This window comes from Macrotis lagotis, chromosome 4 (genome assembly GCF_037893015.1).
Source record: "Macrotis lagotis isolate mMagLag1 chromosome 4, bilby.v1.9.chrom.fasta, whole genome shotgun sequence".
NCBI lineage: Eukaryota > Metazoa > Chordata > Mammalia > Peramelemorphia > Peramelidae > Macrotis > Macrotis lagotis.
The window spans coordinates 230,421,076-230,493,164 of NC_133661.1; the positions used below are offsets into that span (position 1 = coordinate 230,421,076).

Here is a 72,089-nt window from a genome sequence, read left to right on the forward strand (position 1 = left end):
TATATAAATTCTTCATTTAATATTGATTTTTCTCCCTAGGTCTAACAGCAAAAGCAAAAGCTCATTCTGTCTTTAAACTGTGGAGATGGAAAAAAATAACTATTTCCAGAGTTCCCCATCTTAATTAGTTATAAAAAGTGGGAAATGATAAGCTTAAAAAAATAGTATTTTGATAGGGGAAAGAGCATTAAACTTAAGATTTTGTCTTCAAATTTTACCTCATCTCCTTAAAATGTCTGATCCTCTGACCCTGGGTATGTTGTTTAAACTTGGGCCTTGGTTTTTTGTAAAGTGAGCAGATTGCATAAGGTAATCTTTAAATTCCCTTATAGTTCTAAGTTCTATGACCCCATTAATTAATATAGATAATAGAACAAGATATGTCATAATTTCCCAGGTGAATGAATGAAAAATTATTGATTAAGCAATTAATATGTGATAGTTACTGTGCTAAATGATGAGGTTATAATAACAAAAGCTAAAGAGTTCCTGTCCTTCAGGAGAACTTATTTTATTAGGATATAAGGGAAAATCGTGGCCAGAGAGAGCTGTTTTCAGTTGAGAATTCACAAAGATAGTAAGTAGAGCCACAGGGCTATTGCTGCATCGTGCTTTTCAGGAAATATAAGATTTTAAGTTTTAATTTGCCAAAACTAGAGGTGAAGGGGGAAGGGGTAATTCAGGTGACAGCATAGTATAATGATAACCAGAGAGTGATGGGAATTGTGGTCTGGATTGGGCTATTTATGGGGAATTCTTTCTAGTCAGGAGTGAAGGGAAGGTTGGGGTCAGAAGTTGGGTTTGTTGTCATTCATTCTTTGTTTTCAAAGAAAGACCAGTGCTATCATGAAATGTTTTGACTCATGTGTGAATTGATTTAAGGAAGGCAGAGTTGCTCAGTTATCAGTTTGACTGTCTAGTCCATCACTTTCTTCAGTCTTGAGATCCAACAAAATGTCAATCAATCAATCAATCAATATTTATTAATTGTCTAAGAGGTGCCAAACACAATGTTAAGTACTGGGGGATACAAAAAAAGGCAAGAGATAATCCTACCCTTAAGGAGTTTATAATTTAATGGAGGAGGGGCAGTTAGGTGGCATAGTGATTAGAATATTCACCAGGAGTTAGGAGTACTTGAGTTCAAATCCAGCCTCAGAAATGTAATAATAACCTAGCTGGGTGACAGTGGGCAAGTCACTTAATCCTATTGCCTTGCAAAAATAAATTAAAAACACAATTAAGGGGCAGCTAGGTGGCACAGGGGCAGATAGGTGACTCCGTGGTTAGAGCACCGGCCCTGGAGTTAGGAGTACCTGAGTTCAAATGTGGCCTTGGACACTTAATAATTAACTAGCTGTGTGGCCTTGGGCAAGCCACTTAACCCCATTTGCTTTGCAAAAACCTAAAAAAACCCAATTAAATGAAGGAGAAGATGAACAAACAAATATATACAAAGCAAACAATATACAGGATAAATAAGAAATAATTAGCTGTTGGAAGGCCTAGAAATAAGATAAATGAAACACTGTTTTGTACTATTTGCCAATTTCTGAGGTGTAAATGTTCATAGTGAAAATTTAACAGGTCTTGCCAGACAATTCAAGTTGGCTCCAGCACACCCCAGGTTGTATGTGAGCAGGTAGGACAGCAGTATAGAACAGTTGTAGCCATATAGGTACATAGTTGAAGGTTTTTGGGATGTCAAAATAATTCTCATAAACTTTTTGGGTAGATAGCTTCTTCCTTTTCTCTAACTGATGTTAGAGTTGAGGTGCTTTCACCAGTTACCTAGTGGTTATGTGAATATTAAACTGAATGTCCTGGAAACAATGCAAGCTCAATAAGTCCAAAATTGATCTCACTGTCTTTCTCTTAAACCCACCCTTCAAGTTTGTAACCTCAGCATTATTCTTGAGGCCTCACTCTTTCTCACCTTGAGTATCTAAATTTCTAAATCTTACTGTTTCTGTATTCACAGCACCTCTCACATCCAATATATTTTCTCTACTGGTATAGATACCAACTTAGTTCAGGGTCTTATCATCTTTTCACCTTTTGTCTGTGTTATATATATGTATATATATATATATATATATATATATACATACAAATATTTTCACCTTTTGTCTGTGTTATTACAGCCACCTACTAATTAGTTTCATTATCTTTAGTTTTTTGGAACTCCATTGGGCCATGCTGGTTTCCCTTAATTTCCAACCAACTGTTGTGACTCCCTATTGTTTTTTTTTTTTTTGGATAAAATATAAACTCCTTTGGTTAACTTTTAAAACCTTTCACGTCCTTTTCCAAATTATCTTTCCAGCTTCATTGGACATTATTTCCCCTCCTACAGTTTGTGATGCAGGCAAACTAGCCTTTGTTCTTCACACAAAAGTCTTTGCAATAGCTATGTATCCAGTACACTGCCTACAGCCATCATCCTGGGAAGCAACCCCTATGGAGATACAGCCTGGCAGTTGCTCCTGTAGGAATAACAACCATATTTTTTTGAAGACTCAGAAAATAAAATTCCTGTCACTAAAGTCTTTGGCCCTGTTAGTTGCTTCAGTATCAGAAACTAATTTTGTCAGTGAAAATGACATTAAAGAGTCATCATCTGCTTTGCCACTAAACCCTAAGGAAGGATCATGGAACTTTACCATTTGACTTATAACTGAAACTTTCATTAGAATCTGAATTCTCTGAGAGATTACAATCTTTTATATATATATATATATATATATATATACATATACATATATATATACATACAAATATTAACATGCAGTAGTCTATATGTATATATACATATGCATACAAACACATCTATATCTATATATCTATACAAATACACATCTCTTTTCCTTGACATAATGCTTTGTGCATAGTGAACACAATAAACATTTATTCATGTTGCTTCATTTCCTGTCTGTGCACCTTTGTTTTAAATAAACCATGCCTGAAAAACACTCCCTCTTTCTGCCTCATACAGCCCCTTTCTTTTTTTAGGAACTCATTTAAACAGGACACATGAATTTTAAGAAGAGGTATAAAGTGATTCCTGCATTAGCCCATTTTTTAAAGCAGTGAGCTCATTTCCAGTAAGTGATATTTCTGTTTGTCTCTCCCTCTCTGTCTCTCTCACTCTAATTCTGTCTCTGTTTCTTTTCTGGTCTCTGTCTTTTTCTCATTCTCTCGTTCTTCCTCTCTTCCTCTTGCTCTGTGTTCTTTGTAAACTCAATGCCATAACTGCACAGAAGCAAAGTATGAGGACCCAACTGGCCATAAATCCACAGTTGCTAAGCTCAGCGAGAATGAAGTCAAGCTTCCCCTTCTGCTACATTGGATTTGCGTGGCCTGCCGTAACCTGGATTATTTTTCTAAGTAAAAGGAAACAATTTGCTTGCTGACAATATACTGATTTAAATATACCTTCAAATATGGATTTTCTATAAACCCAGAAACAAGCCCAGCTTATCTGTTTGGCTTTTAATTCTGAAATTTATTAGCTCTTCCTATCCATTGCAGATACAAGCTTCCTCTTAATTGTTCCATTTTTATTCTTACTCCTAAACATAGTAAATCTTAATGACTGTTCTTCAAACGTTAAGAGGCAATGTAGCTGTAGGAGAAAAGTCTTCAAAATGCATTAAATTAGGAAGAGCATAATAACATGCTCAAGCTGTTCATCAGAATTTATATTGACTTTGAAAGAGTAATCGTACTAAAGAATTTTTAAAGGGACCTTCCAGATGGACTCATCCTCCCACCTCAAGATATTGTCATAAGCTGGGTTGCTTTCTTCCATTTCTAAGCTTTTCTGAACTGTGAAAATGATTTTTCCACTTTAATTACAGAGCTGGTTGAAAATGTATTCTGTTGTTTGGCAGTATTACCGAAACACACTATTTGTTTATGGCTCTCTGAGAAAGCCATTTTAATAAGGTCAGATTTGCAATTTAAATGAACTTTAATATTTCTTGCAAAGTCTGGGACTATTTATTTATGCAAGAGGTGAATACAGGGAAATTTATGATTTTAAAATATGTTTTCCTGTTTCTTTTTCCAAATGGTGCATTTCAGGTGATAAACAGCATTCAACTACATTTATTAATATATTTTTCAGAAAAGGGAAGAAAACGCAAATCAGTGAAATAAATTGTCTTTTCCTATCAAGGATACATTAATGTGTTTTTTTTGCCACATCTATTGAAACAGCATCCAAAACATTCATGATATGACATGGGATTTAGTCACTATTGAATGTTGTCTTTTAGTATTTTTTTTTTACAAAACAAAGCACAAGAGAAAAAAGTTGAAAAAATTGGCAATTGATCTATTTAATGCACATCAGAAGTTCTTAAAAACTATTGGTTTATTTTGTTTTGATATAACTGATACTTTTCAAATATCACCCAAATTGCATTAAAAAGTTTTTTCCTACAAAACAATTATTTTTTGAGTGGTTAACATTGAGGAAGGAAATATATCAAATTTTAAATTTAGGTCACTAACAATAGCCATGATAATTGATCAGAGTTTTGTTGAGTTTCCATGCTGATTTGTTTACATATATCAAGTATGGAAATATATCTTCAGCATAGCATATTTGTGATAGGAGAAAGTTGGAAATAAAATATCTCTATTAATTAAAGAATGGTTTAACAAATTTAATTCAAATGAATTGAATAAGATATTATTGTTATAAGGACTGACAAATATGAAAAAATTGGAAAACACAAAGTTATGGAGGATGCAAAAGAATAATAAATGCAATTATTACAGCACTATCTTTTTAATTAGATTAATGGCTTCTCAAGAACTAAGATCAGAATTAATGAAAAGAATGATAATAAAAATATTATAATACATGGTTGAAACAACTTAAAATTGAACTATTTGAACATGTATAGCAAATGAGAATAAAAGTATGGGAAATGGATAATAGTTATAACATCAACACCAAATATAATATTTTATATGAGCTTGTTGTTGTTGTTGTTGTTGTTGTTGTTGTTATTCAGACATTTAGTCATGTGCAACTCTTTTGTGACCCAAGGGTTTTTGATGGTGTTTTTGGCAAGCATACTTAAATGGTTTGTCATTTCCTTCTTTAGTTAAAGCAAAGAGAGGTTAAATGACTTGCCCAGAGTTATTTAACTATTGAGGCTAGATTTGAATTTAGGTCTTCCTAATTCCAGGTCCAGTATTCTACATCCACTGAAACATCTAGTTACCTCTATATAGAAGCTTAACCAATGTAAATTCCACAAGATGCAGATCAGTTCCTTTTATTCTTCTTGTCCTGGGACCTCTCCATCCTATTTCTCAGCTGTTGCTTTTTCCTCTGAGAACTTGTAGGATTATCTTTGCATCTTTCCCTTCATGAAAAACTCTCTGGATCATCTAGTGTCCATTTGAGTCAGAGAAAATCTCTCTAACCCCTACTTAAGGTTCCAACTTTTATTGTACAGGACCAATCAAAATAAGAGAAGTCTGTTATTCTTCACAGCTAATGGACCGTTAGTACTATTGAAAGAAAGCTGTGGACTTGGGGGGGAGAAAAAAAGTCAATGAGGATCCAGGACAAAGAGAAATCATATCTGGTCCAAAAGATATTAAGAGAACTAGGGGCCTACCAAAATCCTCTTGAAATATGCCTAGGCAAATTGATCATGTAAGTTTACATAATTTTCATTTTCTGAAAAGGAAAATATATTAGTTTATCTTTAAACAGAACTTTTTTTCATGGATAAGCTTGAATAATAATTTCTTGTATAGGGTCGGACATAAAGAACCTTGGATTTAGAAAAACATAGGAAACAAATGAACAGTTAGAATGAAGTGAGCAGAACTAGGAATGAATCAATAAATTAAAAAATCATTTAAAAGTGATAATTATGTGCAAAGTACCATGCTAAGCACTGAGTGGAACAAATAGAAAAGTAAGATAGTCCTTGCTTTCAAGGAGCTCACATTCTCATGGGAGAGACAATGCAAATGGAAAGTTTCAGCTACACATCAGTTGGAAAAGTCCCAAGGTACGGCAACAAAGCTTCTTCTTCTTCCTCTTCTTCTTCTTCTTCTTTCTCTTTCTTTCTTTCTTTCTTTCTTTCTTTCTTTCTTTCTTTCTTTCTTTCTTTCTTTCTTTCTTTCATCTTCCTTCCTTCCTTCTTTTTTCTACTTCTTTCTCCTTTTCTTCTTCTACTTCTTTTCTTTCTTCTTTTCTTCTTCTACTTCTTCCTTCTTCTTCCTTCTTTTGTTCTTTTCTTCTCTTTTTAAATTACTTTTAATTAATTTTTTCCAATTACATGCAACATTCATGCTTTTGCAAGTTTTTGACTTCTGCATTTTTGTACCACCCTCCCTTTCCCTCCTGTCTAAGGCAGCAAACAATCTGTTACAGATTGTACATATTATAATAGTGTTTAACACATTTCCATATTAGTTATTTTGTGAAAGAAGAATTAGAATTAAGGAGAAAAAACATGAGAAAGAAGTTTTAAAAGCATAAAGGCAGTTTTAAAAAGTGAATATGGTATGTTTTTCTCTGTAATTAGACTATATAATGTTTTCCTTTGAATGTGAATAGCATTTTCCACAAACAGGTCTCTCAGGCTTGTTCTTGACTGAACTGCTGAGAGGAGTTGCGTCTGTCATAGTTGAACATCTCACAATATTGCTGTTAACATGTACTCTGTTCTCCTAGTTCTGTTCACTTCACTTAGCAACAGTTCGTGAAAGTCTTTCCAGGATTTTCTGAAGTCCACCAACTCATGATTTCTGACTGAACAATAGTACTCGATCACATTCATATATAATAATTTGTTTAACCATTCCCCATTTGATGGGCATCCCTTCAATTTCTAGTTCTTTGTCACTACAAAAAGAGCTGCTATAAACATTTTTGTACACATGGGTCTTTCTCCTCCCCCCTCCCAGCTTTTTAAAATGATCTCTTTGGGAAATAGACCTGGTAGTGGTATTGTTGGATCAAAGGTAATGCCCTTTAGTCATAGTTCCAAATTACTCTCCAGAATGCTTGGATCATTTCACAACTCTACACAGAGTGCATTAGTGTCCCAGTTTTTCCATATTCTCCCCAACATTGATCATTTTCCTTTTTTGTCATATTAGTCAATAGTAAGGTTATATTTCAAAGTTGTTTTAATTTGCATTTCTCTAAATAATGATTTGGAACATTTTTCTTATGATTATAGAAAGCTTTATTTTCTTTAACTGAAAACTATCTTTTCATATATTTTTTAGCATTTATCAATTATTCTTTTTTTTGGGTTTTTTTTTTTACAAGGCAAATGGGGTTAAGTGGCTTGCCCAAGGCCACACAGCTAGGTAATTATTAAGTGTATGAGACTCGATTTGAACCCAGGTACTCCTGACTCCAAGGCCGGTGCTTTATCCACTATGCCACCTAGCTGCCCCTATCAATTATTCTTATAAATAAATTGTATCCTTATAAATTTGACTCAATTCTCTGTATTTTTTAGAAATAAGTCCTTTATCAGAAACACTAGCTATGTAAATTATTTCCCAGCTTTCTGTTTTCCTTCTAATCTTGGTTGCACTGGATTTTTTGGTGTAAAAAAGTTTTTAATTTAATATAGTCAAAATTACCCATTTTTCAATTTAATAATGTTCTCTATTTCTTGTTTTGCCATAAACTCATCCCACTCCAAAGATCTGACAGGTGGACTATTCCTTGTCCTAATTGATTTATGGTATCACTCTTTATGGCTAAAACATGTACCCATTTCAAACTGTTTTTGTTATAGCATGTGAGATGTTGGTCTATTTCTAGTTTTTATCATAATATTTTCTAATTTCCCCAGCAGATTTTGTCAAATAGTGAGATGTTATCCCAGAAGTTTGAGTCTTTGGGTTACTCATATAGGATGATTTACTACTGTTTCTTTTTTGCCTAATCTATTCCAATGATACATTTCTCTATTTCTCAAAGAGTACCAGACAGTTTGATGACTGCTGCTTTATAATATAGTTTTTAGATCTATAGGCTAGGTCACCTTCCTTTGAACTTTTTTTCATTAATTCCCTTGATATCCTTGACCTTTTGTTCCTCCAGATAAATTTTGCTACTATATTTTCTAGTTCAGTAAAATAAATTTTTGGTAGCATGGTGGATATGGTTCTGAGTAAGTAATTTAATTTGGGTAGAATTGTTCCTTCTAATTATGGTAACTTGGCATGAGCAAATGACATTTTTTTCCATTTGTTTAGATCTGACTTTATTTGTGTGAAAAGTGTTTTATAATTATATTCATATAGTTTCTGGTTCCTGGGGATGTCCAAGGATTTTATGCTGTCTACAGTTACTTTAAATAGAATTTCTCTATCTCTTGCTGTTGGGCTTTATTGGTTTTATTTCCATACATATATGTATATATACATACACACACAAACATACATATATATATGCTGATTATTTATGTGGGTTTATTTTATAATCTGCGACTTTGCTGATGTTAACTGTTTAAAGTAGCTTTTTTAGTTGATTTTTCTTGGATTCTTTAAGTATACCATTATATCATCTGCAAAGAGTAAGAGTTTTGTTTCTTTATTGCCTATTTTAATTCCTTTAATTCCTTTTTCTTCTCATTGTTAAAGCTAACATATCTAATACAATATAGAATAATAGTAGTGATAATGGGTATCCTTGTTTCATCCTTGATCTTTTTGGGAATTCTAGCTCATTTCTATTACATATAATGCTTGATGACAGTGATTTTATATAGATACTTCTTATCATTTTAGGGAAAACTCTATTCCTATGCTTTCTAATGTGTGTGTGTGTGTGTGTGTGTGTGTGTGTGTGTTTTAAAGTAAAACAACAATTTTATTTTCCTCTGATCAGTTCAGGAATAATTGGTGGGCAGATAGTTCTTTCCATGGACTTTGGAGGAGGTCTAAGGGCAGCCTCCACAGGTCTGAAGCTAGATGGGGGTGTCTGATCCATTCATGCCTCCCAGGATTGATTCCTCACTTATTGCACAGCTCACACAGTAATTCAACTTCACATACAATTTGGGCAGCACATAGGAGCCCAAAATGCTGACCTCAAAGATGTCTCTGATGACCCAATTTCCATGATTTTGCGAATGACAAACTTCTTGATGGCCTTGTCCTAGGGCAAGCAAAAGACACAATTGGTGCAGTGAATGAGCAGCAGATGGTGCAGCAGTACTTCTTGGCGTGTCTGTTGTTCCTTCTCTTCTTGGTCACCTGTAAGTGGAAACTGAAAAACTCTGGAATTTTTAATAAGAAGGAATTAGATAGATGTTTTTCAGCATCTATTGAGATAATCATGTGATTTCTATTAGTTTTATTATTGATATGGTCAATTGCTGCTTGTTTTCCTAATAATGAACCATCCCAGCATACTTGGTATAAATCCTACCTGATCATAGTGTTATCCCAGTGATAGCTTGCTGTATCTCTTTGCTAATATTTTATATAAGATTTTTGCATTAATATTTATTAGGGAAATTAGTCTATAATTTTCTTTCTGTTTCTACTCTTTCTTACATATCAGAACCATGTTAGTGTCATAAAAGAATTTTTCTTCACCTATTTTTCAAATAGTTTATATGGAATTGGAATTACTTGTTCTTTAAATTTTTTTTGTTTTTTTGCAAGGCAAACGGAGTTAAGTGGCTTGCCCAAGGCCATACAGCTAGGTAATTATTATGTGTCTGAGACCGGATTTGAACCCAGGTACTCCTGACTCCAGGGCTGGTGCTTTATCCACAGCACCACCTAGCCGCCTCTCTTTAGATGTTTAGTAGAATTCACTTGTAAATTCATCTGGTCACTGAGATTTTTTTTCTTAGGAAGTTCATTGTTGGCTTGTTCAATTTCTTTTTCTGAAATATTAATCTGGAAAATTTATATTTTTAAATATTCTTCCCTTTCACTTAGATTGTCAGATTTATTGGCATACAGTTGGTCAAAATACTTCTTAATTATTACTTTAATTTCCCTCTCATTCTTGGTGAGTTCACCCTTTTCATTTTTCATACTGGTAATTTGGTTTTCTTCTTGTTTTGATCAAATTAACCAAAGGTTTATCTATTTTATTGTTTTTTTTTCATAAAAACCAATTCAGTTTTATTTATGAATTCAATAGTTTTCTTTCAATTTATTAATTTCTTCTTTGATTTTCAGAACTGCTAAACTGTATTTAATTGGGGATTCTTTAACTTGTTCTTTTTCTAGCTTTTTTTTAGATGCATACCCAATTCATTGATCTCCTTTATCTCCCTTTTATTTATGCAAATATTTAGAGATATAAAAATTTCCCCAATCACCACTTTGCCTTCATCCCACAAATTTTGGTAGGATGTCTCATCACTGTCATTGTATTATATGAAATTATTGTTTGATTTCTATGATTTATTGTTTGATCCACTCATTTTTTTTGAAAAAAGGATGCTTTATTAGAAAGAGAGCTGCCTATTAGTGTAAGTCCTCAAGAAATAACATATTTATTAAACACTTACACTATGCAAAGCACTAAAATTTTGAAGAAAAAAGAAATAGAGCTGTCATTTAAATTTTAGTAATTTATTTTTTAATTTAAAAAATTAATTTTTAATTTTTAAAATTTTCTTTATTTACTATTCCTGTTTAAGAGTAAACATAATACCCCTCTTCCACAAAAATATAAAATCTCATGAGAAATAAAGTGAAAGAAAAAGATAAAAATGTGTTTCGGTCTGTGATCTGATACCATCAGTGCTCTCTCGGGTGGATCACGATATTTATTATAAGTCCATCATAGAAGTTATTTCCCTGTTTTTCCACAGTTGCTGTTACTCATTGTAACTTCCTCCATCCACTCCTTCCCACCACCATCTAGTATATTTTTTTCTCTCCTTTCACTCTGTCCCTCTTCAAAAATGTACTGTGGGGAAGCTGAGTGGCACAGTGGACATAACAATGGCCCTGGGGCCAAGAGTCCCCAAGCCTACATCCCAGCCCAGACACCCAGCAACCACTTGGCCCCATGATCTGGGGCCCAGTTCCACTACCTTGCAAAAAATGAAAAAAAATGTGTTATGTCTGACTATCCTCTCCCATGATCTATCCTCTCCTCCATCACCCCCATCCCCCTCCCCTCCCCCATCCCCCTTCTCTCCTTTTTGCTTCTAGATGTCTATACCCTATTGAGTGTGTATGCTATTTCCTCTCTGAGCCATTTCCGATGAGAATGAAGGCACCCTTATTCCCCCTTGGCTTCCTCCCTTCCATACCATTGCAAAAGCTACATGAAATACCTTTTACATGAAATATCTTAGCCTATTCTACCTCTCCTTTCTCTTGCTCCTAGTACATTTCCCTTTCACCCATTGACTCCATTTTTACAATACAGTATTATCTTGAAGAAATAATATTATCTTCTAATTCAGCTCTCTCATGCTTTATCTATAAGAGCTCCTTCTACCTGCTCTATTAAATGAGAAGCAAATGATTTTCATCAGTATTATCTTTCCATGCATGAATAAATGCAGTTCATCAGCATTAAGTCCCTCATAATTAACACTTCTCATCCACTCCCTCTGCTTCACCTGAGTCCTGTACTTGAAGATTAAACTTTCTGTTCAGCTCTGGTCAATTTCAACAGGAACATTTGAAATTCCCCTGTTTCATTGAAAGTCTATCTTTTCATCTGGAAGAGAATGTTCAGTTTTGCTGGGTAGATGATTCTTGGTTGCATTCCAAGCTCTTTTGCCCTCCGGAATATTATATTTCAAGCCCTGTGAGCCCTTAATGTAGATGCTACTAAGTCCTAGATAATCCTGACTGTAGCTCCACGATATTTGAATTGTTTCCTTCTGGCTGCTTGTAATATTTTCTCTTTGACTTGGGAGTCCTGGAACTTGGCTATAGTATTCCTGGGGCTTGGTGTTTTTGGATCTCTTTCAGGAGGGGATCAGTGGATTCTCTCAATTTCTATTTTGCCCCCTGCTTCTAGGATATCAAGGCAATTTTCCTGTAGAAATTCTTTTAAAATGAGATCAAGGCTCTTTTCGTGATGATGACTTTCAGGTAGCTCATTAATTTTTAAATTATCTTTTCTGGATGTGTTTCCAGATCAGTTGTATTTTCAATGAGATAGTTCACCTTTCTAGTTTTTAATTCTTTTGGTGTTGAATTATTGTGTCTTGATTTCTTACAAAGCCATCAGCTTCCTTTAGCTCCATTCTACATCTGAGGAATTTGTTTTTCTTAGAGAACTTTCTTATCTTCTTTTTGATCTGGCCAATTCTGCTTTTTTAAAGTACTCTTGTCCTCAATAACTTTTTCGACTGTTTTATTAATTTGACCTATATTGATTTTTAATATGTTATTTTCTTCAGTTTTTTGGATCTCCTTGACTAAGATGCTGGCTTTGTTTTCATGCTTTTCCTGCATCTCTCTCATTTCTTTTACCATTTCATTTTCTTCTGCCACCATTATTTGATTTTTCACAATCTTTTTTTGAGCTGTGCCATAGCCTGATCCCAACTTTTTTTAATTTCTTGGAGTATTTAGATGCAGAAGCTTGGATTTTCTCATCTTCAGATTGTGTATTTTGGTCCTCCATGGGACCAAAGTAATTGTCTATGGTAAGTTTCCTTTTTTTCCTGCTTACTCATTTCCCCAGCCTGTCCCTGGTTTTGGGGTGCTTCCTGAGCTTTTGAGTATTATTGGGACACCTCCCTCAGTATGTGAATCTTTGACTGCTCTTCTGGTCTGTGGAATGGCCACAAGCTCACTCCTTTGCCCTGGGGATGTGAGGAAGGTCCCTGCTCTTTGGGGGCCCCAGACTATGACCAGGGTCTGAATATGGTCAAAGCCCCATAGTCCTACCCCAGGGATAGAGGACAGACCTTGGTACTCTCCCTCCACTCCCTTACCTTTTGTGGGCTGAGGGCTCAGGGAACAACTGCTGTGTGGCTCCTGTTCGGTGGCTCCACAGGCTTGCTTCTATTTCCTGGGATCTGACTGTGCTGAGGCCTTACTGAGGAGGGCCACAGTGGCTCAGACTTTGAGTTTGCTCTGGCAGTGGTGTCCCTGCTGATCTTCCAAGTTGTTCTGGGTGCTCCCTGGGGTGGCAGGTCAGGAACCTGCTTCTGCTGCCAGGAGCTGGGACCCAGCTGCTCCCAGGGACCCAGGCATCCTGGGATTGTTCCCAGAAGGCTGAAGCTCCTTTACTCCTGTGTGCTGTTGCCCCTCTAACCTCATGGAACAAAGCCTTCCCACTATTTTCCAGGTTGCCTTGAGCTGGAGAATTGCCGTTTTTGAAATATTTTGGAGACAGCACCTAAGAGAGGCTGTTCTTCTGCTGCCATCTTGACTCCACCAATCCACTCATTCTTTAAAATTAGGTCATTTAATTTCCAATTAATTTTTAGTTTATCTTTTCATGACTGTTTATTGCATGTGATTTTTATTTCATCATGATCTGAAAAAAGATATATTTAATATTTCTTTTTTTCCCCTGTATTTATTGTGAGGTTTTTATATCCTTATACAAGGTCAATTTTTGGTAGGTGCAATGTACCACAAAGAAGAAGATATATTTCTTTCTATCCCTATTCAGTATTCTACAGAGTTTTATCATATCTCAGTTTTCTAAAATTCTACTGCCCTTCTTTACTTTCTTCTTGTTTATTTTGTAGTTCAATTTATCTAATTCTGAGAGAGGGAAGTTGAGGTCTTCCACTAATTCAGTTTTGCTGTCTATGTCTTCCTGTAACTTGTTTAGCTTCTCTACATCTTCCTGGATACTTTAGCATTTGGTACCTATATATTTAATATTGATATTACTTCATTGCTTATGGTATCTTTTAGGAAGATGTAGTTTCCTTCCTTATCCCTTTTAATTTGTTCTTTTGCTTTGTCTTAGATAAAGGTGGCTGTCCCTTCTTTTTTTTACTTCAGTTGGAGCATAATACATTATACTCTAGCCTTTTACCTTTACTCTGTGTCTATCTCCCTGCTTCAAATGTGTTTCTTGCAAACAGCATATTGTAGGATTCTGGTTTTTAATCCCTTCTGCTATCTGTTTCTATTTTATGGGATAATTCATACCATTCATACTCATAGATATGATTACTACTCTGAATTTTTCTCCATCCTACCCTCTGCTTTTTTATACTTTCTTTTATGTTTCCCTTATCCCTCCTCACCAGTGTTTTACTTCTGACTGCTGTCTCCGTCAATCTGCCCTTTCTTTTATCAACTGCCTTCCCTTTTCTTCTCCCTTTCCCCTTTTACTTTCCCCTCCTACTTCTCTGTATGACAAGATAAATTTCTAAATCCAACTGAGAAGGTATTCTGTTCCTTTGTTGAGTCAAATCAGTTGAGAGTAAGATTTCCTCAGTGCTTACACCATCCCTTCTTTCTACTGTAATAGGTCCTTTGTGCTATTTTCATATGTTGTTATTTATTCTATTATGCCTCCATCTACATCTCTGAGTATGTCTTTTTCATATCTTAATTGTTTTATATCTGTCTTACACCCACACCCTCTATCTAAGTATATTCCTTTCAACTGTCCTAATATTGATATGATTCTCAAGGGTTATAAGCATCATCATGTCATTGTTCATTTATACCCACACCCTCTTTTCAACTTCATACTCATGCATTCCAACACAATCACTTCGTACTCATACCCACTTTCCAGCTAAGCTCTCCTCAATTGTCTCATTAGAAATACAATTCTCAAGAGCCAAAAGTATCATATCACTATCCATCTATACCCACACCCTTTATCCAAGTATACTCCCTTAAACTATCCCAATAGAAATACAGTACTCAAGAATTTTATGTTTAATCACATAAGGATCATATGTACCCACACCCTCTATCCTTTCAACTGTCATAAGAGAAATGCAATTCTCAGTTGCAAGTATTGTCTTCATGTGTAGGGATGTAAATAGTTTCATCTTATTAACTACCATTTTTCTTTCTGTTTACCTTTTTAATCATTTTTTGAGTCTTATATTTGAAAATCAAATTTTCTGTTCAGTTCTGGTATTTTTTATCAGGTAAGTTTCAAAGTCCTCTATTTCATTGAAGTTCGACTTTTCCCCTGAAACACTATGCTAAATTTTGCAATGTAGTTGATTCATTGTTGTAATTCAAATTCCTTTGTCATCCAGAATATCATGTTCAAGGCTCTCAGATTCTTTAATGTTGAAGTTTACTTTTAAAGGAGTTGTTTTCTTTTTCCATCTGGGCAAATTTACTTTTAAAAGTATTGTTTTCTTCAGTGAATTTTTCTAAATTCTCCTGCATTACTCATTTCTTTTCTCAATTCTTCTCCTCTCTTCTTTGGTTTTTAAATTCTTTTTTGAGCTCTTCCAAGAGGTCTTTTTGAATTTGACATCAATTCATAATTTCCTTTAAGAGTTCACATGTAGATATTTTGTCACTGCTTTCTTCTTCTGAGATGGCATTTTTATCTACCCTATCAGAATAGTCATTTTCTATGGTTAGTGTCCTTTTTTTGCTCATTTTAATATTTGAACTCTTTTTCTGGGACACAACAGATACAGTTACAACTTTTTGTGCTGGGGGCTGGGGGTCTGGTCACTGACTTTCTACTTAGGTATTTGTTGTGTGCTCCCTGCATTAGGGTAGCTGAACCCAGTCCTATCTGCTGCACCAGTATTGTCAAGCTCAAACCTTGTCTATTGAACTGGATTTGGGACTCTTACTTCAAGTCTATTGTACTGCTAGCCTGATGAGCTGGACATGAACTTCACTGTGGCTACAAGCCTTTTGTTGCCTTCTATCTTTCCTTTTACCCATGTGAGACCTTTTCTGAAGTTCCTTCAACATACCTTTAGTTGAAAAGTTGTTTCATTCTTTTTTTGGTGGGTTCTATAACTTTAGGGTCTATTTAGAGGCTTCAATTAAAGGTGTTTCAGGAAAAGTTCATACCACCATCTTAGCTCCTCCCAAGAAACCCCTTAGTCTTCTTCTTTAATGTCATTTGCATTGATAAAATTATGTCAGTTTCTGAATTATTTGACAACATCAAGGAAGTTGATAATAAGAACTTTTTTTTCTGAATCTTTATTAGCTGTGGTATAGCTGCCCCCATTAGGGTTGTTTTAAGATCAAATAGGATCATAATTTTAAAGTGTTTAGTATATTGCTATAAAAATGCCAACTACTATTATTAAGAGTAAACTCTGGTTAAATAGGTACATTTTATTTCAGTGAAATATGAAACAAGATTCTCAGCTAAGAAAGTATGGGGAAGAGACCTATGAAAGGTTTGAGGAGGGACAAAAAGGTATGGGAAAGTTGCTCTGGTGAATGTTAGTAAACTGGAGAATTGTAAAGGGATTTCTTTGCCATAGTGAAGGTCCAGTACAGTAAATCTGTATTACATCTAGATAGCACAAGTTTTGGGATTTTGAACTGATTTGTTCAGCAGCATATGAGTAGTACCAAAAGCAATTGATGGCTTGGCAGGACAAAAGGGTAAATGTATAAAAAGGAAAGGGACTCAAAAAAAGATGACAGCCTAATAAAAGAATCAAGTTAGGAGAAGGAAGAGCATGTGACAAGTATGGGAGTAATAGAATGGGAAATAACTGAGGGATTAAGACATTAGAAATCAAGAACCAGGAGCAGAACAGGATTTGCTATAAGGCAGAGAGAGAGAGAGAGAGAGAGAGAGAGAGAGAGAGAGAGAGAGAGAGAGAGAGAGAGGATAACAGATTATAATCAGATAAGAGAGTTTCAGAATTCATGAATATATTGAAGTAGTTCATTTGTGGGTAATGGCAAGATCAAGGTTATGATCATGACAACTGGGTATGATACAAGGGTATGACTTGCATGTAATTTAGATGATGTACAGGAGCAGCTTAGTTGAAATGAATGTATTGAGGATCTATGAAGCTAGAGTATTTGATGGATTTCCAATATTTATGTTCAAGTACCTTTAGATGAGGGAAGGAATTGGAAAGGAGAGAAAGACTATATATCAGAAACATTTAGGAAAGAAGAGAAGTATCCTGAAGATTAGTAGAAAATAGTTATCAAAATTTTGGTTGAATGGAAGATGCAAGAATGAGAAATTACTTTATGATGGTGATAGAAGGAGAACCTAGAAGTGCTAATGGGGAGCAAATTATATTTTCTACCTCTCCCTCTGTCCCCAGCATATGTGTGTGTGTGTGGGGGGGAAGTGCAAAGAATGAGTACACCCAGTGCTGGAAAGGGTGGGTAGGGAGTCAGTGTACTTGTAAAGCCTTATTGAGAGACAGAAGAAGGAAGAAATGGGGAAAGAAGACAAGATAAAAACATATTTGTTACCTATTACATAGGCATTCCAGAAACCACAGTGGAAGGAGTATTTAGTATTATAGCAGCACATGGCAGGGATGGTGTTGTTTTGAGGAGGTTTGGAACAAGGAGTGAGGTACTGAGGGATTGAGAATGGTGTTTGAATAATGATATATAGTGTTTCAGAATCACTTGGATAGGGAGGGTATTAAGGGATAGGAGTTTGTTAATCATTGAAGAATGAGTTTATGTAGGTTATAATTTTTTTCTAGAGGTCTCATCTTTTCTTAGAGGTCTCTTTTCAAGTTCTTCAATAAGCTCAGATGAAAAAACCATTGAAGAGAGCTGATAGATTGGTATTTCCTCATCTACAGATAGGAAAAATCCAAGGGACAAGACCAGCTGCATGATGGAATGGGGTGTGTGTATTTCTCTCTCTCTCTCTCTCTCTGTCTGTCTCTCTGTCTCTCTGTCTCTCTCTGTCTCTCTCTGTCTCTCTGTCTCTCTGTCTCTCTGTCTCTCTCTCTCTCTCTCTCTCTCTCTCTGTCTCTCTCTCTCTCTCTCTCTCTCTCTCTCTCTCTCTCTCTCTTTGTGTGTGTGTGTGTGTGTGCTCTTCATCCACACTCTCCATAAGAAGAGGGGAAGAGAGGAGAAAGGCAAGTGATGGAATAATTTTTACAGTGAATACATAAAGTTGATTGCTAGTTGTTATTTTTTGTTCTTGAAGAGGACCAAAATGACATCACTATATTGGAGTCAAATCACAGTGTATCTGACTGTGACTAATAAGAGAAGTTTGAGCTCAAAATCTTCACCACAGATTGGGCACAAATTGTTCGAGTGAATTTGGGCTGGATTCTCTACATCTATGCATCTCACATTTCTTTTGAACTGCTACAATTCTGCTCTATTCATAGAGCAACACTTTTGATATAAACACTATGCTGGCTGGTCCTTAGACAGCATCTCCCAAGCTATGTAATCAATTCCGAAGTTCTTCAGAGAGATATTGAGAGTTTTCTTATGTTGCTTCTACTGATCACTGTGTGACAGCCATCCTTGTATAAGTTCTTTATAAAATAGCCTTTTAGGCAAGAATTTATCTGATATTTGAACAATGTGGCAGATAACTTTGAAAGACTTAAGAAATCTGATCAATCCAATGACCAACCCTGATTCTGGAAGGACCGATGATGAAACATGTTTCTTACCTCCAGATAAAGAGGTGACAGACTAACGATATAAAATGAGATAATACATTTTTTTGCATGGCCAATATATAGCTTTGTTTTGCTTAATTATACTAGAAGAGGGTTTTTTTTAGGTTTTTGCAAGGCAAATGGGGTTAAGTAGCTTGCCCAAGGCCACACAGCTAGGTAATTATTAAATGTCTGAGACTGGATTTGTACTCAGGTACTCCTGACTCCAGGATCGGTGTTTTATCCACTGTGCCACCTAGCCACCTCTAGAGGGGTTTTTTTGAGGGAGTGGGGATGGGGAAGAGAATTGAGGAAAGAGTTGGGAAAATGATAGTGATGTCAAAAATAAAATAAAGGCAGGAGGGAAGAGGATGAAATGATTTTTACTATTTTCCAGGTACTCCGCTAGGTGCTTTACAAATAGTAACTCAGAAAAGTATAAAATATGTCTTTCAAAGGGCAAAAGATAGTTCAAAGGGAGAGCCAGAGAGGCAGAACAGTTTTGAAACTAGTATATTGAATTCGTTATTTTCTTTAAAAAACAATAAGTAATAGAGATTCATGGTTCCATTTACAATCCTTTTCTATTCTTTATATACAGAAATGTTTTTTTTTAGTGCTTGTTAAGTTGAGAATAACATTAAAAAAACAAATAATAAATAGTAGAGGCAGAGATGACATTCTGTTTTGGAATAAATACCATTTTATTCTTGTTTAGATTGAAAGAAATTTAACAGAGCTAATTATAAATATAGCCAGTCTTTTGTTCCTCCCCAAGAAAAAGGGTTGAAACTTTTTAGTTTTTATACTATTGACAGTTTGAAACCCCAAAGTCCTGTACTGGATAACATGGAGGAGAAAACTTCAGCTGGAAAAATACTTAGGTTAGGTGTTACCAGATGTCTGTTCCTTCTGTTAAAGAAGGCCTCTTATAGTGAGCATTAGTTTATTAACTGTATCCTGTTGGGCCTCTAGAAGTTGGCTGCATAATGTACCTCTAAATTGCTGCAAGATGTAACCTTTTTTTACCACTGACTCCTGAATTTCATTTTTGGTGGACATCAAATACAATTGATCATAATTTGGTCAAAGCTTGGTCATAATTGATATTAAAACTTTTTTTCTGTCTATTGACAGAGTAAAAACTGAATAATTTCAAACCTATCTTAAATAATTGATGTAAAGATTAAAAGAAATATGGAGGTAAAAGGACTGTACAAATTGTAGAGTTCTCTGCAAATTTTTGTTTGTTTGTTTTTTGCAAGGCAATGGGGTTAAATGACTTTCCCAAGGCCACACAGCTAGGTAATTATTAAGTGACTGAAGCTGGGTTTAAACTCAGGTCTCCTGACTCCAGGGCTGGTGCTCTATCCACTTCACCACCTAACTGCTCTGTGCTCTGCAAATGTAGGGGTTATGATTTTGAGGGTACGATTGGGAGCTAGCAACCTAGTCAGGAAGACCTGGTTCAAAACCTGCCTTTTACACATACTGGCTATGAAATTCTGGGAAGGTCACTCCATCTCTCAGTGTCTCAGGCAATTCTCCATATGCTGTTGTTTGTCCTTCATTCTCAAAGAGGATCATGACATCAGAAAGGTGATTCCACTTCTTACAAGTAAACTGGAGAGAGGAAGGGCTATTCAAAATAATCAGTCTCCCTCTTTCCTCCTGAGCTATCTGGGTTCAATGAAAAAATATAGACCAGGACAGTAGAAAATGGCTCCAGATGCAATGGGAAACCTTGGTCTTTCTAATTCAAGGTCTTTTCCAGTTCTATAGCCTTATATAAGCCTAATTATAGCCTTAATTATTTAATCCATATGTTATAAACTGTTGAGCAATGCACAACTGCATTGGGAGAGGAAGTGCCTCAGACACTGTGAGACCCTGGTCAAATTACTATCTAGAAAATGAGGATAATAACAGCACCCACTGCAAAGGGTTTTGGTGAGGTTCAAACAAAGTATCCATATCTTTACCTATTTATTGGCATATCTCTAAATTATATTGCTATATACATTTTATATAATTATATATCTATATTTTATTATTGTCCTTGATGTATATGTTTATTATTATTTTTATGCCAATAAAATCTAAGATCTAGTAAAATGGTTATTCTTTCTCTTAAATCCTTTTCCTTTTATTGTTTTTATCTCCCTTTCCCCCTCACTCCTTTCATTTTCCTTCTGTTTTTCTTACTTTCTCAGAATCTAATATCACCAGAGAATAGGGGACCTGAACTGGGGGATGAGTACTTTCTATTTTTCCTTCCTTTTCTTCCCCTATCTCAAATCCTAAAGTGAAATTTTTATTTTCAGTCTTTATGAGTAAGCATTAATACTAACAGCTGTACTGCATATATCTAATCCTCTGGTATTAAAGCCAATCATAGATAGGGTGAAGGGAGGTCTGTAACAAAGATAATTAAAAAAAAGATAATTTACAAATGATTTGAATTGGGCTTTTAAGTTACTTATAGACCTTATAGTTTTGAAACAACAATCTAATTCAAAGAAAAAAAATAAATGCCTATTCTGTGCAGGTTACACAGATTCATCCTCCCACCACTAATTGTAAGCTACATGACAGAAGGGAATGTTCTGAATGTAGAAGTACATAACTCATGTTTGTTTTGGTTGGTAGGTAGCTCAGGGCACTGGACCTGAGATCAGGAAGATCTGAGCTGAAATCCAGCCTCAATAGCTGAGTGACTATGCAATTACTTAACCTCTGACTCAGTTTCCTCATCTGTAAAATGAACATAATAATAGTATTTACTTCACAGATTTGTTGTGAGAATAAAAATGACATATTATAAAGCACTTTAAAACCCTTACAGCACCAGATAAATGCTAGCTATTATTACTGTTGCTTTGGTTATTTTGAGGCTGTACTATCAATATCTTTTTTTCTTTTTAGATTTTTCAAGGCAATGGGGCTAAGTCACTTGCCCAAGGCCACATGGCTAGGTAATTATTAAGTGTCTGAGGTCAGATTTGAACCCAGGTACTCCTGACTCCAAGGCCAGTGCTCTATCCACTGCGCCACCTAGTCGACCCTGTCCTATCAATATTGACCACTAGAATGAACAGCTTACAAAGTTTCAGGCTGGATTTAATTGAGGAGATAAAATAAAATATTACATATCTCAAATATTAAGATATCAAATCTGTGGTTTATGAGTTCCCCTTCCATCTGGGCAATTCCTGTCTCAAATCACTGCCTACTTCATTTATAGGATTTAGAGACTTTGTTTACTGTGATTATATAGCTTATTTAATGAAATAAGCCAAAAGGTAATATATGAAATACTCTCACATAGAATCACATGCCTCAGTTCATCTCCTAAACCTCTAATTAATTCTCAGATTTTTTTGATGAGATTTCCAACTATAGACTTGAAGAAATAAAATAAGGAAGGTTCAATCTATACCCCATTTGGGAATCTAGAAGCAGGATGAGAGGGGAGAAAATTTCTGAGCCTGATGAGATTCACAATAGCTGGCCATCTTAGTTATGGCCTATCTCCTCTCTATGAATCTCCCAGATCCAGTCAATGCTCAGATCTCTCAAGGTTGTAGTCAGCTAGTTCTAGTACCTTCAGCATAGTCAAACCTATTGATGTCTTTGGCAGATTGATCACTGTGGCAGAAACAACCCTTAAAGTCCTAGTCCTGATGCTTTCCTTTCTCTCTCGAGTAGAAGCCTAGAGGGTCAGGGTCAGAAGAAGGATGAAAGGAAGAAAACCACAAATGCATCAACGTGCAACTCACATCTCTTTCCTACTGTGTGGTTTCCTGTTCCAGAGCACATTCAGGGTAGTACAACTTCCCCTTTCCTTCTTCTTTTCTGGATAGGGCAGTCTGTATTTCATAAATTCTGTTTTATCTTTCTCCCTCTGAGGAAAACTTCCTGAGTCCTACGGAGGGTCCTCTCAGAGTTGATAAGGTGAAAAAAAATGAGAAAGACAAATATTTGAAATACTGAATGTAAAGCAATTTTAAGCATCAAAATAAAATATAGATATGTTAACATGATATAAAATATAAGTTGTTATTGTTTCAGAAAGGAAGTCACTCTTAATTTGGTATTTGTAGCATCCCCAGGTCTCCAGGGTTTTGCTTCCTTTTGAGACATAGTTACTTCTTCTTTTCCTTTTCTTTGTAAAGTTACATTTTTAAAAAATGAATCCATTGTGAATATTAAAAATTAGTGTAGTTAGCAATATCCTAGAAATGATAATAATCAAATACTTCCTAAGATTTTTCTGGGCAAGATTCCCCTCTTCCCTACCTCAATTTCCATGAAATAAACTTTTAAAATAATTGGATATATCTGAAAATTAAAAAAATCAGTGCAGCATAATAGCTAGTCTAGCTAGTGCTGATGATCTTTTATCAAGTAGACCTGGGTTCAAATTCTACCCTTGACACTTGATGCTTCTTTAAGTGGATGACCCTGGACAAGTCACTTATGGGACCTCAGTATACCTCAGACAGAAGGTCATAGCCATTATTTTCTAATTCATACTGTTGAGGAGCTGTGCTCTGCCTTCCAGGAGGTAATTTCTTATACTGACAAAACCACAGATCTAATAGAAATTCTAGATAATAACGCAGATGACCACCACTCTTTAAACTGAAATGACTGCTCCTTGAGGTACTGCTGTGGGAAGTTAAACCTTTCAGAGAAAAATATTCTTGGGTATCATAGAAGTAATGAAATCAGAGGTGAGCAGGCAAACATAGTTTTTTAAGAAATAAATCATACCACTCTGATCTAAAGCCTATTTTAAATTCATGCATGTGAGGAACAAAGCCTCAGTAATGCATCTTGATTTGGGGGACACATTTGATCTAGAGATTTTACTAATAAAATTAATTGAACCTGGCTTGCACATGAACACTGTCATGTGGATTGATAATTTCCAGTGGTTCTGTAAACAAGTAGCAGTGATAAATTGTGCTATATCTAGCTAGGGGTAGTTGATTAGTAGGGGTGCCAGAGAAACTGGTGTTACGCCTGATCATAGGCAACAATATTATTAATGGTATAGAAGAGGGAGTAAAGAGAATGTTAATGAAATTTTCAAATTACATAAACTTGGGAGGCCAATAAGAATGATAGATAGCATTTATTCCAAGAGATATAGACAAGTTCAATATATGGGTAATAAACTGCAAAATGAGATTCATTTTTGGAAAATATGCAGATTAGAAAGGAAAGGAAAAGCTGAAACAAATATCCCTTAAAAGGACGTAAAACCCTGGAGAACTGGGGGTTCTGTGGATACCAAATTCAGTATCTGTTCTCTCAGAAACAATCATCGTCATCATCATCATCATCATCATATTTCTCTATCATGTTATGGATACAAAGTATTCTTTAAGTAGAAATTAATTCAATTCTCAAAAATGAACCCTTGAGGTAATGGAACTGGTATTACCATTATTATTATCATTCTATTGTAACTGCCACTGTTGTTGCTGTCATTGTTATTCCCCTTAATCAAAGAAAGTTACAATTCTGAAGGACCTTAGAGATATTTTAGTACAAACCCATTTTGTAGATGGGTACCTTTAGGGTCAGAGAGATTAATGGATTTTTCCAAAATTGTGGACCTGTGACTCCTGTCTCTCATTTCAGTTTTATTATATCATGCTGAAGTCTTTACCCATAACTAACATGGGAGAATGGAGGTTCTTAGATGGTTTGAGTCTTATGGTTGCTTTGCAGATAATTCAGAAGAAAACATGAGTTTCCTTCTGCCTTTTCTCCACCCCTCCATCCCTTATTTAAACCAGATAATTGCCTCGTCTTTGCTAGAAGGGAGTTCACAAAAAAGGAAGGTTGTAATGCTTTTCCTAAAGTCTGATGAGATCATGTCTGAAGAATTATGTCAAAGTTTGGGGAAGATTTAGACAAATGGAAGGAAGGACTTGAATATAAAAGTAATGAGTGGTCACAAGGGCAGCAGGTCTGAGTTACAAAGGAGGACTAAGTGAGATGAAGAGCTGCCGGGAGAGAGCCAAAAGATATCTGACAGGTGTGAACTCTCAAAAAGGAACAATTACCTCATGCTACACAAAGAATTAGATATGCAAGTGATGAAGGGAAAGAAAAATCTGGATTTGAGACTTCCTGATTATTATATATTTTTTTTCTATTTGTCTGTGGAATAGTTCTACCAACCTTTCACCCTCTTGGAAAAAATGAGGTGATCACACTTATATGTGACAGTTTGAAAAATAACAAATAAGTGAAGAACCAGGTGCATTAGAGATGATCAACCAAAGTGACTAAGGTATGAATTACATTAATATTATATGGATTTTTGGAATATAGAGTGTTACAAAAGTCATTGTGCAGTTTTATGTTCTAATAACTTCAGATGTATATAAATACTACAAACTTACAAAAACATCATTTGAAAGTTTAATTATTTAAATTTCTTTTATACCTATGTAGTAGTGTTAATATTGAATAATAAAATTGCAATTTATAAAAGATGGGATGCCGTGTTATTATACATTATAAGTGCAGCAATTTCTGAATGACACTTCCTTAGACTGGTGGATTAATTGAGGAGGTCATCTTGTTTGAACATTTTGGACAATTCAATCTGTCTGCATTTTGTTTTTTCTTGTGGAATCACATCAAAACTGTCATGTGCTCATAAAACTTCATACTAGGGATTATCTTAAAGTTATCATTATAAATGCAATGATTTTGTTTTAAATTTTGTTTTAAATTCATTAAAAATTTGTTTTAAATTGAGTTTTAAAAAATGAAATTCAGAGCTTTTAAAAATGTATTTATTTTGAAATCATCAGGAGAAAGGGATAGAGACTAGTTGGTAATTATAATTGCCCACACTGCAAGAAAAATCAATGAGGCAGAATTCTGAGCCAATGGCACTTTATTTATTTATTTATTTATTTATTTATTTATTTATTTATTTATTTATTCATTCATTCATTCATTCATTCATTCATTTCTTTATTTATTCGTTTATTTATTTATTTATTTATTTATTTATTTATTTATTTATTTATTTATCCATCCATCCATCCATCCATCCATCCATCCATCCATTCATTCATTTATTCGTTTATTTATTTATTTATCTATTTATTTTGAGTTTTACAATTTACCCCCCCCATTCTTGCTTCCCTCCCCCATCCCCCACAGAAAGTAGCCTGTTAGTCTTTACATTGTTTTCATGGTATACAATGATCTAAGTTTAATATGATGCAAGAGAAGTGATATCCTTAAGGAAGAAAAATAAAGTATAAGAAATAGCAAAATTACATAATGAGATAATGGTTTTTTCCCCCATAATTGAAGGTAATAATTTTTGGTAATTGTTCAAACTCCCCATTTCTTTCTCTGGAAACAGATGATATTCTCCATTGAAGATAGCCCAAAACTGTCCCTGATTGTTGTACTGATGGAATGAACAAGTCCATCAAGGTTGATCATCACCCCCATGTTGCTGTTAGAGTGTACAGTGTTTTTCTGGTTCTGCTCATCTTGCTCAGCATCAGTTCATGCGAATCCTTTCATGCTTCCCTGAATTTCCATCCCTCCTGGTTTCTAATAGAACAATAGTGTTCCATAAAGTACATATACCACAGTTTGTTAAGTCATTCCTCAATTGAAGGACATTCACTTAATTTCCAATTCTTTTCAACCACAAGCAGGGCTGCTATGAATATTGTTGTACAAGTGATATTTTTACCCTTTTTTCATAATCTCTTCAAGGTATAGACCCAGTAGTGGTATTGCTGGATCAAAGGGTATAAACATTTTTGTTACCCTTTGGGCATAATTCCAAACTGCTCTCCAGAAAGTTTGGATGAGTTCACAGCTCTAACAACAATGTATTAATGTCCCAGATTTTCCACATCCCTTCCAACATTGATAATTTTCCTTTCTGGCCATATTGGCCAGTCTGAGAGGTGTGAGGTGGTACCTTGGAGAAGCTTTAATTTGCACTTCACTAATAAGTAGCGATTTAGAGTGATTTTTCATATGACTATGGATAGCTTTGATTTCCTCATCTGTAAATTACCTTTGCATATCCTTTGACCATTTGGCAATTGGGGAATGGCTTGTTTTTTTGAAAAATTGACTCAATTGTATATTTTAGAAATGGGTCCTTTGTCAGAAATACTAGTTGTAAAAATTGTTTCCCAATTTTCTTCATTTCTTTTGATCTTGGTTAAAGTGTTTTTGTCTGTGCAAAACCTTTTTAATTTAATGTAAATTATCTAATTTGTTTTTAATGATGTTCTCCATCTTTTCCTTGGTCATAAACTGCTTCCCTTTCCATAGATCTGACAGGTATACTACTACTTGATCATCTAGTTTGCTTATAATATTGTTTTTTATGTCTAAATCCTGTATCCATTTTGATTTTATCCTGGTATAATGTATGAGGTGTTGGTCTAATCCAAGTTTCTTCCATATTAACTTCCAATTTCCCCAGCAGTTTTTATTGAAAAGAGAGTTTTTATCCCAAAGCCAATGGCACTTTATTAATGGTTTCATGGCTCCCTCTAATGAAGTGGATCTCAGATTTTCTGCACAATATGAAATGTCCCCTTCTTCTAGGGGCAATTTTTTCCCAAACTTTATACCAGATTTGATAATTGAGCCCTCTAGAGTTATTACACAAAATACAGAATCCTATTGGTTGATCAATCTTACTTCTAGGGCATAAAAAATGATACATCAGCTAGAAATGGTAAGTCAGTAGGGCAGTCTTGTATTGGGTGAAATATGGGGCATCTCCACTGACTAAGTAGTCATAAAATGGTCATCTATTTATTGGACAAGGAAGAGTATTCCAGAGGTACAAAATTAAACTGGAGGATCCTCCAAAGAATCAAGACATCCCACCCATGCTGGGTTTGGACATGGAATTTGAGTAAAACAGGATGGAGATTATTTTGTAATATTATTATGGTTTTTCAAGTGAGCTTCATAACTGGAAAACAAATAGTGAATATTATATTACATTAAAGTTAGAGGTCTATTTTAAAAACCTAATATAAGTACCTTTCTTAATAACCCCATGTGATTTACATAAGATATCAAAATGATTAATGCTTATTGGAATAGAGTAGGAGTAAAAATGAATAATTTCTCACACTAGGTCTATGATTTCACTGGTATTTTTTGTTATTTTCTTCATTGGCAGTGTCCAACTCTTCATGACTCCATTTTGGAAGGTTTTCTTGGCAAAGATGCTGGATTGGTTTTTCATTTCCTTCTGATTTTCTTTCATTTTAAAGTGAAGAAACCGAGGCAAACAGAATGAAACACTTGCCCAAAATCATACAACTAGCAAGTGTCTGTATCTAGAAAACTGATTAAAAAATAACAATATTTTAAAATTTATACAATTATGTCTTTCAAATGTAGTTTGTAAGTAGCATTTATCTTATCTTGACCAGAATATATTCATCTCACTCCATTTTATCTTTCTTGTTTACTTTCTCCTTACTAATGTGCTTTTCTTATCCTATCAAACAATATCCGTGTTTCTTTGACAATATGCATCCCTTTCTCACTATTCCTATAGTTTCTCAAAGCAAGCTTACTAGATATTGGCTGATCTGGATAAATATGGAAGCTATCTAAAGCATGAAGTACTCTCATACAAAATAGAATCATAAAATCAGAATTATTAGAACTGGCAAAGACCTTACAGGTCATTAATCTAACTTCCTCTCTTGATACAGGGAGAATTGGTAGCCTAGAGAGAAATAACATACTAAAGACAACAGGGAGAAAAAATGATTTTAGTGAGTCTGCAAATCAGATCTTGATTCCCAATCCAGTTCTATGTAACCCATAACCTCTATATCTCTGAATTCACAAAGATTGAATCCAATATTAGATACTATCCTAAAAATAATCACCAGCTTTCTTTGGTCCCTTCTTACTGGCATCTAGAATTTCTTTATACAGCTGACGTATATTTCATGTCTAGGTCTCCACAAATGTAGATAATATGATTCCTAGATCCCATTCAAAAACTTATGGTGTGGGACGGCTAGGTGGTACAGTGGATAGAGCACCGGCCCTGGAGTCAGGAGTACCTAAGTTTAAATCCGGCCTCAGACACTTAATAATTACCTAGCTGTGTGACCTTGGGCAAGCCAGTTAACCCCATTGCCTTGCAAAAAAAAGAACTTATGGTAACAAATGCACATGGATATAGGATAGCTATTATTTCATCTCACAGAAAATTCAGTGCACTTATAGGATATAAATAGATATAACACTCATGTAAACACATACCCATACAAGGCATTCACATTAGTCCATTTGTATCAATCCAATCTCTTCTTTCTCTGATGGATTGAACTTTTCCACTAGATTCTTAGCATGCTTTTAACTCAATGCCACTTAACAGTTTGTATTGCCCTTGGAAGTATTTTGTCACATGTGGTTTGAATTGCCTCCAGTAGTCAAAAACACTTCAGGAATAATGGGTAGATACTTTGCTTCCTATAGAATCTGCACGATTTAAATAGCCCAGGAACACTGGAAAACAAAATATAGATTCTTTTCTTCCTTATCTGTGACTTTAATTCTTTTCTAATCTATCTTCATGTTGCTGTTTATTCTTCTTTGTTTTTGAAGAATATCAATGACATCTTGGGTGTGATGTCTTGACTTGCTGGTGAGTTGTATTTAAGTGAAGCAGAGCTATGCAAAGTTGTCAACCTCATTCTCTCCTCCAGAGTCAGTGAAGTCCAGTGCTAAGAAAAAGTTAAAACATCTAAAATTACCTGGAATACTGTGGATGACCTTGGCCTTTTTAAATTAAAGTGTTTCTGAACTCTCAGTTGGTCAAAGACAAAACCCATTCAATGACTAACAGCAAATGAAATAATAGATGGCCCAATTTTCCATCACAAAAATATTAGTTTGTGTTTGTCTTTGTGTGCGTGTGTGCGTGTGTGCGTGTGTGCGTGTGTGTGTGTGTGTGTGTGTGTGTGTGTGTGTGTGTGTGTGTATAAATACGTTCCTTCCCAAGAGGAAAAAATTCTCATAAATACAATTTTTCCCTCTAGCAGGTCAATTCTAGAATTCATCTAGAATTCATGGGTCAATCACTCACTAGGCAACCTCCATTCCCAGTATTGGCCTCCAAAGTGTCCCTTTTTCTGATTATGAGGTTACTTCTGGTATCATACTACCTAGAAAAATGTCCTCTTCTATCTTCTCTAATTAGAAGACAAGGATTCAGATAGACAGAACTTTATAATTGTTTTACATTTACTAGGCACATTGTTTTTTTTACAATTATTTATTTTAGAAATATTTATTATTTTGACCCTTCCACTGTCTCCTTCCATCGAACAACTAAAAAAGCAAAAGCAAAGCAAAATCTTCACAATAAATGCTTTGTCCTGAAGAGCATTCTCACTTTACCTATGTTCAAATACGCAAAAATAATTCAGGATTTAAATTCATTACTCTTATGGCTGGAGATATCATGATTCATATTCAGTCCTTAGGACTCATCATTTAAACCTTACATCAATTTTTTTTTGTAAATAAAACAAGTATTTATTAAAAAGGTTACAAGACACAGGAAGGGTGAGAGAGAGAGAGAGAGAGAGAGAGAGAGAGAGAGAGAGAGAGAGAGAGACAGATAAAAGAAAAGTCAAGCAGCTTTGCCTGGGCCATTGTCAGAGAAAACTGTAGGCCCTGAACTGGAGTCCAGCTCAGGCTTTTATGTCTTGCTTCTCATTCCAAGGGCAAAAGGTGAACTCCCTTCCCCTATACTGGAACTGAAATTAGATAGAGGATAAAGCCCAAGGAGATCAAGATACTAATTTTACATTAAACAAAAATACTTTTAAGAAGGACGAGGGTGAAACAATGATACTTTAAGAATGGGGAGTTTCCCCACCCAAGATTACAATTATTTCTGTTGCAATCAAAATTCTGTACTTCAAGTCACTTTATATCTCCACTCACTTTCTTTCTGTTACATTCAAATTCTCTTCATCTTCCCCAGCATCAACCCAAAAACATTTCCACCCTAGTTCTACATGCACAATTCTCCTTTCATTAAGTTCTAAAGTATTTCAGTTTTTTCCCTCTATAATATTATTGTTGTGAAAAAACATTTTCCTAATTCTTTTTAGTTCATTCTGAGTTAAATCATAGAGGTCTTCCTAGTTTTTTCTGAAACTATTCATCATTTATGTTGCAATAATATTCCATCACATTTATATTTTATGATATTCTTAACCATTCCTCAATTGGGGGGGGGATCCCCTTAGTTTCCAGTTTTTGACCATACAAAAAAAGAACTATAAGTTCTCTCTCTCTCTCTCTCTCTCTCTCTCTCTCTCTCTCTCTCTCTCTCTCTCTCTCTCTCTCTCTCTCTTAGGTTTGTGCAAGTCAATGGAGTTAAGTGGCTTGCCCAAGGCCACATGGCTAGGTAATTATTAAGTGTCTGAGGCTGGATTTGAACTCAGGTACTCCTGACTCCAGGGCCAGTACTCTATCCACTGCACCACCTAGCCGCCCCGAGTTCTCTCTTTTTTTTTAGTTTTTTGCAAGGCAATGGGGATAAGTGACTTGCCCAAGGTCACAGCCAGGTAATTATTAAGTGTCTGAGGCTGGATTTGAACTCAGGTCCACCTGACTCCAGGGCCAGTGCTCTATATACTGTGCCATCTAGATGCCTCTATAAGTTCTTTTGTACATATTGGTCCTTTCCATTTTTCTTTTATGTCTTTAGTACATAGGTCTAGTAGTGGTAGCATTTTGTCAGAAGGCATGAAAACTTTAATAACTGGGGGGGGGTATTATTGCTAGTTTAAACAACTGTCCATAATGTTTAGACAAATTTCCAACTTTATTAACAATGCAATGCATCAGAATGCCTCTTTTCCTGTAACTCCCCCAATATTTACCATTTTCTTTTTGTCATATTTTGTTAATCTGATGGGTATAAGGGGAAACTTCAGAGTTGCTTAAATTTATGTTTTTCTCGGTGACACAGTGGATAGAGCATAGGCCCTGGACTCAGGAGGATGTGAGTTCAAATATTACTTCAGATACTTAAGGCTTACTTAGTTGTGTGACCTTGAGCAAATCACTTAACTCCTTGCCTTGCAAAAATAAAAAAAATGAAATCTATAAAAGATTTTATATTTTTCTAGTTATTAGTGATTGATATAGCATTTTTATATTGTTATTGATAGCTTGGATTTCTTCCTTTGAAGACAACTAGTTCATACATATCCTTTGAAATTAGAAAGTCCAAAACAGATAACTTCAACTTGTTGGACAATATGATTCTCTTAATAGTCTAAAGTTTAAAAAATGCAAAATGAGAAAAAATATAGCATTTAATTAAAACAACTTCAATTTCACTTAAACAGATGTCTAATCTCCACAAATTCTTTTCAAATAAATGGATTTTATTGTACTCCTACTGGAAGGAAATATATTATTTTATAAGGTGTTTGTGAGTATTTGTTACAGTGCTAAAAATAAGCACTTTTGAAAAGGTTACTGTGAAATTATTTGCAGCTTGTGCTCCAATATTGATCGCTAAGAATGACATGATGAAGAAGTTGATAAAATCCTCCAAATTAAATAAATGTAACACTCTGATTCTTCTTGTCCTTCATGCCTGGAATACTCTTGTTCTTATCTCTGGTTTTCCTGCCTTCTGCCAAGTCCCAGCTAATAATCCACCTTTTACAGGAAGGCTTTCCTGATCCTTCTTCATTATAGTGACTTTTCTCTGTTGATTATTTTCCAATATTCCTGTATATAGGTTGTTTGTACCAAGTTTTTTGTCCCCCCGTTAGAATCCTTTGGAAGAGAAGACTATCTTTAATCTTTCTTTGTGTTCCTAGCACTTAGTAAAGTTATTGACTTTCTTAATAAATTGTTTAATGGCTGGTGATTTTATTGTCTAGGAAGATAATGGAAAGGATGAATAAGAAATACATGGGAAATATAGTTCAAGAGGAAGGAATGAGAGAGAACAAAGACTTGTAGATTATGTAGAAATTCAAATCTCTGTGGAAAAAAAAAGAAATGGTAAGCTCTGCAAATGAAAAACAGTAAAAAGAAAGGAGGAAAGAAAAGGAAGAAAAAGAAAAATTATCAAAAAATATTGAAACTATATCTTTTGTGTATTTTTTGTTTTGGCAACCAGAAAAAAGATATGTTATTGATTATGGCAGTTATCACTGTAATCTGTATATAGATTTATCAGAGCTAAGATCAGAATTGTTTTTTTTTAAAGAAGAAATAATAACAATAAGAAAAATGTAAGGTATATTGACACAACTTAACCTCTGAACAAATAATTGAAATTTGAAACTAGGAAATGTATAATAGAAAAACACTGATGCTAACTATGAGAATTTTATCATAAGTTTAACAGCATGTTTGTCCATAAGTTTAAGAATAAAAATTAGTTGGAACTACAAGGAGAACAAAGAAGCCAGAATATACTGTAGTCAGCAAATATCTGTCTTGCTTGTCAAATAGAGAGAGATTGCTGCTAAAAGCAACATTGGGTTAGATTACATACTAATTTGTAAAATGAGTTATGAAAAAAGGCATGTATGAGCAATATATTAAAAAGCAAAGAGAAACACAGATTAGTTTATAGAAAGGTTGGCAAGGTATCCAAGTAAACAAAGTCATTCCAAGGGCACTCAAAGATGAAAATTGAAGGTATACCACAGACAGAAGAAAAATGTTTAAAGATTTGCAAAAATCATTACAACAATCTGTTTTCTCTATCAAGTACAGTGAAACTACTGCACCTGGATCCTAAAATAACAGTCCTAGATTTGCTTTGGAACAGACAGAAATAGCACCAAAGAGAACAGATATAAGAAAAACAGTGGGGTTGGATTATATGTATATAGAAAAGGTCCATACTGAAAACAACGCAACCATGAGGGCATTGAGGGACCAGTGCAGATAATTGTTGGCCTTCATTCTCAGAGGACCAAAATAGCATTAGTATGTTGGGGTCAAGGTACAGTGTATCTAGCTGTGATTGATCAGATCAATATAGGCTCATAAGACTCTTACCACAGGTCAGGCACAAATAGTTCATATGAACATTTTGAGTGGAGATTTCTCCAAATTTATATATCTCACTTTTTTGTTTTTTTTTTAAACTACTGCAATTCTAGGGCACAATACCTTCTTTTATGTAGGTATGTCATGATGGACAGCTCTTTGCCAGCATTTTCCATTTTTCACAATCAATTTCAAAGTTCATCAGAGAGACTTTGACAGTATATACGAGAGTCTAGAGGATAACCAGTGCTTTATTGATACAAAAACTGGTGATAGAGACCATTAATAATTACTGAAATATACAAATTTTCTCCTTTCCATTCAAAATTCTCGTGGATTTTCTACACACAAATCAATGGTGTCCTTAAGTTTGATATTAGGAGAGAAATAGGCAGGCCTATGCAAGTGATATTCCCAAGGGACCAAATCTTTACCATTTTATAACTGATTGAAAGATGTTGAGAATACAGGATCCTGATCTGATTACTGTGGATCATTATAAAAATGTGGTTGATTCTGTCAAACAAAATGATACTTTATTCGATAAAATAAATAACCCTACTCAATGATACCTTGAGTAAAAAAATTCAATCAGGTGAAACACAGAATAGGAAGATGAATACTTGGCAAGTTAATCTTACAACTGCAATGGAGTAGACTGAGTGCAGGGTTCAGGTTGAGGATGAATTTTTTCTTTTTCTTGTTAAAGTTTTATTGATATGTTTTGTTTTATATGGCTAACATTTATAGCTTTTTTCCAATCAGCCAAATATTTTTCAGTTTGTGAGTTTATTGTAACTAAGTGAAACAGCTAAGTAAAACTTATTGTCGTTTTCATTCATTATATCATCACTGAGTTGAACATAGTTCTTATGACTTTCAAAGTTGTCTGCTTTGATATTACTGTTATTATTCAATTATTTTCCATGTTTGCTTATTTCATTCTTCTTTAGTTTGTAAAAATCCTCAACATTATTGTAAATTTTTATAATATTGATGTGATAGTATGGTTCTTCTCACTTCACTCTGCATCAGTTTATATGAGTATTTCCATGTTTTTTTGTTTGTTTTGTTTTTGTAAGGCTATAGGGTAAGTGACTTGCTCAAGATCACACAGCTAAATAAGTATTATGTATCTGAGTCTGGATTTGAACTCAAGTCTGCTCTATTCACTGCATCACCTACCTGCTCATCCATGTCTTTTTGATTTCAGCAGAGAGATATACACAGGGCAAAGGTTTAAAGGATGGAGCAAAATATGTCTCAGCTGAAGTAAAAAAATCAGGGGTAGTGATCATACCTGTGATCCAGATCTCAGATAAAGTAAAAGGAAAAAATTGGACTCATTAGAAGGTAGAAGAAATGATAACATTTTCTGAAAAGGCACCATTGGTAATGAAGCTTTTCTATTACCAACCATGTATGAACCTTAGTGGTATAACAGCCAAATTCCTAAAGGAAAAACTGAGTGAGTTACAAGGAGTCATAGACAGCAATAATGGGAGATCTCAACCTCCTTCTCTCAGAACTAGATAAAGATCTCATTTCTAAAATATATAGAGAATTTTATAAAATTTATAAAGTTACAAATCATTCCTCAATTGATAAGTGGTCAAAGGATATGAAAAGACAATTTTCAAATGAAGAAATTAAAGTTATATATATATATATAATCATATGGAAAAAATGCTCCAAATCATTATTGATTAGAGAAACACAAATTAAAACAATGAGATATCACTTCACACCTACTAGATTGGCTGAGAGAAAGGGAAAATGATGGAGAGGTTGTGGGAAGATTGGAACACTGATACATTGCTGGTGGAGTTGTGAAGTAATTGCTCTGGAGAGAAATATGGAACTATGCTCAAAGAGCTATAGAATTGGCAAAGAATTGGAAATTGAGGGGATGCCCATCAATTGGGGAATGGCTAAACAATTTAAGGTACATGAATACAATGGAATAGTACTTTTTGGTAAGAAACCATAAATGTTCAGACTCTAGAGAAGCTTCAATTGAGTTATAGGATCTGATGCTGAGTGAAAGGAACAGAACCAAGAGAACAGTATACTCATTAACAACATTTTGAGATGATCAGCCTTGATGGAGAAGCTCTTCTCAGCAGTTCAGAGATCTAGGACAACAATATTAGATTGGCTATGGACAATATTATCTCCATCCAGAGGAAGAAAAACAAAACAAAAAACCCAACCTTTCAGAATCTGATGATCACTTTATAAAAATTATCTCTTATGTATCTCTTTCCCTTAATCCTAATTCCTCATATTGAAAATGACTAATCTGTAAATATGTTTATTGAAAATATGTATGTATAATATTAGCCTGACTGTTCACCAGTGAGGGGAGGAGGGTGGGAAGGGAGGGTGGAAAGAAATTTTGTAACTTAAAAATATACATATGTATATGGATGAAGGTTAAAAAAACAAAAAGATGAACTTTGGGGGGAAAAAAGAATAAATCATGATTCTAAAGGATTGATGATCTAAAATGTTGACTAGCCCTTCACAGAGAGGTAATGGTCTAGGTCAGTGACCATGGTCATTGGGCCAAATCCTGACAACTGCTGCTTTTGTAGACACACTAATAAAAGTTAAGGAGAAATAGTAAAATATGCCATTAAAAACATATCTTTAAACAAGATGAGAGTAAGAGATAATTGCTTGCATATTCCATTAGTATCTTTGCAATGTCAAGAGAAAGCAGACACCCAGCACATTGGACCATCCTCTGAAAAATATTTATACAATGATGTGAATAAGAGTCACACAATGTGGATGGACATGTATCAGGTGCTATTTACACTATTGGTGTACAGCCATGTTGAAAAATCACAGATCTATTAGAAAAACTAATCTAAACATTAAAATCAGATTGATAATAGCTTTTTTTTGGTCTTACACATGTACTGTTGCTACCTTAAGTTGAAATGACCACCAAGCACAGCTCACTCTTTCTGGGACAGCTTTGTAGTTACTACCAAATGCAGGTGTTCCAGGTGTGATCCTTCAATTCCAAATGCATTTCTGATACTTATTCTTAGCCCCTTTTCTTCTTTACTTTCAGGTACATAATTGAACATTGCTTAAGGCAACGGTACTGTAGTCCTTACCTAGTGTATTCTGGCAGTTTTGTTGTCTGAGTATAAGAAAAATGTATTTAAAAATTCATTCATACGTATGCATAAGATGTGAAAAGAGGTTAATTCATACAAAGTAGAACACCTGTCAAGGAATTAAAACTCTCATTTTACAAATCCCTGGACTGTATTTAGTTACTTCTGTACCTCAGTTAGATATTCTTAAAATTATATAAGGATTTATGATTAAAATATTTTGCCCCCTTTTAATAGAATCGGAAGAGAGAAAATGTGACTTCAGAGGATAAATGTCATATTAAGTGATAACATTGCCATAGAGGAATATAATAAATATGCATAAGGAGACCTAAGAAAGCATCCATAATCAATGGTGGTGGAACAATTTGCTGTGTGTGAAATTGAAAGACTTTCCAGGGAAAATTCTTGGTCCATTTGTTTTTAAATTCTTTCTTTTTTATTCCATTTTCGAAAAAAGGAGAAAAGGTATTAGAACATGCTATTCCCTGCAGGGGGAATAAGATCAAAGTAGAGGTAAAAGAAAAATACAGGGACTGAAGGAATGCCTTTCCACACTACAGATTACTGGGGAATAATGAAATATTCTTTAAACAACGCAAAAAAAAGGTTCAATTCAGGGGAGAGAGGTAGTTAAGAAAAAGAAAGAGATCCAAAGTGGCAGATAAGAAACTTAATTTGGACCACAGAAAAGTAAAGGAAGGAGATTCACAATACATATAGAACTAAAAAACAATCTCCAAAGACAGAGTTGAGTCTTTTCCAGAAGAGGATCCTGGATATACAGAGAGTATGCTTGTCCAATAAGAATTATAAAATTGCTCTATTTATGGGTGCTGTCAGCTTAAAGGTCACCTAAGAAGTGTTAGAAAAGAAAATAACTGATGATTAGGGACTCCCTTTTTCAGAGTACTGAGGTAGCCTTTGTTTACTTGATTACAATAATACAGATGTCTATTTTTTTTTCTGGGGCATTTTTTTTTTCTTATTTGTCCCTTGTTTTTGAAGGGAATCAATGACATCATGGGGTGATGTCTTGACTTTTTGTTTGTGAACTAAAGGGGAAGTTAGCCAAAGAGGAATGCAAAACTCTGAAGAATTAAATTTTGAAGATACAAAGGGAAATAATTCCCATGAAAATGAAAAGTTACCTGAATAGTTCAATGTGGATTTATAGTCAACTTATTTAACTTAGATTTAAAAAAAGATATATGCAGAAGATAGACTCATGGGCAAATAATAGAGGATGAATGCAAGAACAAGTCTGCTATGTGAACTGTGCCAAGCACTAGATATACAAATATAGGTTGGAAAAAAAGACAGATCCAGCTCACAAGGTGTTCACATTCTAAGGGAGAAGTGAACAAATTAAAGGGAACTGAAAGGCTGATGTGAAAGTGAAAGGATGATATCTACACATGGTGGCAAAATCTGGAAAGAAGTATATAACTGGTTTGAGCCCTTCCTCAAAATGAAAGTTGGAGCAGTAACTCACCAAAGGGAGAAGGGGTATCAGTAGAGGCATAGTGATGAAGTCTGTAGAATGAAGATAGCTGATGTGAACCTTTCCTTAAAAATAGCAGTTCTGGGAATAATTTACTAAAGGGAGAAGTGGGCCACAGAAACAGAGGGATGAGGTAGCTGATGGATGGTGGTAAAATTCAGAGAGTGAAGCATATTGATTTGGATCCTTCAAAATAGAGGCATCAGGATTGCTAATGAGCTGAATGAAGTTGGTGAAGTAAATTAAAAACAACAAAAATTAAAAACAACTATTTTTAGTTATTTTTTGGGAGAGAGGAATATCAAAGAATGATTGCTGCAATCACATCAGCAGAGAGAAGGTAAAATTGCTTAGTTGTACTTTAGCTTTGTCTACAAAGAAGAAATTTGACTGGAAAAGGATAAGATAAAAATAACCAAATAAATTAGTACACATGAAATTAAGAAGATAGTAAGAGAACACCTAGTTATACTTAAAGAATTTATTCAGTTTACCTAGCCCAGATGAGCTACATCTTTGGGTCTATATAATTAGTTGTTGAGATTGCTGAGTCACACTCAGTGATATTTGAAAATGAGAGAGGTTCCATATGACTGGAGAAAGGCAATTGTCTCAATTTTAAAAAAAGAAGGAAGAGTCTGCAAATTCTAGACCAGTATATTTTGCTTCAATTCCTAATAAAATTTTAGAGTAGAATATTAAAGAGATTGTGAACATCTAGCAAAGGAAGAAGTCACTGAAAAGAACTACCATGGTTTCACTAAGAGCAAATCATTCCAGACTAACCTTAATTCCTTTTTTTTAACCCCTGGATCCACAGAACTAGGAGAGAAGAGAAATGTTATACCTAGAGCTTACTGAGATTTTATCACTTTGCAATTGAAGTGTTCATCCTAAATGGGGTAGCATGAGAGATGTCAGAAGTTCAATTGCTTAATAACATCTGCTTTTTCCCATATATGTGAAATTCTTATTATTAGGTTCACTGGATAGAGCACTGACTCTGAAATGAGGAAGACTTGAGTTCAAAAGCAGAATCAGACACTTAATAGTTGTGGGAGTCAACAGCACAAGATACTTAACATTTCTTAGCCTCAGTCTCCTTATCTTTAAAATCAGGATAATAATAGTAACTTTTCCCCAATAAATCCATTGCTTTATTAACTTAAATTTTAAAAAATATTATTTATTTTTACTTTTAATAAAGTTCTGAATTCTCTCCCTCCCTTTAGTCCATGCTATTGAGAAGGCAAGAAATATATCAAGTATATATGTAAAATCACGCTAAATATGTTATATTAGCCTTATTTCAAAAAGCAAGAAAAATGAAGTGAAAAATTATATTTCAATCGTACTATGAGATATTTGTAAAGCACTTTGAGAACTTTTAAGCACTTCACAAATATTAGTTACTTAGACATAATGCATTGTTTCCAGAAGGATTTGTTTAAAATATAAGTATGTTAGCTATAATACCTGAAGACATTAACATATGATAAAATATTTGGAACATTGTGTAATTATGAAAAATGATGAATATAAAGAACTCAGAGAATCATAAAAACCAGAAAAATACCTATGTAATAACTGCTATGGTAATGGAAATGGAAAAAATAACATCAATAAGAAAATTCCATAGCTAAAGTGGTATAAACCTGTATGACGTGGTATAATCTGGAGAGAGGTGAAATAAGGTCCCTTCTTTGCAGAGGTGGAGGAATGTGAGAATGGAATGATGCATTTGCTATATGTTGGTTACTTTTGCTGAAATGCTTTTGTTACAAGGGATAATCTACTGATGTAAAAAAAATCAATTCAAATTAAACTTTAAACCCCCATAAATTAGGGCAGCTAGGTGGCACAATGGATAGAGCACTGGCCTTGGAGTCAGGAGGACCTGAATTCAAATCCAGCCTCAGAAGCTTAATAATTGTCTAGCTTTGTGACCTTGAGCAAGTCACTTAACCCCATTGCCTTAAATAAACAAAACAAAATAAACCCATAAATTATGGAGGATGAACTAATCCATTTCATCATCTGATCATGGGATGTGTGGAATAAGGGTCAGGAAGAAATTCTGACTATTGGGAATCTTGCTTTAACCTATTTCAAGGCCTTGGACCCTTTGATAAGGTGATACACTTTTGTAGCCTCCTCTTATTTTTTACGGTAGGTGTCTATAAACTTTGGTCTCTATCTTGATTTTGTTTATAATTTGTAATTTTGGGTAATTAGTTTAAATCCCCTTACATGTACTCGGGCTTCTTTATATACATTATTTTTGTAAGACTAAAACCAAAATTGACAACCACAGCAATTTAATGTCTCTCATCTGCCATTTACCCATTTTTAAGATAGGTCTCTGATGCCTCAAAGACTGAATGCTTTGAGGCTGAAATAATAAGTGCTTTGAGGTTTGGTGATGAAAGAGCCTCAGAATGCTTACTGGGAAGAAGATAATCAGCTCAGAAAATAATGATAGTTTTGTCTTTTCTCTCTATTCCCGAGCCTACAACACTGGCAACTGGAGGAGCGCTACTCTAATTATTCTTAAACAATTTGCCAAAGTTTGTAGCGGAAAAGGCTTCCCTTATCCATCCCCACATATTACACCTAATTAGAGACCTTTCAAAGGCTGCAATTAATAATTAGCCATTACCCTAAATACCTGCTAGCTCTGAAGGAAGCGGATTACCAGTTCTGAGAATGAGCTAACCCGACGGAATGCTGACAGAACGGGCGGGTTTAACTACTTCACTGATCGTAGTTTCTGGTAGGGAGGCATACCAAGTTGCTGAATGGGGCCTTTAAATGAAAACTCCCTTCTACTCGTAAAATGCACCAGATGAGAGAGGAGAGAGTGAATAGAAGCTAGAAAAAAAATGAAGTCAGCCTAACACTGCTATTAAACGAGAGCTCTCTTCTTGCAGGTTTGTTACCTTTGATTGGACCTGGTGTGATCGGAATAGAAAATGATCATTCTTTGCACTACGGGGAAACTTTGTGTCTTGGACTTCTTAAACGATGTTTCTTTGTGGTCTCAGGGAGCCTCCCCCCCTTCAGATGGCTCCATGCCATAAAGAACATTTAACACCCTCTATGTAGGATTGGTTCAGAAGGAGAACTACCATTTCATCGTGGGGATTAGTAGGGAGTGGAATTTTAATGATTCTGCAGTTTCTAACTGCTGAAGATCCTAAGTCTCAGACTTTCCCCTAAGGGATATAGAAAAACAGGAGCTAAACAGAGTAAGTCTTCAATTCAGTGGTAGCTCCAAGGATTACACCTACTTAATACATCTCTTAATGGGAACAGGTAAAGGCAGCTGTATGGTTGGCTGATATTAGGAATGCAGGTGCAAGGTGATGAGAGGGAGTGACAATTCTCAGTGTTTCAAATCCAGTAAATGTTAGATCGAACTAAAGAGGCAGCAAGTTATTCAAAACATAGAAAAGCAGAAAAGTAAAGGCATTTAATTTGTTGGTTGCTTTTTTTTATTTTCTACCATATGAATCTCCTTAAACAGATTCATATAACTCCTCAAATACAGCTTTTAACCTTAATAACCAAAATAAGTCAGATTTCACAAGAAAATAGTGAAAGACTATTGGAGTTACTCATTCTTTGAGCTGAGACTGGTTGATGGTCATTTATCTGGCATCTGTAGGAAGAATAGAAGAATCTTAATTCTTTTTAGGTTTTTTTTGCAAGGCAGATGGGGTTAAGTGACTTGCCCAAGGCCACACAGCTAGGTAATTATTAAGTGTTTGAGACTGGATTTGAACCCAGGTACTCCTGACTCCAGGGCTGGTGCTTTATTCACTACGCCACCTAGCCGCCCCAAGAATCTTAATTTTTGCATCTAGAGTAAGCAGCACAAAACACCTCAAATTAACTTTTAATCTATGTTATGAGTAAATAAAGAGGCATCTAAGATAAATTTGTTGAATGGTGGTGGTGGTGAGGACAGTGGAACTGCTAGGTTCCCTAATTGTTCTTGCTAAGTGCTAAACTCAATTTTCTTATTTTCTTTTTTTTCCTGCATGGATGAAGAATTCTGTGCTGTCATCAGGTAAAAGAAACTGATAAATAGAAGAATCTTTAATATTATTCCAATTTTTTGTGTTCTTTAAGTTTTAGTGCTCTGTTGTAAAGTTGGAATAACTGTCCTAAGTTATACTCTTGGTAAGTAGATTTTTAGTTCTGACCTCACTCCCCACAAGTTGACTTAGGTGCAGTGAATTATGGGTAGGATCGTAGAGCTGTCTACTTCAGGAATTTTGGAGGAACACAATCCCACCTGAAATGAGGTCAGGCATTTTGGTGTTGTAGAAGGAACCTTACCTTAAATCTCTCACCACTCCAATTTATCCTCCATTTAATAGCTGAAATAATTTTTCTAAAACCCAGGCCTGACTCTGTCAACTATCCCTGATTTCCCATAACTCTAAACTCCATTGGCTCCCTCTTCCCTCTAGGATCAAATATAAAATACTATTTTGTATGTAAAACCTTTCACACCTTGGCTCCCTTCCTACTTTTCCTGGTTTCTTTCCACTTTTACTCTTTATTCCTCACCATATATTCTGTGATCCAACTATAAGGCAATCCTCTTTCCATTCAATAAAGGGGAAAAAACAGTGCAGCAAAAGCATTGATTCAGTGACTGGATTTGACAATATAAGTAACCCTCTGCTCTTATGGTCCTGCTTCTCTTTGGAATATAGGGAGATATGTTTCATCATCTGTGCTCTTGGACTATTACTAGTTTTTCAACTGAAGTAAATTGACATTAGCTAGGGCTATCATTTATATCTCTATTTCTTTTATTTTAGAGACATGATACTGAACTTGGTTCCTGGATGTTGGTTTCATATTCTTCCTTGGCTATTATCAGCTTTGTTTTATTTCTTTATACTTATAAATTTTATCCTATTATTCATAATGAGTGTTGGCATAAAATTGTTGATAATTTAAAAAACCCAGCATCAATATCAACAAGCACTCTGCCAAGACCAATAAAAATAACATACTTAACTAACACATAAGCTTATGGAGATCATGAATTCTAAGTGTCATACAGTATTAGGCATATTTAATGATTAACTTTGATCGATTAAAAGCCAAATTTTTCAGTCATATAGTCAGTTTCAATCTCCAGTGGTTCACCTTGTGGACTGTGTATATCATTGTCTGTAATCAACAAAATATCAGAAAGTAATTGGATTTATTCTGCAGCAAATTTCTATTTTTGTAGAAACTATTTCCTCCAGGATCAAAAATAAATCCCTCTGTCTGGTTTTCAAAGACTCCTTAATTTGACCAATTCCTAGAGTTCCAGTCTTATTTGTATTTTGATTGTTTCAGTGTGTTTGACTCTTCATGATCCCTTGGCAAAGATATTGAAGTGGTTTGTCATTTCCTTCTCCAGTTAATTTTACAGATGACACAAACAAGATAAAGTGACTTGTCCAAGGTCCCACGGTTAATAAGTGTCTGAGACCAGATTTGAATTCAGAAAGATAAGTCTTCTTCTCCAAGTCTGGTGCTCTATTCACTGTACCATCTAGTTACCGTCTTATATCTTACTCCACTCCATATACTGTGACACTATTCTCCTTTTTGTTATTTGAGCATGACACTACTCTTGACTGACTATTTATACTGGCTATCCCTAATACTTTCCTGCCTCAGTTTTACTTCTAGTCTCCCTGACTTTTTTGAAGTCTCAGTTGAAATCCCATTTTCTATGAGAAATCTTTTCCTAGTACTTCATCTTAGTGCCTTCTCTCTAAAATTAACTTTAATTGATCCTATGTGTGTCTTCTTTGTCTTGTTTCTCCTATTACACTGTGAATTCCTTGAGACCAGGAACTGTTTTTTTGCCTTTCTATACACCCCCAATACTTAGCACAGTGTCTAGAACATAGTAGGGCCTTAATAAATGCTAGTTGACTGACTGAAACTACTCAAACTCTTAGAGTTTATTCTTATTTAACAGTGATAGGAGTGTTTTATTCATTGACTCATGCCTGAGTTTCAGAGGAACTATTTAAAGGATGCCTCAAAGGCAAGAATAAAAGTCCTCTGAAGGAAGAGGACTTCTGAATTGACAAGGAGGAAGGGTAGATTCCCCAGAGGCAATCTAGTCTAGTAGGTCAGATATAAGCATAGAAAAACTGAAATGATGAATTCAAAGTGCATGACTATTAGAAGCTACAGGACCCCAAGGTGCTTGTTAAATTATCCTTACTGATGCTTAAAGGCAGGTCACTTGGCTGGTTTTTATCACCCTATTACAATGGTTCTTAACCTAAGGTAAACAGAACCCCAAGAGATCCATGGATAGATTTGGGGGAGGGCATTTATGAACTTGGATGGAAAAATTTCAGCTTTATTTCCACTATCAACTAATTTCAGAATAACTAATTATACCTTTATTTTCTATTAACTTCCTAGCTAAAATTCATCAATTCTAAAATTTTAATGAAAATAAAAATTACATTATTCAATTAGGGTCTATTGGTTTTATCAGATGGCCAAAGAGGTCCAACACATATATGCACGTACACATACACACACACACACACACACACACACACAGAATCCATACCCAATTAGGACCAGGACCTTTTCTATAATCATTTCCCTTAGGCTCTTGTTTAAGGACTATAGAAGGCTAATCTGATAAATCAAATTCTTGCTAAAACATTCATAGGTAATAAGGATATTTAATGTTATGTCTCTCAGGTAAGCTTTTGAATTTTAATGGGTTTTTTGGCAGGGCACAGACCTTAAGGTTTAAGCTAACTGATCTTGTGGTAAGTCACAGGGAGAAATTCTTTCAGGCAGGGAGACCTGAAGATAATACTCAAATATTATTGTAAAAACTATGCTCAAGAGTACCCTAGACAACTTAGAAAGATTAGACTATGAGGCATTTATTCTGGCCTTATCTACCTAAACAAGATAGAAATAGCCCCCATGATAAGGTTTTTGGAACTTTGATAATACCTTCTTGGTGAGATATGAATGAATAGGAAGGAAATGAACATTCATATAATATCTACTTTGTGTCATTTTATTTTGCAATTATTTCTGAAATAGTATCTCATTTGATTCTTACAGCAACTTTGTGAAGTGGGTGCTGTTACGATATTTGTTTTATAGTTAAGGGATCAGAAGCAAACAGAACTTGCCTAGAGTCACATAACTTGTATTTGACAAGTTAGATTTGAATTCAGGTCCTTAGCTTTAGGTACTTGGCCCAATGACAACATATTCTTGCTTGAGTTATAGGTCTGAGTATACTCGTAGTTTTGATCTTTAAAATCAATAAGATATTGATCTGGAAAAACAGATTGGACAGAAGAACTGAGGAATGTAGAGAAAAATGGGACTATACACAGAGACTACACCCAAGTCCTGGGGCTGAAAGATAGCGTTTAAGTTAGACCATTTTCCACTGCCACTCATCTGCAACATTACTTCAAAGATATACAATTTATGATCAGATAATATAATAGAAAAAGCAGTTGCTAGCTCTTTGATCAGATAGCAATCTAAAAATCAGATGCCATTACTTTTTGAGTCCTTTTCTCCTAGATGTTTTACCTACAGATGGAAATATATTTCTATGAATTCAAATCTTGCATCTTGGTACAGTGGAAATAACACTGGGATTGGAATCAGTAGGCTTGGGTTTTAATCCTTGTCCTAACATTGCTAGCTGCATAACCAGGACCAAACTATTCACCTCAGTTTCTTCATCTGTAAAATTAAGATAATGCACTGTTCCCCTCCCCAGGGTATTGTGAGGAGAAAAATAAGATATTTATAATGTACTTCCCAAACTTAAAAGTATTATACAAATTTTAGCTCTTATTATTCTTTTCCTCCTTCTTCTTCTCTTCATTTTCCTTCTTTTTCCTATCCTTATTCTTAGAGGATCAACCCAACCTTCTTCTAATTGATCTCCCTGGCTTTTGTTTCCCTAACAGCCCAATTGTGTCATTGCCAGAGCATCCTTCTTTCTTTTTTCTTTTTTTTAAATTTGAATATTTTATTTATTTGTTTTTCCAGCTACATGCAACAGTAGTTTTCACCAATCAGTTTTTTGAGTTTTACATTTTTCTCCCTCCTTCCCTTCCCTTCCTCCTCCCCTGAAAGAAAGCAATCTAATAAAGGCAGAGCATCCTTCTTTCACAAATTTCTTTTGTTGCTGTTGTTTAGTTGTATATGACTTTTATGACCTTATTGGGAATTTTTTTGGCAAAGATATTTGGATTTATTTGCTGTTTCCTTTGCTAGCTCATTTTAGATGAGGAAACTGAGGCATATAAGGTTAAGTGACTTGCCCAGAGTCACACAGTTAGTAAGTATCTGAGGCTGGATTTGACCTCATGAAGATGTGTCTTCCTGATTCCAAGTCCCATACTCTATCCACTAGCAAGATGCCTCTTAAGTGCCTTTTATTTTTTATTTTTTTTTTAAAATTTAGATGTTATTTGAGTTTTACAGTTTCCCCCCCAATCTTACTTACCCCCCCCCCCACGGAAAGCAATCTGTCAGTCTTTACTTTGTTTCTGTGTTGTACCTTGATCCAAATTGGGTGTGATGAGAGAGAAATCATATCTTTAAAGAAGAGACAAGAAGTCTAAGAGGTAACAAGAACAGACAACAAAATATCTGTTTTTTTCCTAAATTAAATTAAAGGGAATAGTCCTTGAACTTTTTTTAAACTCCAAATCTCCTTATCTGGATACAGATGGCACTCTCCTTGCAGACAGCCCAAAATTGTTCCCGATTGTTGCACTGATGGAATGAGCCAGTCCTTCAAGGTTGAACATCACTCCCATGTTGCTGTTAGGGTGTACAGTGTTTTTTGGGTTCTGCTCATCTCACTCTTCATCAGTTCATGCAAATCCCTCCAGGCTTCCCTGAAATCCTGTCCCTCCTGGTTTCTAATAGAACAATAATGTTCCATGACATACATATACCACAGTTTGCTAAGCCATTCCCCAATTGAAGGACATTTACTTGATTTCCAATTCTTTGCCACCAGAAACAGGGCTGCTATAAATATTTTTGCATAAGTGATATTTTTACCCTTTTTCATCATCTCTTCAGCATATAGACCCAGTAGTGGGTCAAAGGGTATGCACATTTTTGTTGCCCTTTTTGTGTAGTTCCAAATAGCTCTCCAGAAGGGTTGGATGAGTTCACAGCTCCACCAACAGTGTAATAGTGTCCCAGATTTCCCACAACCCTTCCAACAATGAGCATTATCCTTTCTGGTCATATTGGCCAATCTGAGAGGTGTGAGGTGGTAGCTCAGAGAAGCTTTAATTTGCATTTCTCTAATAATTAATGATTTAGAGCATTTTTTCATATGGCTATGGATTGCTTTGATCTCCTCATCTGTAAATTGCCTTTGCATATCCTTTGACCATTTGTCAATTGGGGAATGACATTTTGTTTTAAAAATATGACTCAGTTCTCTGTATATTTTAGAAATGAGTCCTTTGTCGCAATCATTAGTTGTAAAGACTGTTTCCCAATTTACTACATTTCTTTTGATCTTGGTTACATTGGTTTTATCTGTGCAAAAGCTTTTCAATTTAATGTAATCGAAATCATGTAATTGGTTTTTGGTGATGTTCTCCAACTCTTCCTTAGTCATAAACTGCTCCCCTTTCCATAGATCTGACAGGTAAACTAGTCCTTGATATTCTAATTTGCTTATAGTATTGTTTTTTATGTCTATGTCCTGTAACCATTTGGATCTTATCTTGGTAAAGGGTGTGAGGTGTTGGTCTAATCTAAGTTTCTTCCATACTAACTTACAATTATCCCAGCAGTTTTTATCAAAGAGGGTGTTTTTATCCCAATAGCTGGACTCTTTGGGTTTATCAAACAGTAGCTTAATATAATCATCTCCTGCCTTTACACCTAGTCTATTCCACTCGTCCACCACTTTATTTCTTAGTCAATACCAGTTTTGATGACTGACATATTATAATATAATTTTAGATCAGGTAGGGCTAAGCCACCTTCTTTTGTACTTTTTTTTTCATTAAGATCCTGAAAATTATTGACTTTTTATTTCTCCATATTAATTTACTTACAATTTTTTCTAACTCATTAAAGTAATTTTTTGGAATTTTGATTGGTAGGGCACTAAACAGATAGTTTAGTTTTGGTAGAATTGTCATTTTTATTATATTAGGTCTACCTATCCATGAGCAGTGGATATTTGCCCAGTTATTTACATCTGATTTAATTTGTGTGAGAAGTGTTTTATAATTGTTTTAAAAAAGATTCTGAGTCTGTCTTGGCAAATAGACTCCCAAGTATTTTACACTGTCTGAAGTTACTTTGAATGGAATTTCTCTTTCTAGCTCTTCCTGCTGTATCTTGCTAGACATATATAGAAAAGTTGAGGATTTATGAGGGTCTATTTTATAAGCTGCAACTTTGCTAAAATTGCTAATTGTTTCCAGTAGTTTTTTGGATGATTTCTTGGGATTCTCTAGGTAGACCATCATGTCATCTGCAAAGAGTGAGAGTTTTGTCTCTTCCTTCCCAATTCCAATTCCTTAAATTTCTTTTTCTTCTCTAATTGCTGAAGCTAGCATTTCTAATACAATATTGAATAGTAGTGGTGATAATGGGCACCCTTGTTTCACCCTTGATCTTATTGGGGATGCCTCTAGCCTCTCCCCATTGAATATAATGCTTGTTGATGGTTTCAGATAGATACTGCTAATTATTCTATGGAACAGTCCATTTATTCCTACACTCTCTAATGTTTTTAATAGGAATGGATGCTATATTTTGTCAAAAGCTTTTTCAGCATCTATTGATATGATCAGATAATTTCTGATAGCTTTGTTGTTGATATAATTGATTATACTAACAGTTTTCCTAATATTGAAGCAACCCTGCATTCCTGGAATAAATCCTACTTGATTATAATGTATTATGCTAGTGATAACTTGTTGTAATCATTTTGCTAATACTTTATTTAGGATTTTTGCATCTATATTCATCAGGGAGATAGGTCTATAATTTTCGTTCTCTGTTTTAACTCTTCCTGGTTTAGGTAACAGCACCATATTGGTTTCATAGAAAGAGTTAGGCAGAGTTCCATCTTTCCCTATTTTTCCAAAGAGTTTATATAGAATTGGAACCAATTGTTCCTTAAATGTTTGGTAGAATTCACTTGTGAATCCATCAGGCCCTGGAGATTTTTTCTTAGGGAGTTCAATGATGGCTTGTTGAATTTCTTTTTCTGAGATAGGGTTGTTTAGGTATTTAATCTCCTCTTTATTTAACCTGGGCAACTTATATTTTTGTAAATATTCATCCATTTCACTTAGATTATCAAATTTATTGGCATAGAGTTGAGCAAAATAATTTTGAATTATTACTTTAATTTCCTCCTCATTGGTGGTGAGTTCATCTTTTTCATTTATGAAACTAACTAGCAATTTGGTTTTCTTCTTTCTTTTTTTAATCAAATTGACCAGAGGTTTATCAATTTTATTGATTTTTTCATAGTACCAACTTTTGGTTTTATTTATTAATTCAATAGTTTTTTTGCTTTTGATTTTATTAATTTCTCCTTTAATTTTTAGAATTTCTAATTTGGTATTTAATTGGGTATTTTTGATTTGTTCTTTGTCTAATTTATTTTAGTTGCATGTTTAGTTCATTGATTTCGTCTTTCTCCAATTTATTCACGTAAGCATTTAGAGCTATAACATATCCCCTGAGAGGCGCTTTGAATGAATCCCATAGGTTTTGGTATGTTGTTTCATTATTATCATTATCTAGGATAAAATGGTTAATTCTTTCTATAATTTGTTTTTTGGTCCACTCATTTTTTTTTAAAAATGAGGTTATTCAGTTTCCAATTTGTTCTGAGTCTATATCTCCTTGGCCCAGTATTGCATATGACTTTTATTGCATTGTGATCTGAGAAAGATGTATTCACTATTTCTGCCTTTCTGCAGTTGATCATTAGGTTTTTTATGTCCTAGTACATGGCCAGTTTTTGTATAAGTTCCATGTACTGTGGAGAAAAAGGCATATTCCTTTCTATCCTCATTCATTTTCCTCCATAAGTCTACCATATCTAATTTTTCTAAATATCTATTTACCTCCTTAATTTCTTTCTTGTTTATTTTATGATTCAATTTATCTAGATCTGATCGTTGGAGGTTGAGGTCTCCCACTAGTAGAGTTTTTCTGTCTATGTCTTCCTGCAGTTCTTTCTGTTTCTCCTCTAAGAATTTGGATGCTATCCCACTGGGTGCATATATATTCAGTATTGAAATAACTTTAATGTCTATGGTATCTTTTAGGAGGATCTTAAGTGCCTTTTAGCTGATTAGATTATACTCACTGGAAAATCCCTGGTTGGACTTGCATTCCTATGCTAGATATTTGGCATACTACATTAGTATTGATTTTTTTTTTGTTCTAGACCTGCTCCTGTTGTGTGGGTTGGTGTTTGCATATTCTATGGCAATCCATTTTTTAAAATCCTTCCTTAGTTTTGACCCTTAGCATCTTTTTCTTTTGACTAATTATTTTCTCTTTGTAATTTTGATGCTCTGCTTTTTCCAACCCTAATCTGAGAACAATTCACCAGTATTTCAATTTATCATGGAGTATTAATTCTTAATTCACCATTTCCAAATAAATCCAGAAGAAGTAGGAATGATAATGACAGGAGTCTGTGCTGGGGCCAGAAACCGTTATGAGAAAGGTCTATATTTATTACAAGCAGAAGAAATATTGGTAAGAAGCTATGCTCATCCACACTTCCCAGGGTATCCAACTCTTTTTCAAGAACTTATTTTCCAGTTAGCATATTATCTTAATCACTCTTATTCTCCCCATCCTCCTGGGAGACTTTGGCATATTTTATTGTTTGTCAGTACCTGGGAAGGCAAAAATGGGTAGAGAGAAAATGAAACTCAAAATTTTTTGCAGTCATAAAGACATGACTATAATAAATAATAACTAGCACTTATTTAACACTGGAAAATTTGTGATGTACTTTACAAATATTATTGCATTCACACAAAAACTTTGGGAGCTTTTTAAACCTCATTTTGCAGTTGAAGAAACTGTGGCAGGCAATGGTTAAGTTATCAGCCACAAATTATTCATTTGATAAATGGGTGATGCCAGATTTCATCTTGTGTCATCCTGATTCAGAGCTCTAATGCTCCATCACTTAGCTGTTCTGAGTTTGAACCCTGCCAAAGCTCCTTACTTTCTGTATGACCTTATGCAAGATATTTAACCTCTATCAATTCCTATTTCCTCATTTATGGAATGGGTTAATAATATCTATAATACTTACCTTACCTCCCTTACCTGTTCTTAGAATTATATGATCTATTTATAAAGCATATAAGAAAATGTACCTTATTATTAATATTTTTAGAAGAAAATCACTATATTTCTTTTTAAATCCTTTCATCTTGGTTTTTTTTGTACTTATCATTAATTACATTTGAGAGTGACTCTGATCAAGAGGCTTTGGAGGATGAAGAATTTCAAATAAATTTTTAAAATGAAAGTTTTGGAATTATCTGTGTATTTCAGCTCTCCATTACCTCAGAAAAACAAAAGTCATAGAATCACAGGATTTTGAATCTTGAAGTGACTCTAGGCTAATGGTACATAACCTTCTTTGTGTAACAAATCTTTGCCAGTCTTGTGAAACCTGTGGACCCTTTCTCAGACAAATGTTGCTTTTTTAAAAAAATAATAATTGAAGGAAATGCTAAATTTCAGATAGAGTTTAGAAAAAATAAAGATTTAACTATTTTTCTCATCCAAGTTCAAAGGCTTTTTGAAATTTATTCATTGATTCCTTAGAGATCACAGACCTAAGGTTTATAACCCTTGATTTAATCCAATCCCATCACAGCAATTTAAGACTCAGAGAGGAGGATCGACTTTTCAAGGTCACAAAACCAGAAGAAAGTAGGCTGAGGCTTTCCAGGCCATTGCTTTATTTACCGATCCCAAGCTTCCTTTCTGGGACATACTCAGCATCCATGTTCCCTTTGTTCTGTCAGTAACCCACAGGCAACGAAGTCCTTATATTCCTGGTGGGTACCCAAAGGCTGCAGCTGCAGTTGGGAGATATTGGCTAAGACAATGACTGGAGGGTATAGCTGCCCTGAATGTTCTTGGGATTCCTTTAATTCTTTTTTTTCCTTTTATTAAACTGATGTAGAGAAAAAATGCTGTAAATGGGGAGGTTAAAACCTATTGGAAATCAAAATTGCAAACCCTTTTCATTATGAATTTTATGGAACATTATTATTGTTATTACAGGGACATATGTAGACATGAAGAGAATTTAATTATTTAACCTTATAATCTAGGACTTCGAGATGATTACAACTCATAGGATGGATAAGGAAATATGTGCCTGTTTCTCTTCTTTGGGCATTCTTGCCTCTTCTTTTGCTTATATTTATAATTTTTGTCTGGAATACTTTTCACTTTGACATTTCTACTCATTTTTTAAATTGAAATTTTATTTTTCCAATTACATGCTAAAGTAGTTTTTCCAACATTCATCCATTTGCAAATTTATGAGTTCCACATTTTTCTACCAATCTCCCTTCCCTTCCCCCTCTTTATTGTAGTGAGCAGTCTGGTAAAAGTTATACATGTACATTCTTTATCCATTATTTAAAATCCAACTCAAATGTTGCCTTCTCCCTGAAGCCTTCCCTGATCTCTACCTCCTTTTTCCCTTGGACAGGAAACTTATACTTCTCATATGTATTTATTATGTCACTGTCTATTACAGTTATCTATCAAGCAGTGACTTGATCTGCATTTATTAAAAGCCTAAACTGTGCCAGATACTATATATTTAATAAACACTGAGGATATAAGGAAAGGTAAAAATTCTTAAGGAACTTACAGGGAGAGACAACATGAATATATATAATCTCTCTCTTTTTCTTTCTGTGTATATGAATATGATAAATTAGAGATAATCAATAATAGTTATGTCAGAAAAGAGTTCTCAGAGATGGTGGTATTACATTTTATTTTTGTAATTGGAGTTAAGTGACTTGTCCAGGTTTACACAGCTAGTAAAACTGGATTTGAACTAAGGTTTTCCTGATTTCAGGGCCAGTGTTCTACCTACTAGTACGATCCAGCTGCCCCAAAGGGTGGTATTTTTAGATGTCATTTGAAGGAAGTCAGGGAACTAGGAGATAGAGATGTGGAGGGATAACATTTTAGGCATGAGGGACTACTAGTGAAAATACTTGAAGTCAGGAGATTGCATGCTTAGCAAGACCAGTATCACTGGATTGTAGAGTGCTGGTGCAGGGATTGGGGCTAGGAGTAGGGTATACTTTGAATGAAAGAGGATTTCAAATTGATCCTGGGAGATACTGAAATTTATTGAAAAGAGAGATGAAATGTTCAAATCTGTACTTTAGAAAGACTAATTTGACGGCTGAGTGGAGGGATCCTGGTCATATTGTATCCACTTTATAAAACCATAAACTTCAGGAAGGTAAGGGATCATGTCTAATTTAATTTTTGGGTCAGAATGTTTTAGTGGACAACACATTAGAGTCAGATGAAGTAGTCCTGGTTCTGATATTTATTAATGTTTTTGAGTCTTGTTTTATTTTTTTTTTCATCTATACAATGGGACAGTAATACTTGCATTATCTGTTTTACAAGGTTGTTGAGGGGAAATCATTTTTATAAACCTTAAAATTCCATAGAAATATGATTTATTTTTTCTCTCATAGCCTAGCCCAGTGTTCTCCACACCACACATAGCCAATGTTTGAAATTTTGGGGGGTTTCTAGGTTTTAGTGAAGAGATGTGTTTTGTGATACGTCATTTTGATAGGATATTGATGACTCACTATGAGAGCTAGATATAATGATGGTCATTAGGGCAGTACAGGACAAAGAAATAGAGATAATGATAGGCAAGAGAGATAAAGGCAAAAATTGGAGAGTATTTGTAGAATTAAGGATGTGGAAGTTATGGAGATGGTGTGGGTGGTTGGAAATTAGGTCAAATCTCTAAGGGAGAGTATAGTTACAACCATGTTTGAATTGCAAACTCCCTTTGTTCTACCTCTCATTTTCTTCTTGGTAGGATGGTAAAATAAGGAATATTGATATTCCTAACAGCTAGTGAAATAGAGCACTGTCCTTGGAATCAGGAAACTGTGAGGGAGACAGGGCAGAAATGATCATTTCTATTTTATAGATGAGGAGACTTAGGCAAACAAGGTTCAGGACTTGCCTGGGGTCACACAGCTAGTAAGTCTCTGAGGCCACATCTGAACTCAGAAAGAGGAATCCTGACTCCAGGCCTGCCACTATATTCACTGTGCCATCTAGCTGCCTTTTGCCTCAGTTTCCATATCTGTAAAATAAGTTGAAGAAGAAAATGAGGAACCACTTCAGTGTCTTTGCCAAGAAAACCCCAAATGGTATGATGGAGAGTCAGGCATGACTGAAAAATGACTGAACAACAACAATAATGCTTAACCCAGTGCTTGGGTTGTTGTGGGCACCAATGCTTATTACTAAATTAATGCTGTTCCCTTCATTCTCCCTCCCCTCCTCCCATACCTCTTTCTGCTTATAAAAACTAGTTTTTAGCATGTAGGTCAACCTCAGGAACATGAATCATAGATTTAAGATCTGAAGAGATCTCAGAGGTCATCTCAATCAACCCCCTCATTTTACAGATGAAGAAAAGGAAACCCAGAAAGCTTAGGTGATTTGCTCAATTGGAGCAAATAATTAAATAGTGGTGACAGGGCCTCTGACTTGGCATTCAGTTATTTGCACCACAATGCCATGGGTAGAATAAATCATCAGACTGACAATAAAACCTTTGGTAGAAACACAAAAGAGAAGTTACCTCAGTAGCCCAGGAATTATGGTTACATATAGGAGAAAATGGGGTCCTGTCTGCCCAATTTCCTTTTTCTTGTGGTCTTTACATAGAGTAAGGGAGACCTTTCAGACAGCCTGGCCTGGGAGGGGTTGGGTTTAAAACTCCTCTCCCTGCTTACTGAAGAGGATCTGTCTTGACAAATAGACACATTTTGCTTTGCCAATATAGTAGCAATTTGGTTTGTTCCTTGTGTAAGGAAGCTCCTGAGCTGATTGATTGAACCAGGAAGGGGGCATTTTGTTTAACGAAAATGGCCAATTTGGGGAAAATAGAATTCTGGTGGTGGCTGGATCATTAATGTGATGTTGGGAGTGGAGAGAGACTCATCGTGCTCACTTTCTCTCTGAACCTTGTCTCCAAGTAAACATTCTTGTTCTCTAATTGATTGGAGTCTGCTTCATGTCTGGCTATAAAATCTCTTTCCCCTGGAGCCCAGAGACGTTTTGTAAGTCCTTTGATTAAATGGATGGGCAGCTAGGAAGAATATTGGATAGAGCACTAGACTTGAATCAAGAAGACCCACACTGTAATCTCATCTCTCACATATCAGCTGAATGACCCTGAGCAGTCACATCATCTCTTTCAGCCTCAGTTTCCTCATCTATACACTGAGGATGATAATAGATGTTTGTTGTGAGACTCAAAAACTTTAAAATTCTATATAGGTAGTCAACAAGCAAGCACTTAGCTGGGTTAACTGCAGCTACAAAGAAAGCCAAAAATCAACCCAGAAGTCCATATCCATCCATGTCCTTAAGGACTATGCATGGAGGAGGACAAAATGTAAATAACTAGATACATATAAGATGTAGAATATGTATATAGTGAATATATATGTAATTTGCATGCATGTATACACATTTAAAATGTATTTTATATACATACAGGTTTATGTCCACATGCATATATTTATATGTACATAAAGCCACATGCATATGTTTATATTTTACATGTATACAAACACAGAGGCAACTAGGTGGTGCAGGGGATAGAGCCTTAGATTAAGGAGGACAGGAGTTATAATCCAACCTTAGACACTTGATGCTTACTAGCTCTGTGACTTTGGGTAAGTCATTTAAACTATTATTTCCAATCCAGGGCCACCTCCAGTCATCCTGATTCCTATCTGGCCCCTGGACCCAGATAACTCTGGAGGAGAAAGTGAGGGTGATGACCTAGCACAGCCCCTTTTCAGTCAAATTCAATTCATGTCCTTGTCATGGCAACACCTCCCCTGATGTCATGGTCTTCTTCAAGAATAAAAGGCAAACATCATCAATATCATCATGACTCTTGATAAGTCATTTAACTTTTGTCTTCCTCAGTTTCCTCATTTGTAAAATGGGAATAATAATAATAATAATAGTACCTATCTCCCAGGATTGTTTTTAGGATAAAATGAGATAATTTTTGTAAAGTGTTTCACATAGTCTTCTTCGAGAATGAAGAAAATACATCAAACGTGTTTGTGTGTGTGTGTGTGTGTGTGTGTGTGTGTGTGTGTGTGTGTGTAGGAAAATGCTGAAGAAATTCCTCTTGAAGAATTCCAAGGAAACCAGAAACCAGAAGTTCTCTCTCCTTAAGAAAAAGGGGACAAGACAGTAATAAGATAGAGTTTCAGAAATTGGAGTAAGTTTACTGATTACCAAAGAATTATTTTAGAAAGAATTAGATAGGTATAAATACTGGAAATCTTATATCTCTATAATGATGGTAAGTTTTCACTATCTATAATGATGGTAAATTTTTACTACTGTTGACCAGAATATTCTTTTTTATTTTTTTCGATTACATGAAAAGATAGTTTTTTTCAACATTCATCTCTTTATAAGATTTTGAGTTCTACCTTTTTTCTACCTCCCTCACCATGCAAAGTATTCATGATATTGATTTTATGGCATTTTCTAAGGGAATAGACACTATCAAGGTTCAAGGATGTAAAGGTCTTTAAGTAGCTTTAAATTTCTCAACTTGAGTCTTGGCCTGTCATAGTTCATATGGTCCTTAATTGTCACATGCAGATTGCCATAAATAGAAAGACATCCAAACCTCAAAGACAAATGTTCATAGTATTCCCTCTCACACTGATAGTCTAGCATTTTTGGTCTAAAGACTTATTCCAGAGTCCCAGGGTTCTACTAGATGCCAATTATTTTAAAATCTTTACCTCAATACAGGGAGATCTTTAATTTAAAGGGTAATACAAAGGGGTGTGCTGGATTTGTTAAAATTTCAGTATGAGCATGTATCAAATGATGTCAGAAATTGACAAGTTAATAAATCAGAACTTGAATTGTCTAGAGTTAATAAAGTGTTACAGAAAATAATAATTCAGATTAAATTTAAAAGTGTATTATGGGTATAAATAATATATATATATATTCATTTATATATACATGCATGTGTGTATATATTTTTGGAAAGCCAGTTGTTATACATTTACCAGAATACAACTGGTTATACATATTAATTAATCCATTTATGTATGCATAATTACTTATTACATAATTATTTATTTAAACATATCCATGTTACCTTCTCCAGATAGAATATAAACTTCTTGGAATCAGAGAGTTTTTCAATTTTTGTCATGTTCCTAGTGCCTAGCATAATTTCTGGCATATTGTAGGTGCTAAATAGATGCTCTGTGACAGATGCTCTGTAAACAACCCTGTTGCCTACATTGAAGGAGTAGTATTTGCACAAAATTGCAAATGAGCAAGGTAATTTTCTTATCACCTCAGAAAACAGCAATCAATCCATAAGCATACTGCCCTACTATGTGCTAAGCACTTTGGTAAACAGACCTCCAAAATATTAAAAAGACAAAGGTCTTTGTTTCAGGTATCATGTGCGATGACTAATTTTTTCTGATGCTTTTTGAAATTTTTTACTTTCTTTTGATCTAAGTTGGATTTTGAGCTGTTAGCAATGACAGATTTGTTCCGTTCAGAGTTAGAGAAAAGAAATGCTCATTTTGATATGAAGAAATAAACTACTTCCTCTCCCGCAATCTTGCCAGAAGCCTCATGAGGCTACCAAAAGCAAGACAGCAGAATTCCATCTTCTTCCTTCTTCTCCAAGCCACATCCAGTGAGAGAAGGAATGGTGATATATCATCATAATAGCTGTGGTAGCAGACTGTCAACTTGGTGAGTGGATCCAGATAAATTCCCCATTTCAAGCCATCATTTTTAAGCAAATGGGATGCCTAAAGCAAAGAGTAAAAAATAATAGCTATAAACCACAAGAATCAACCCCAATTCAAGGGATATAGACTGACAGGGTGACTGTTTTGTTCCATTCTTTTTTGATTTATTTTCAACCTCTTCTTCAAACCCTAGATGGCTGGAAATCCTTTAAAACCTCATGTAACAATAATAACCACAGCTTGGTCTAGAGAGACTGAGGTATTACTTTCCATTCCTCTCTCCACTAAGGGAAGAAAAGAAACCTCTCAATTCTCCTTCTATACACTTAGATTTGGTTCAAACCTGGGAGAACCTGACCTTCAAAGAGAAAAGTCAGGTCTTTTGTCTCTTTATACCATTACTCCAGGCAAATTACTTAAAGCTTAGATTTTGGATCAGGTCTATGGTCTCCCTCAAAATGGGAGGCAGAAAGTTACCCTAAAGTACAATATAAATCAGATATAGCACTATTTCTTCAGGAAAAATATTACTAAACCCAAAAGATTCATAAATCCATATTACCAGAAACCCTTAAGGTAGAAGTAATAACATAACTACTGTTGTATTACTACTACTACTACTACTACTACTACTACTACTATTACTACTACTACTACTACTACTACTATTACTACTAGCTAGCTAGCTAGCGTTTCATTTTTACAACCATCTCAATTGTTCCTCACAACAATTCCGGGAGCTATTATTATTATTATTATCATTATTATTAAATAGATGATGAAACTGAAGCAGACAGAACTAAAGTGATTTTCAGTTACACAACTGGTAAATGTTTGAGACTAGATTTGAACTAAAGCCTTTCTGACTTCAGGTCTTATCCTCTATTCACTGCACCATCTACCTATAACTCTTCTGTGAGTTTTGTAATTAAAACATCAAGATATGCAGTTTTTAGGACTTCCTAATTGACATTTTACTTTTCTCTTTGACTCTGTACTGTCTAAATAATTTCGTTCAAGTCAAGTCAGGGATTGAATACATCCTATTTGTGGTCACTTTTTATCTTATTCCAAATGAGAGACCTAGAACCTCTCAACTTTTTAAACTCACATGGTTCACATGTCCAATTCAGGTTTGTGTTGGTCACATGTACTCCTGGAAGGAAATAGAAAGCAGGAAAGACAGCAGAATTTCTGACGTACAGACATAGCCAAGTCTCTATTTTAGCTGGATTGACAGATGCAATATTGATGGAGTGGAGGAAACTGAAAGCTTTATGTAGTGGATAGGACATTGGCCATAAAGTCAGGAAAACCTGAGTTCAAAACTGGTCTTAGGCACTTACTAGCTGTGACCCTAAGACAGTTTCTTAGCTGCTTTTTGCCTCAGTTTCTTCATCTGAAAAATTAAGGGGGAAGGAAGAGATAAATTAATGACCTTTAAAGTTACTTTCAACTTTGATTTTTTGATCTACCCTTTCAACATCTTAGCTCTTGGGAACATCTATCGCTATTTGAATTAGTATCTTATACCCCTATTGGACTGGAAACTTCATTTTAGCTTTGATTTTTGATCTACCCTTCTATCACTTGCTCTTGGGGAATCTCTATCATTACTTGAATTAGTATCTTATACTCTTATTAGACTGGAAACTCCTTATGGGTAAGATCTATCTCTGATCTTATCTTTATATCTCTCAAGAGAAAGCACAGTGCTTTCAACACAATAGATGCCCAATAGATATTATTTGCTTCATGTTTGTACTTGTGAAACACTCCATTATATTGGGTCTAAGTTGGATCCCTCCTAGAAGGTCCTGTGTAGCCCAAGAGCAACATCAAGACCCTGGGCAATGGGGCGTTGGAGTGCAGAATTGTTAAAGTGGAGTGAGGGAGAGACAGAATAAGAGAAAGGGGACAGAGGGATATCAAAAACAATCTTATCTACTTTAAAATTTTCCCTCTGGCCAGCTCCTTTGTCTCTCTTGTCAAATTTCCTCAGTTGACAATTGAAAAAAAAAGGCAATTTTGCACAGCTGAATTCCCCCCCCCACCAATTGCTACTGTTGAAAATTCAACCTGAAACAGAGAAATCCAGCTGTGTTCTTTTCTCCTCTTTTTGTTGTCACTAGAAATGATAGATCCTCAGAATAGCTGATGACCCAGCTGATGATGTGCAAAGCAAGCCAGAAACCTATTTGGTCTCTGCTGGCTGCACTGGCTCACAGGTGCTGACAGTAATCACCATTAAAACTGCCGCTCTCACATGGAGACTTTGGAAACAGTGATGGTAAGTGAAACATGATGTGCTGGTCTATAGAGAGGAATGGAGAAGCCTGGGTTGAAGGTCACTGCTACCCACCATTATGAAATGGCTCTGACAGTCTGTCCCATGGTCAGAAAGAAGAGTCCAGTCCAGGAATAGAGACAAATATGGCATATACATTCTTGGGGCAGATTTGAGAATAAAAAGGTTTTTTTTTTTTTTTTTTTTTTTTTTTACTAGTCCTTTAGACAAGGTCTAAATCAGGACTGGACTTCTGCTTTTCTTTCTTCCTTCCTTTAATTTAAGGCAATGGGGTTAAGTGGGTTACCTAGGGCCACACAGCTAGGTAATGATTAAGTGTCTGAGATAGGATTGGAACTCAGGTCCTCCTGACTCAAGGGCCGGTGCTCTACCCACTGTGCCACCTAGTGGCCTCAGGACTGGACTTCTGTAGCCACTCTAGACTCAATGAGACTTCTTCACAGCTGAAAGTATCCTGGAAATAGCCAGCTTTCTGTTTTGGGTATGTCTTTTAATCTGATTGTTTTTTAATAAGACTCTTAAAGTCCTAATTTTCAATATGTCTAATCACACTGACAAAATAGATATCAATTTTTATGCCTAAAATAGTTTAGTAGTATCATATAGACGGGTCCTATTTTATAGCACAAACTCAATATATAGAAATTGGAATGTAAAAAAAGTACAAAATAAATCAAGAAAACCATATCCACACAATTGTCTCCATTCTAAAGAAATTCATCCCAAAGTTTTTCCAGTAGTTGATCCTTTATAAGAGTTGAATATGAATTCATAGCTCTTTTGTCTACTGTGTAGTATGTCCTATTTGTGTCTATTAGTAATTCATGCAGAATTGTAACTAGGGTATAGCAACCTGAGTTTTCTTCAGGAATCCCGATTTAGAGAGTGTCGTTGGTACTTATTCTTTTCAGCTGAAAATAAGCAATTGAGCTCAGTCTCTAGCTACTCAGAATATGGTTATCTCTTCCACATCGAGGCAGCTAATAGTGTGGCATCCCTGTGATCTTGGAAATACGGTAAAAATTTTTGGCCCTCCCTTCATACCAGATAAAAAGTCTGAATATTTTTCTTTTTTCTTTTATGGGGTGTTTATTGTACAATTTGGGTCAATATTATACAATTATAAAATGTTAAATATATTATGCATTTCTGAGTTTCTTTACATTTTCTGTGTCAATTGCTGGACTTCACATCTTATCTGGGGCTTCTGAAAAACTCTGACAAGATTCTCAATCATTTCTTATGCTGATCTATATCTAGAAATTGTATTAGGGAATGTTGTGATGAAGAAGGGATAAGTTGTGATTTAGAAGTCTAGAAGTGGCTTCATTGCATCCCATGCTCGTTGTCTCCTTCCACCATTACCATGAAACAATGTCCTAGGGGATCTGTCCCCATGCTCTGGGCTTACTCAGGTGCTAAAATTGCTAGTTAATGGTCCTACCTTTTTGTATTTCTACTATTTGCCTAACATTTTGCATAAGAGCTTCTAGATTTAATTTTTTTATCTTTGTTTCAAATTACACAGAATACTGTTTACCTGTTTGCTTTATAGTTCTCAAGTCTGTAATATCTGAATGTATAGAGAGGAATAATTTTTTTTTCTATTCATACATTTCTTAACTGAAAGATCTTGACTGAACTTCAGGATTTCGCTAGACTCTTTAAGACCCAGAGGGAATATAGGGAATTGGGTAAGGGTGATTTGGTCTTTGCCTTAGATTCTCGACTTTAAAGGGAAATGATATTGCATATAGTCTATCACTAGCTAGAAGTAGAGTTCAGTAGATAGTTATAAAGAATAATTAGTTAAAATTGAAACCATCAAGTGGTGGGTTGCATTGAGAACCTGGCCTACTGCTTACTTACTCTAAACTTTTTTTTTAGGTATTCTTTTTTTGCAAGGCAATGGGATTCAGTGATTTGCCTGAGGCCACACAGGTAGGTAATTTTTAAGTGTCTGAGGTTGGATTTGAACTCAGGTCCTTCTGACTCCAGGGCCAGTACTCTATCCACTGTACTACCTAGCCGCCCCTCTACTCTAAACTTTTAAAACTTAGGGTCAGCCACTTGTCTTTGGTAGTTTGTGGTTTGTTTTTGATGCAAATAAGGCAAAAAATTTGCAAACTATGGTTCTGAGAATGCAATGGTGCTTAAAAATCATCCAAAGTTTACTTATAAAATTCGAGTCAATTCTAATGGTCTTTCTCTCCTGTACCTCTTCTATTATTGTGCTTCCTGACTGGTCCTGGTATTCCCCTTGAGATATCTCTGGATTTTCTCTTTGGTTTTCTTTTTCTTTTTTTTTTCTTTTTTTAACATTACTACAATAGTTATGACATAAAAGTAAACGTAATCCTCCCACACATACAAAAAAAAACCTCAAGAAGAATATAATAAAGGAAAAAATAGTATACTGATTCAGTCTGTATTCAGACACTATCAGCTCTGTCTTTGAGATGGATAATATTCTTTATCAGAGAATTTGCTTCAATATTTTTTCTCACAGTTGCTATTGCTAGCTGTATTTCCCTCTATCCTATTCCCCCATGCCTATTTATTCTATTCTCTCTCTCTCTCGTCCCTCCTCATAAGTGTGTTGGATCTGACTCCCTCTCCCACGATCTTCCCTCTCTGCTATACTACACTCCCTCCTCCTCTCCCCTTGTTCCCTTTCTCCCATCCTTTTCTCTCTTATTTTCTTCTATGGTAAGATAGATTTTTATACCCAATTTAGTGTGTATGTTTTTCTGTCTCTGAGTCACTTCTGATGAGAGTAAGGCTCACTCATTCTCCTACCCCCCCCACATCTTCCCCTTTTTCCACTCCACTGCAAAAGCTTTTTCTGACCTCTTTTATGTAAAATAACTTACCCCATTCTATCTCTCCTTTCCCTTTCTCCCAGTATATTCCTTGCTCCCTCATTAATGCTATCTTTTAAAAATATATTACAACTTGAAATTCATCTCCTTTCTGTGCCTTATCTTCATATGCTCCTTCTAACTGCTCAAATAAATGAGAAGTTTCATGAGTTATTAGTATTATCTTCCCACGAAGGAATACAAACAGTTCAACATAATAATTTGCCCTTCCCATCCATCCTCTCTATGCTTCTCCAGAGTCCTGTACTTGGAGATCAAACTTTGTTCAACTCTTGTTATTTCATGTGCAAAGTTTAAAAGTCCCCTATTTCATTGAATATTCATATCCCACCCCATTTTGCTGGGTACTTGATTCTTGGATGTAATTCAAGCTCTTTTGCCTTCCAGAATATCTTATTCTAAACCCTATGATCCCTTATTGTAGAATATGCTAAATCTTGTGTCATCCCAACTGTAACCCCCTGATATTTGAATTGTTTTGTTCTGGCTGCTTGTAATATTTTCTCCTTGACTTGGGAGTTCTGAAATTTGACCATAATATTTCTGGCAGTTCCTGGGATCTCTTTTGGAGGTAGATTCTTTCAAATTCTATTTTATCTTTGCTTCTAGGATATCAGGGCAGTCTTCCTGGGGAATTTCTTGAAAAATGACATCTAGGCTCTTTTTATTAGTCATGGCTGTCAGGTGGTTCAATAATTTTTAAATTATCTCTTCTCAATCTGTTTTCCAGGTCAGATGTTTTACCAATGAGATATTTCCCATTTCCTTCTAGTTTTTAATTTTTTTGGTTTTGTTTTATTGTGCACTTATACTTGTGGGTTGAGACTTTGCTACTGATACATGGGGTTCTAACATATAACTATGTAGGTACATATCTGTAAAACAAGCACAATAATTTTCATGAGTCTAAATCTAGCTCGCTTCTCTACTGCCAGGGATCATAATTCTTGAAGCAACTTCTGATCTTGAATGACTGCCTCTTAGTATCTCTTTCTGTTTGGAGTATGTGACTGCTTTCTCAATTGTTTCTCAAGCTCTTTTGAACTGGCAAGTAATATGCTGGATGAGGAATATCTTTCTTTGTAAATAGCTCTAATTTTAGACTAAATAGTCAATGGGGGAAGAGGATAAAAAATTTATTTGACTTTGGAATAATCCATATGACAGAGGTCATATAGTATATTATTCTTTTCCAACTATATAATTGTACCACAACTGGTAGGTTTGTGGATTTCATTCATTTTCTAATTGCACAATGTTTGATAATTAGGTTTCAATTAAAAAAATCACCGTTGGTTTACCATTTGTCTTGGTATTTGTAAAGGACTTCTTCACCCCAAAGACAATACAGAAAAGGGAATAGAAAAATTGAGCCTTACTTCTCAGAGATAAAGCCTGGCCCTTACTCGGTTGCCACAGAGATTAGAAATATGTAGTTGACTGGAAGTCAACTTGCAGGTCCTCATCCTTCTGGGTAATCATCTTTGAAGAATATCAAGGAAGTATTTTACAACTGTAATGATAAGCAACTCCTTTTAATCAGAGAACTGCAAAGCTCTTCAAATTGATTCTAGGGAAAACAAATAGACCAAACTAGGAATGGTAAACTATATAAAGCAAGACTTCTGATTATTACAGATGAGAAAGTAAGTGATATGACATGATATAAATATATCCTACTTTTTGTTATCTTATTCATCATTTAGACTATAAATAACAGATTCTGAGCATAATAAAAAAGGTGTAAGTGCAGATATGGAGAAATGCCTCATAGAGTTGGGTAAGACCAATAATAACTGGTGGCAATCAGGTAGCTCAGAGTGCCAGGCCTAGAGACAGAAAGACCTGAGTTCAAATACGACTATAGACACTTGCTGACTGTGTCACCCTGTTCATCTCAATTTTCTCATCTGTAAAATGATCTAGAAAAAGAAATGACAAACCACTCCAGTATCTTTTTCAAGAAAACCCCAATGGGGGTAATGAAGAGTTAGAAATGAATGAACAACTATTATTAAGTCAAATTGACTAGTGGTAGAGAAGACTATGTTTTTTTAAAATATCATTTTGTGTGACTGCAAAAATGGGGTTGTGAGGGTACTTAAGTATGCTGTTGGATGACTGGATTCTTTTTTGGTCTAATCAGCTCTAAACATCTTGTAACAGTGCATCAGAGATCACAACAACAGATCTTTCCCCTTATGTTTTCTTCAGAGTACTTTTGAAAGACAACCTCTTTCAAATTATAGATGGTATTGAAGCTGCAAAAGAGTTTAGGCTCATTTTCCTCTCAGAAAATGCCTAGACTTTCATTCAACCAATAAGCAAAGCAATTCCTTTTTCCTCCAATCAACAACAACCCAAATATGGCTGCTGAAGCTTTGCTGATGACTCCTGCTAGCATCTTCTCATTCATTTCCTGCTACCTACTTAACTGCACCTGGTACCTTTTCTCCTTCAATTTTCTCAGTGCTTGAAATCAGAGTTTCCTGGTGGCCATTGACTCATTTTTTTATGAGGTAAAAGATACAAAATCCACATTTCTGTTCATTATGAAGCCTACAGTTCTTATTAATCATCCCAGATTATTCAAACCATTATTTAGTTTATACTTTTATGGGCTTTAACAATCTAAAAGGATTAATTTATAAATGAATTAAGGGAGGATGATGCCCTGGAGCTTTTTTTAGTTTTTCCTCCAATGGGTTTGCTCCATTCTCTCTTTGATTTGTCACACTTTATTTGAAAACTGTTTCTCTACAGATGAACTTGATCAGTTTTTCGGGGTTAAGTGGCTTGCCCAAGGCCACACAGCTAGGTAATTATTAAGTGTCAGACCGGATTTGAACCCAGGTACTCCTGACTCCAGGGTCGGTGCTTTATCCACTATGCCACCTAGTCGCCCCTTGACCAGTTCTTCTTAAGCAAAATTGAAAGCAGTAGCATCTTATAACCTGCTCAAGTTGGTTTAATTATTTTTCTTTTTGAAAAAGATTTTTGCCTCTCTCTACCCTTTCAACTTCCTTTAATGTGTTAGCTTCCCTTATTAGAATGTAAGTTCTGCATGGAAAGAGATCACCTTTCTGTTAATTTGTTTGTATTTGTATTCTTATTGTTATACACAGTGACTCATAATAAACACTTAAAATGTTTGTTGATTGACTTTTAAATAATCAAACTGCTATTATACAAAAGGAGCAGTTCTTTTTACTTGCAAAACTACAATATCCAAGAAGGAGAGTCTTGTATGAAGAATTTCTCTAGTTGGTCCCTGAAAATGCATAAAAGATCTAAATATAACTAGAAGAAGCTCATAAAGTGTAGAACCTCTGGGCTATTCTTTCAACTTAAACTTACATTAATTTTTTTTTGCAAGGCAGTGGGGTTAAGTGACTTGCCCAAAGTCACACAGGTAGGTAATTATTAAGTGTGTTTTAGACTACTAATGACTCCCATTATTGCAGAGCCTTGATGAATTTTGTGTTTATATGTGTGTTTATGTAGGGTGTTTTTATAATGAATTGCTTGGGCAGTCTCATGAAGCCTATGAACTTTTCTTCTCAGAATAATGCTATTAAAATAAAATTATATAACTATAAATCTATCTCTTTTTTTGCAAGGTAATGGGGTTAAGTGACACAAGGTCACACAGCTAGGTTATCATTCAGTTTCTGAGTTCAGATATGAACTCAGGTTTTTCTGACTCCAGGACTGGTGCTTCATCCACTGTGTCACCTAGCTGCCCCTATAATATATATTTAACAAAACATGTTTATGGTTCTCATATTCAAAACCTAGAAGCTTCCTTCTGTTTGTGGTGAATATTGCTGGGTCATTGCCCCTCCTAGAGGCTGTTCTCATGGGTTACAGCTACTCTTTTGAGTCCATAGTTGATTTTTTTCATAGTTGTCTGGGTTCATACTCCTCAAGCTTCCAGTTCTGAGTGCATGTCTCTTAGCACTTGTATATATACAGAATATTATTTAATTGTGTCCCAGACTGTCTCAAACTAATGCTCTATCTGTTGAATAGGGTGACTCCCTCTAGGTGACTAGTTCTGTGACTGTACTCTATGACAATGTCAAGGGGATGAAAGGAAACCCCCTTTCTTCTCTGACCAGCAGTTCTCTTTTTAACTCGGCAGAATGATTAAAATGACTTGAACTGTATTGACTGATTGTTCTGAATCTTTAAAAGAGCCTCCTGGAGGAATGGCCAATCATGGATCATCTAGTGAAATTGCTTCTTTTGTTAATATACTAATGGCTAATTCTTTGTCATTGTCATATTTGCCTTTCACATCAATTGATGTGGCTAAAGGAACTAAATCTTCACCCATCTTACATTAGTTACCTTTTGGGGAGTGTGGTGGGGTGGAACCATAACTGTGATCTTTAACAATAGCACCAGTAGTTTTTGGTGAGGAATTTTCTCTGATAATACAGGTCGATGTATCTTATAGTGTTAAGTATTTGCCTGGAACCATTGAAAGGTTAAATAATATGCTCAAAGTTGTAGCCAGTGTATGTCAGAGATGGAACTCATACAAGGTTTCCTAAATCTTAGGATTATTATCAATATTATCACCCTATATTGCCTCTTGATTATCTTGGAGAAAAGTAAGTGGAAGATAGATATTGCAGCATAGCAATGTAGCTGTCTTTGGGTTTTTGGTTGATCTAGGGGAAGTTAGGTGGGACAGTAGATAGAGCACTGGACTTGGTGTCAGAAGGACTTATCTTCTTGAGGTCAAATTCATCCTCAGATACAAACTAGCTGTGTGATCCTGGACAAGTCATTTAACCCTCATCTATATAATGAGTTGGAGAAGGAAATGGCAAATCATTCCCAGTGTCTTTGCCAAGAAAACTCCAATTAGGATCGCAAAGAGTTGGATACAGCTGAAACAACTCAACAATAAAAAGAACACCTTATAATGAGGTCCATTTTGTATCTAAGGAATTAAAGCTTTTTGGCTTGATTCAAGCTATCACTTGATATGAAATTCCAATGTATAGAAAATAGTATAATTGGCCTGACTGTACTATGTATTCATATAGTAAATGTTAAATAAATATTGAGGCAGCTAGGTGGCTGAACTCATCTTCCTGAATTCAAATCTGGTTTCAGATGTCAGCTGTAAACACTCCAGTATCTTGCCAAGAAAACCCCAAATGGGGTTACAAAGATTTGGACACAGCCGAGGCAAATGAATAACAACAACAATTATTATTAGATATTATGTAAACTTTTATGGAGGGAAGATTGTGACTTAGAGACATTTGATGAAAATAGATTTATGGGATCAGGTGGGGTAATAAGCTTTTGTAATGAACACTTCAAAATATTAATTTATTCTATAAAAATCTATCAGATGCCTTCTGTGTACCAGACATTATGCAATGGGCTGAGGCCATAATCATAAAAATGAAATCCTTTTCCTAGGACTTTTATGGGAATTCTTATTTAGTACTTTCTATCTGTAAGGCACAGTGTGGCCTACAGAGATAAATAAGACAATTCCTGCTTTCAAAAAGTTTAAGCATATTCCAGCTATCCTTTTGTTTGGTCCAGATCTGTGATTTCAATGATGTGGTATAAACTTCTGGTATAACATCTTTCTTCATATATATATATATGTATATATATATATATATTAACAACTCATTTATAACTTATTAACTTAGGTAACTGCCCACAATAAATGAGTGTTAGGATTTGATTTTAAGCCCAGAAACATTCATAGGTTCCTTTTGATTACCTCTTGCTAATCTTTTGCTTGTGAAATTATTTAAACTCTTTTCAATCCGTTATTTTCCTCCCACAGCATCTGGGAGGAATGATCTACATGCATGCCTAGAATAATGTTTACTCCCTGGGATGATGGTAAATGTGGGAAGGTTCAATGAAAGTTAAACCTTCAGTGGCATGATTTTTCTGAGAATCTAAAAAAACCCTTTCATCTGAAAGGCTTTTTATGATCCCTAGAAATTATATGTGGAAAGTGGTCTCCCTATAAAGAGGAATGCATTAGGATGGAATTGGAGCAGAACACGTTACGTCTTAGATTCATGCACTGGGACTAATGAGTCATGCCTCTGGCCAGGGGCAGGTGGCTTAGTTGTTTGCGTTGGTCCTCATCTGTGAATTGAGAGGCTGTTATTTCTGTTCTCCAATGGTGTTAAAACAATGGCAATGGAACCTGCTTCTGACAGCCTGGCATTTACCACATCTGACATTTATCTCTTAAATACCCAACCTAATGCAAATACATGCGATGATTCTCATTTAGGATGTTTTATTGCTTATTGGATTCTCTTTTCTGTATCCTTGGGGCATGGTACAAGAGGTTATCCACAATTATCAGCTGATGAGAGTGAAGCCTTTTGAAGACACAAAGGCTGATATAAGCCTTAAATATTGGAAAAACTCTTTCTACAATCCTTTTGCATGACTGATACAATTCAGAAGAAATTACATTATGGAAAGCTACTTGGCAAACTCAGTGGAGAACAACAAAAAATGATTAAATGTTTTGAAAATAAGACCTTTGAATAAAAGGCAAGAGGATAGAATATTTTTGGTTCTGAATCACATTAAATTAGGGGAGAAATAATTCTCTACTAATAGACAAGTGAATTCTATGAAGAAGGTACAAAATGATCACTTTTGTTAGACATAGAGGACAAAATAAATCAGAGGGGATTTGAACCATAGCATGCAAGATTTAGTTTAAAAGTGTTAAGTATGGAGTTGAAATGGTGAATTATTTAACCTTTCTGAACCTCAGTTTCCTTATCTGTAAAAATGGTTGTCATAATTAAAGCATATGAGGGAAGGAAAGAAAAAAGGAAAAAAAGAAATTTACATGATAACTTTATTATATATTTAAAAGGAATAGCAAGTTGTACATAATAGATTTGGCATTTCATGTGCAATCTTTTTTTTATTATACTAGTTATAGAAATACTCATTTTATCCTATAAATTAAAAATAAAATAAGTAAAAATTAAAAAATTAAAGTACCTCATGATATTGTGAGGAACAACTTTTAAAGTTGTAAAGAACTACATAAGCATGAGGGGATATTAAAGAATAATATTAGCTTAGAGGAGGGAACTAATTCATAATGACATCTTTTTCACAAATGTATGACTCTTTTTGAACGAACTATTTCTAACAAAAATACATGATTTGCTCTTGCTGAAATTTTGGTTTCATTTTTGACAGGCTTTCCAGTCAGCTACCAAGTTATGTCAATTCAGTTTTTGCAATATTTCTCATATCTACTGTCACATTTTTTCCAAAATAATCTTTAAAAAAGGAATATTTTCTTCCTACATTTAGGCAGGACAAACATTTCTCTACAACACCTTGTTGACTCTTGTATATATAGAACTAAAAAGGAGCTTGGAGCTCATTAAGTCCAACCTTCCTTCCCCATTTTATAGTTAAGGAAACAGGAAAATGGAACTCTTAACTCTGTCACTGCCTTAAAAGACTTTGGGTAAGTGACATTTGCTGTCTGGGACTTAGTTTTCTCCACTATAAAAATCAAATTATATATTTCAAACTTTTGTGAGGGTGTGTGTGTGTGTGTGTGTGTGTGTGTGTGTAGATCTTGAACTCTAGGAAGAAAAGTCATTGTAGAATTGTGAGAAGAGCATTAGGCTAGGAGTTAGAAGTTCTCACTTCCAGTCCTAATTCTTTTATTTACTATTTGTGTGACTTCACCTAAGTCACTTACCTTTGTGGGAATTACAATACATATTTGTCAAAAGAAAGAATTGAAATAATTGATTAATTAGGTTCTCTCTATCTCTAGAATTTGATTACTCTAGGAATCAACTAGGTGGCACAGTGGATAGAGTCCCAGGTCCTGGAGTCAGAAAGACATAAGTTCAAATTCTGCCTTCTCAGATACTTACTGATATTAACCTTGGACAAGTTATTTAACCTCTGTCTTCCTCAGTTTCTTCAACTGTTAAATATTAATAGCACCTACCTTCCAGGGTTGTTTTTTATGAGAATAAAATGAGACATTATTTGTTTAAATAGATACTTAATTATTAACTAACAGTAGGTACTTAATTCTTTCTCCTTCCTCTCTCCTCTACTCCTCTCCTCCTTCCTTCCTCTCACCCTCCTTTCCTTCCACCCTTCCTCCTTCCCTTCCTCTCTCCCTTCCCTTTCTTTCACTCTCCCTCCTCTGATCCTTCCTTCCTTTCTTTTTCTCTCTTTTCTTCCCTTCCTTTCCTTTTTTTCTTCTTTCCATCTATAAAAATCTCATTGAAACATAATTAATTTTTGATTGACTTAGGAGCAGTAACGAAGTAATTTAGTGGCAGAATAGAGATTAGAACCCAGATCTCCCAATCTGTTTGATGTACTTTAGCATGTCATGAAAGTAATGTTCCAATACCTTCTGTTAATTATCAACACCAGTCTACCTCAAACATTTACTAACTGTGTCATCCTGGGCAAGTCA

The 72,089-nt window shown here is 35.0% G+C and overlaps 1 pseudogene; it reads right to left on the minus strand.

Annotated features, from left to right (window-relative positions):
* Positions 1-8,875: 8,875 nt before the first annotated feature.
* On the minus strand, positions 8,876-13,266 carry LOC141522872 (putative ribosomal protein eS26-like; annotated as a pseudogene).
* Between the last annotated feature and the right edge of the window lie 58,823 nt (positions 13,267-72,089).